Here is a 72,089-nt window from a genome sequence, read left to right as displayed (position 1 = left end):
GCTTAAAAGATAATCCACATTTTTAATACATAAGAAATGAATAACATTTATAATGGGAAGTTTTGCCTTAACAAAATATTTCAGGTATCCATATTCTTCACCTGGAAATGGAAAAGAGATGAGCTGTCTTAATGAATAGTCTCCACATCATACTTGCTCCCTTATCATTTGATTTTGACCTATGGGAAACAGCAATATCAAGAGATCAAATGTTTGGAAGGAGATGGGGGTTGGGTATTAATACTCCCACTCCCTCCCTACGTTGCTATGGTTTTGACAGTCCCTGTCAGGCAGCCCTTCTTTCAGAGCTCAACTTCCTCCCAGGCTTGGTAGCATGATTCCCTCCTTTTGATCCTTCAGGTCTATGAGTGGTAACAACTTCTCATTGTTGCAGAAACCTGATTGCCTTGCCATCATTTTATTTTAATTTTTATTTTGAGACAGAGTCTTGCTCTGTTGCCTAGGCTGGAGTGCAATGGCACGATCTTGGCTCACTGCAACCTCTGCTTCCTGGATTCAAGTAATTCTCCCTGCCTCAGCCTCCTGAGTAGCTGGGATTACAGGCACCTGCCACCACACCGAGCTAATTTTTGTACTTTTAGTAGAGATGGTGTTTCTCCATGTTTGCCAGGCTGGTCTTGAACTCCTGACCTCAGATGATCTGCCCACTTCGGCCTCCCAAAGTGCTGGGATTACAGGCCTGAGCTACCTCTTGAATGCTTTGCTGCTTAGAAATTTCTTCCACCAAATACCCTAAATTATCTCTCTCAAGTTCAAGGTTTCACAATCTCTAGGGCAAGGGCAAAATGCCACCAATTTCTTTGCTAAAATGTAACAGAAGTCATCTTTGCTCCAGTTCCCAACAAGTTCCTCATCTCCATCTGAGACCACCTCAGCCTGGATTTCATTGTCCGTATCATTATCAGCATTTTGGTCAAAGCCATTCAACAAGTCTCTAGGGAGTTCCAAACTTTCCCACATTTCCTGTCTTCTTCTGAGCGTTCCAAACTGTTCCAACCTCTGCCTGTTACCCAGTTCCAAGGTTGCTTCCCCATTTTCGGGTATCTTTTCAGTAGCACCTCACTCTTGGTGCCAATTTACTGCATCAGTCTATTTTCACAGTGCTGATAAAGACATACTCAAGACTGGGAAGAAAAAAAGGCTTAATGGACTTACAGCTCCAGATGGCTGGAGAGGTCTCACAATTATGGCAGAAGGCAAGGAAGAAAATGACAGAAGGCCAGGAAAATGGCAGCAGGCAAAGAGAGAGCTTGTGCAGGGAAACCTCCCATTTTTAAAACCATCAAATCTCATGAGACTCATTCACTATCACGAGAGTAGCCAAGGAAAGACCTGCCCCCCGTAATTCAATCACCTCCCACCAGGTTCCTCCCACAATACATAGGAATTCTGGCAGTTACAATTTAAGATGAGATTTGTGTGGGGACACAGCCAAACCATATCAGGTAAGTTGAGATTAAATGCCCAAGCCTAGCACACCAAGCAACTGTACAACCTGATCTTCAAGTCATAACTGAATCTTATATGTTTTACAAATCATAAAGTTGGACTTGTATAGCATTATTGTATTATTACATGGTGATGGTATATGTCAGTGGTCCCCAACCTTTTTGGCAGCAGGGACCAGTTTTGTGGAAGACAATTTTACCATGGATCGGGTGAAGGGGTGGTCCTTGGTGATGGTTAGAGTGAAACTTTTCTACCTCAGATCATCAGGCATTAGATTCTCATAAGGAGCAAACAGCCTAGATCTTTCATATATGCAGTTCACCCTCCAATGAGAATCTAATGCTGTGGTTTATCTGACAGGAAGCAGAGCTCAGGTGTTAGTGCTCACTTGCCTGTGTTCACCTGCTGCTGTGTGGTCCAGATTCTAATAGGCCACAGACCGGTATGAGACCACATGTAAGCAAGATAAGGAACAGGTAACTTACCTAAGTAGGTGGCTAGCATCTCACTAGGCTCTTGTAACAGAATTCCTTCCCTTGGCACCTCAGACCTAAGAATGGCAATGGTGTCCCACTATTGCTAGTCTCTGGGTGCCTCACAATTCTGTTGGGATCCTTAGCTCCACTCACACATCTGTAGGCAATCTCTTCACTACATTATTAAGTTAAACCCTTTTGAGTGAAGGAATTATCTACTATCTACTATGACCCTGATCCTGATTAACTGCACAAAATATATACCCATATGTACACACACACACACACACACACACACACACAAACACATCACAATATTCCCATTATCCAGGATTATGCCAAAAAAAAAAAAAGGGAAAGAACCTGAATGAGTCAAGAGAAATAGTGTGCTGTTTTAGAAAACAGACAATCTCTGGTGTTACATGTTTTGAGACTTAATTCCCAAAGTCATTATCTGACTTTGGATAAATTTATTTTCCCCTTTTAACCTCAATTTCTTAGTCTGTAATGAAGAAAATAAGATTATCTCATTAAGTCATGGTGATGATTAAATGAAACAGTGTGTAATAATACATAAAGCACCTAGGATATTACATGCATAATGTGTCATTTTCTTAGTTATATAAGATCATTTATCAAGAAGTATAAACACTAAAAGCAGGCAAATGAATTTTTTAAAGCAGAGCAGTTTGAATAACTGAAGAACAAGTCACTAAGGTGCATCTTGCTGGGTAAGGGTGACTTCCCATCAGACGGCAAGAGGCTGTCCAGTGTTAGAATCCACACTGCCCTCACAGAGTTCTGGGGATCACCGTGAATTAGTTCAGTGACATCTTGGTAATTGGCTAGTACAGCATGACTTTTAAGAGAGGCTGTTAAGAATGTGAGTGTTCTTTACATGTTTTATCAGATCATCATTCTTCTGGGAAGTAAAATATCAAAACTCTGGGAATAACCATTAATTGAGAAAAGGCTGAGTCATTGGCTTTAAAAATTAATAATTTTCTACCTCGTGCATTTTGCAGTCGCTGGCTACTGATAAAACCTATACTCACCTTGAAGTGCATAGTGGATTATTTTTCTCCTAAAAGAATCATGGAGCTGGGTGAGGTGGCTCACACCTGTAATCCCAGCACTTTGGGAGGCCAAAGCGGGTGGATTATGAGGTCAGGAGTTTGAGATCAGCCTGGTCAACAAAGTGAAACCCCATCTCTACTGAAAATACAAAAATTAGCCAGGCATGGTGGCACATGCCTGGAGTCCCAGCTACTCGGGAGGGTGAGGCAAGAGAATCACTTGAACCCAGGAGGCAGAGGTTGTGGTGAGCCAAGATCACCCCACTGCACTCCAGCCTGGGCAACAGAGCGAGACTCCATCCCACTCCCCCCAAAAATTATGGACACCCAATGGGATAATTGTATTTTCATTTAATTTGGTTTAGCTCTGTGTTATTACTATAAAAGGATTTGAGGCAGCTTACAAAAATACACAAACGGGAAAAAACTAAATAGATGAGCAAACCTGAGTGAAGGGAAATAAGGGTAGGAAAATAAAATAAAGCCAAGGGAACTGTGAGTATGTGAAAAAGCCAAGTCACAAATTACTATGCACTTATTAAAGCTGGACCACAAGTATGTGTTTAAGCTTTCTGAAAAAGAAGAGAAACACCATTGGCTATAGGATTCACAGAGTACATGAGTTAAAAATAGATCAGTTGCCCAGAAGACACAGCATTTCCTGGTAATGAAAACCAACAGCAATTTCTCTATAGGTCAACATAACGGGGACTACAGATGGTTATGTCCTTTACAACATTCCCTACAATAAACAAAATAGTATCATCTCACAGAACTATTTCATGTAACTTCACTAAACATATTTGGTAAAAGTTAGTCATTGAATAGCAAATGATATCGTCAAGATTCATAGGTTATGTGTGGTCTTGTTTGGTAGGAATGGTAAAATTAAAACACCAAGCAATAATTAACATGATGCATAACCACTGTTAAGAACTAGCAGAGTACTCAAGTTGAGATTCCTATAATCTAATCTAATAATTTGGAGGGTAGAGATTTGATGCTGCTCACTAAAGACATATCCATATGCCTTGATCATCAATTAAATGGTGGAAGACAGGTTTAACAGTGCCTATGAAAGTTGAGAAGTCCAACCAAGACACATGGCCAATCAACTGACCATCTTCCCTTTATAAGATGTAGACTGAGGGTTTATTAGGAAGAGCCAGGATCTAACATAAGAATTCCTATAATGAGATAAATGCTACAAATATTCTGTTACTTTTTTCCGTTTGTGTCCAATTTATATTCTTGAACCTTTTTAAGTGGAGGTTGAACTGACACGAAAGGTTAACAAAGTATGTCGTACTTCTCTTCTCTCTTTACTCTGACATTGGTTGACTGCCTATTCCATACAGGTCAAACACTGTTAGATACCAGAAATGCAGTGATGGGAAAGATACAGTAATGTCCTAAATGCCTAGGAGGTAGGCATCTTTGTAAACACCAGTTCCAATGTAGTCTACGATACTATAGCAGTCAACCAAAAAAGCACTTAGCTTTTCTTGAAAAAGAAATTTAGGGAAAACTTCATAGAAGAAGAGATGACTAAAATTAATTTTAAAAGATGGGTTAGGCTGGGCACAGTGGCTCACACTTGTAATCCCAACACTGGGAGGATGAGGTGGGTGGATCACTTGAGGTCAGGAGTTCGAGACCAGCCTGGCTAACATGGTGAAATCCCATCTTTACTAAAAATACAAAAATTAGCCAATATGGTGGTATGCATCTGTAGTCCCAACTACTTGGGAGGCTATGGCAGGAGAATTGCTTGAGCCCAGGAGGTAGAAGTTGTAGTTAGCTGAGATGGCACCACTGCACTCCAGCCTGGAAAACAGAGCTAGACGCAGTCTCAAAAATAAATAAATAAAATAAAATAACATAAAAGATGGATGGGAGTTGCCGAGTGGAGAAGAGCAGGGAATGTGCTTTAAATACGGAAAATAGCCCATGGAAAAGCATAAAGTGAGAAACAGTGCTTCAAGCACAGAACATAGCCTGTGGAGAGACGCAGAATTGAGAAATGTATGACAAATATGGGTAACAGCAGGTAATTCAGCAATGAAGATGTACAGGGACAAGTAAGGGAAGGAGGGACTGGAAGTCAGGGACTTTTAGGCTAATTGAACCATCCAAAGATGTTAAATAAGGAAATAACACCATCAGACTTGGCTTTTGGACAGATCTCTCTGATAACAGATTGGAGGACAGCGTACAAGTTAGTTTCACCCCTGTATGGTTTGAGATCACTGCTGATGGTGGTGGTCTGATATAGTTAGAATGAAATATTTATAATGTAAAACTGATATGACTGTGTGATCAATTAGATTTGATGGGGAGTGATAAAGAAAAAGTATAATTGAGAATAACCTCCAGATTTCCAGCTTGGGCAACTGTGTGAATAATGACACCTTGGCTGCAGCCTGTGAAAGACCTTAAAGCAGGGGACCCAGCTAAGCCAAGGCCAGGTTCCTGACGCATAGGAACTGTGAGTTAATAAAATAGTTTTTTTTGTAAACCACTAAGTTTTGGGATAATTTGTTACACATCAACAGATGACCAATACACTCAACAGATTTTATACTTCTGCATCTAAAGTACACGGCCCCTTCAAATAACTAAAACTTTCCCTATCCTGAGTATTTACCATGATAATAACAAAATACATTGTATAGACTGGGCAAGAATTGGGTAGGAACTGAAAGAGAATTTTAAAGGAAAAGTGGAGAAATCAATCAGGATATAAGTCAGTAATTTCACCTGTATGGGAACAGAAATCGGATATAAAACAACCCAGATGAATGAAAAAGTGAAGGAGAAAAGAAAAGGATTTTGAACAAAAGGAGTGGAGGCATGAAGGAAACAAACCCTCTCTAAACTTGCTTTAAATAAGCCCTAAATAAACTCAGTGCTTAAGGAATGAATGAGTAGCCCTTGCCACAGAACAGTCAAGATTCATCAGTGTAAACACTGAATTTTAGACTGTGAAATTGCAAATTGTGATACAGAAGCAAGTCAGTTGCCCAAGATAGCTCAGTACCTATCTAGTGAAATAGGGCATTGAATTAGTTTCCTTAGAGTCCGTGGCACAGTACAGCACTACCTTACGCCTAGGCCTCAATAATTAAGAGCCGCATCGTCAGGTCTGTGCAGTTCCAGCCTCATCTCCCAGAAACCGAACCTGCTTCTCCTATCTGCATGGTTAGGACACATTCATTTTGAACAACTTGATCGTATTCCACTGGTCACAGATGATCAGTTTGAATTAGACCAGTCAAAATTAGCCTTTGTCCTCCCAAACCACAGATCTTTTAATGCAACAGTGACAATATCATCAATCCTCTGAACTATAGAAGAGTAAAAAGAGCATGCAGTATATCTATACATTCTGTCTAGTTATAACCCTTTTTTATTTCTTATTGGTTGTCTAGTCTGAGTAATATGGATAACATTTCTTTAATCAAATAAAAATAATATAGAGGTCCTGAAAAACTAAGTGCCTAGTTAAATGGAGCCAAACCTAAGATTTGAATCAAGAACTCCTGGATTTAGTCTACCACACTGTCTGTTTTTGCCTTTTAAGTAAAAGGCAGATGATTTGGACTGGGATCCTGATTTCATTATGTTTTCAAAATTTGAAAGGATTCTATTATGTCTCCTCTGAGTGTTAAATATCTTTATAATTCAAGTTCCCATTTTCAGTGTTGGGTATAAGGAAAATTACACGTCAGAAATAGAATTTGTACTCCCGGAAAGAAAATTGCTACTCTTGGGTATCTTTTTAAAGGTTCTGAGATCCATGATGGTGCTTCTGCCAAAATAGAGAAGCCAGTTCAGATCTGACTCTAATGAAAGTAAGTTTTCAAAACTTACAGCTATTCATTGAGTTATTAATTTGAGAATATAAGAACTAAATTTAAATCCTTCTGACCTATATTATGATCTGCCACAAAAATCCTGGTGGATGTTCCAAGCCAGTTCCAAACCATCTGCATCATCAAATCACTCAATTGCATTCATGTCATCCCCTATAGTTTCAACTTTTCCCTTTTCTTGTCTTGATTTATAGAACTTGGAGTTCTTTGATGCTCTTTCACCTTTTATCTAATCATTCTCCATGTTGTAGAAATTATTTCCCCCAAAGTTCTCTGATGTATGTCCTCTTTTTATTATCCCTTCAACATCACCGTGGCACAGTACAGCATTACCTTATGCCTAGGCCTCAATATGTATAAGGCACGTTGTCAGGTCTGTGCAGCTCCAGCCCATCTTCCAGGAACCGACTTCCTTCTCCCAGATGCATGGTTAGGACACATTCATTTTGAACAACTTGATGGTATTCCACTGGTCACAAATGATCAGTCCAATTAGGCTAATCAAAATCTTTCCCTAAGACTAACAAAATAATCAGTTTCTGTGGTGATGGAAAATGTAGGATCCTGGTTGCTGGTCATCGTCTTCTCCCCGTCTGTACCAAAAAAAAGAAAGAGTACCCGTCTTCAACAGAGAGAAGGAAACTAATACACAGATAAGAGCAAAGACAGAAATCAGAGGCAGAGGTCTGATCGTGGTCACCTTCCTGGCTGATATCATGGCTCGGGCCTACCGCATTCCAATCCTTTTTATTGAACTCCTTTTTAAATTTCAGTAATTTAAATAGTCTAACTAAAACCCTCTGGGAATCTCCTAATTGTCCTCCCTGCTTCCTGTCTTTCCCTGTTTATATCTGTCCTGTATGCCACTGTAGGAGAGGCAAAATTTACCCCTACTCACTTGGAGGTTTTTGGCTGGGCCTGAGACTGAAATTGGCATAAGACAGACCACTAGGAGAAAAACATACACATTGATTTAATATAAGTTTTGCATGGCACAAGAGCCTTCATAAAAAATGAAGACCCCAAGATGCAGTTAGAGTTGAAGATTTATATATGAATCAGACAAAAAACAGAAAATTCTGAAAATGCGACAAGGCCAAAGGGTTTGGGCTAGGAGAGTTTAAGTGGAGAAGTCATTAGGAAGATAAAGGTTAATTTAATAAGGTTTGTTTGTACAGATTCCCCTCAGCTTCAGCTTCCCCCTGCTGATAAGAATGAAACTTTCCCTCTGGAACAGGATGGACATCTTTCACATGGGACTTTCATCTCCTGCTGTTAAGAGACAGAAGGAAAGTCATACAGACCTTCTTGCACCTGCTGTTTTCTATGTGCCTTCAACTCCAAGTAATCAATATTCCAGAGCAGCATATTGTGAGGTCTTGTTCTTAACTTCACCACTGCCAGACAGATAACTTGGAATCAGTGAGTGAAAGTTCTTAATTTTCAGATTAAGGAATTAAGACATTTTAAATAATCAACGGGAACCTATGTCCAGTTATACGGAGGGGGTGATGTGGGGGAAAAGTTAGTTTTACAAAGCAAAGCTAACTCAGTTTAATAAATAGTTTTAGAAGCTTTTAGTAGTTAACAAAAGACAGCATCCCTCTGATGCAAGAACTGCCCACATTTCATCTTGTCCAAGGTTGACTATCTGCCTGTGCTCTGAATGGGAACTCTTCTAGCCCCTCAAGGACCACACCAGCGAGCAACATCGCCACCTGCTGGTTTAGTTAGAGAAATTACAGAATTGGATTACCTTTATTCAAATATTCTTGTATTTCAGGGTTTGAAGGTATATTAAAGAATCCTGTTTTTTAAAAAGAAATGTAAACAAATTTCAATTGTGTTTAATGATAATTTTTATAGTTTGTATCATAACAGTATTGTTAAATTACAACTCTTAGACTTGAACTCTGGAAAGGCTGCAATTTAGGAATTGCTGTTGTCTTTGAGTAATTTACATTTTTACTTTCAATTGGTGCCATGAAATTACTAGCATTAAATCAAGAAACTATAGCCTATGTGTTTTGCAATAGATGGCGGTTAAGGCACATATGATTCTGTGATTCTTCATTCAAACTGGGTGGAAGAATAAATGTAGTTAAATTAAAAGGCATCTTGCCAGAGGGAAAAGTTGTTCAGTGCTACTCTTGGTAGTGGATGCTTTTTTTTCCCTTGAGACGGAGTTTCGAGCTTGTTGACCAGGCTGGAGTGCAATGGTGCGATCTCGGCTTACCGAAATCTCCGGCTCCTGAGTTCAAGCGATTCTCCTGTCTCAGCCTCTGGGAATAGCTGGGATTACAGGGATGCGTCACCACGCCCGGTTAATTTTTTGTACTTTTAATAGAGAAGGAGTTTCTCCATGTTATTCAGGCCATGAACTCCAGACCTCAGATGATCCACCCACCTTAGCCTCCCAAAGTGCTGGGATTACAGGCGTGAGCCACACCACCAGGCCTCTTTTCTTCAGTTAATTTAGAATGGGCAATCTGGGATTTTAATCAGCAAAATGATATTTGCCTAAAGTTGTTCATTGCTTCATAACTAATAGCAAAAGAAAAAGAGAAGAAAGATGGACAAGTAATTTAGGTAATGTATGATACCTTGAAAACTGTAAAAAACTAAGAATATATAAGTTAAATGAGAAAAATAAAATTTCTATAATTGCAATTTTGGAAAACTATTCATGCTTATGGAATGGGGCCCCGGGAAGTCAAGCTGTGTATCTCCTGATGGAACTCTTCATGTTAAAGCATTTGCATGTTCTCTATGGTACCTTTACTCTGTATCATAATCCTAACCACATTAATCTAGTTTTGGCCAAGGTCTGAAGCATCCTGTCCCACTTCCTTCTATAGAAGCTTCTCTGGGCCACTGACCCCATGTAGATTAGATTTCAAATTGCCATAAACCTGCAGACTTGCTGTTGAACCTCTCCCTGTCTTCACTACTCTCTTTAATAGTGCATTTGAAAAGTCAGGAAGGTACAGTCCACTCCCAGATAGAAAATCTTAACATTACAGCATCAAACACATAGAAAATCTCCAGAGGACAGTAAAAACAATTATTTACTTTGGCCCTCAAGACAATTATTAATCCATGTGGAATCCAGTTCCCATGGATGTGTCAATGTCTCTGGTCTCCCTTCTCTGTCTTCTTCTTTCTTTTCTCTCCTTTCATGACCTCTATTATTCTACTCTTTTCTTATCCCTCAGGGTCGTTTGGTTCCATCAACTTTTTTCCTTGGTGAAGCTAGAGTGGAGAAAAGTGGGGAGAGTAATTCACATCCCTCAGGTCCTGCATGGGATAAAGGGCAGTGGTCCTTTGAGGTCCATCCTCAGAGTGAACTATCTAAAAGACAAACAAAACTTTCTCTTACTGATATTGTCTTCATTTTAAAACATAGCAAAGTTTGTCCTTTCTCCATCTATGTAAATCCCCTATTTATTACTCTCTTTTGATATTGCCTGGGGTTGGAAGGGAAGCATGATTTAAGTGGGGAAACATTAAGGAGATGAGGGAGGGTTAAAGTTCTATACCAGGTTGGAGTGGATGTGGGCCCACTGACCATGACCCAGTCAGACTCCCCACCCTCCCTCTGCCAGTCAGGCCAGCTTCCAGCGTGCTTCCTTCCTCCCCACGGGGAACTTCCAGCCAATCTGCTAGACCTACAATTTACAAAGGGTAGCTTGTGTTGCATAAAAGGATGGTAGCGGTCTCTTTCATATCAGTTACACAATGAGGCCTCTGAGCAAACTCTACATTTGCATTCTGTTGCTTAAAATAATAGTTATGATCTGTGCCGAAAAGGGAAGGCCAGCCTTTCTGTTTCATGTGTCTGACCATGAGACCTCCGGTCTGTAGCTATTCCTCCTGCTGTAATTTCTTCCATCTGTTCTATTGTGGTACAAGGACAGAGGGAAACCATTCACAAGCTTACGTGAGATTTCTTTTGATGACGAGGTAGATGCTAATGGAAAGCCCGTGAGAGTGAAACTCAGAGACATTACATTATGATTGACCTTGGGATGGGCACTTTATCAAAAGCTAAACTATTCTTACATTTTTTCAAACAGCTGGTTATGCCTTCACTAGTCACCATCTGTGAACTGATCAAAGCTACACGTACCAGATACTGAAACGCTGGGCCTATTAATCTGTTATCAGAAGAAGCAGGAGAGCTGTGTGACCGAGCTAAAACTTCAACCCATCATAAGAAATGGGATCAGAGTTTGTTTAATATTCTATCTCCAATATGTGATTTATGCCTGGAACACAAGAATGGCCAAAAGTTTCCAGAAGTAACTATTATGTGACAGCAGGTGTTGTCAATGCTGGCTGCACTTTAGAATGTAAAAGTACCACTACAGAGATCTAATCTCAGAGCGATTAAATGAGAATATCTAGGATGGAGCCCAGACATAACATTCTTTAAAAGCTCCTCAGGTGATGTGCACCCAGGGCTGAGAACTAGTACCAGTAGGCAGACTACAATGGGATAGGAGCACGCTTATATCCTGATCTCATTTTCATGACATTCATTCATAACGGCCAGATGTATAAACTGTACTTCCATAATTAACGTCTCAGTTTAAATTCTGACCAATAATTATAGTTTCTGATGTAGCAGTTTACCAAATGGTATCTAGTAGGTTGTTTTTTAGTTTAAATTTTATTTTAGATTCAGGGGGACACATGCATGTTTGTTACATGGGTAAATTGCACACTGGTGGGAACTGGGCTTCTGGTGTACCCATTATCTAAACAGTAAACACTGTACCAAATAGATAACTTTTCGACTTTACTCTCTCCCACCCACCCCACTTTTGAAGTCCTCGGTGTCTATAACATCCATCTATATGTCCATGTGTACCCATTGTTTAGCTTCCACTTATAATTGAGAACATGTGGTATTTGCTTTTCCATTTCTGAGCTAGTTTGCTTAGAATAATGGCTTCCAGTTCCATACATGTTGCTGCAAAGGACACAATTTTATTTTTTATGGCTACATAATATTCCATGGCATATAGATACCACATTTTCTTCATCCAGTCAACTGTTAATGGACACTTAGGTTGGTTCCATGACTTTGCTATTGTGAAATGGGATTACTAGGTCAAATGGTAGTTCTACTTTTAGTTCCTTGGGACATAGTTCTACTGTTTTCAATAGAGATTGAACTAATTTACATTCCACCTGCAATGTATAAGCATTTCCTTTTCTCTGCATCCATGCCAACATTTGTGGTTTAAAAAATTGTTTTAGTAATAGCCATTCTGACTGATGTAAGATGATAACTCATTGTAGTTTTAATTTTCATTTCTCTGATAATTAGTGATGTTGAGCATTTTTTTCCTGTGTTTGTTGGTCACTTGTATTATTCATGCCCTTTGCTCAGTTTTTATTTATTTATTTATTTATTTATGTATTTGAGATTGGGTCTCACTCTGTAGCCCAAGCCCATGCTGGAGAGCAATGGCGTGATCTCAGCTCACTGCAACCTATGCCTCCCGGGTTCAAGTGATTCTCCTGCCTCAGCCTCCCATGTAGCTGGGATTACAGGCACCTACCACCACACCCAGCTAATATTTGTATTTTTTTAGTAGAGACAGGGTTTCACTATGTTGGCCAGGCTGGTCTCGAACTCCTGACCTTGTGATCCACCACCTCAGCTTCCTTTTGTAAATTGCCCAGTCTTGGATATGACTTTATCATCAGCATAATAATGGTAGAGTGGGGCACTGCTGAAAAGATACCTGAAAATGTGGAAGCAACTTTGGAACTGGGTAACAGGCAGAGGTTGGAACAGTTTGGAGGGCTTAGAAGAAGACAGGAAAATATGAGAAACTTTGGAACTCCCTAGAGACTTGTTGAATGGCTTTGACCAAAACGTTGATAATGATATAGACAATGAAATCCAGGCTGAGTTGTCTCAGATAAAGATGAGAAACTTGTTGGGACCTGCAGTAAAGGTGACTCTTGTTATGTTTTAGCAAAGAGACTGGTGGCATTTTGCCCCCACGCTAGAGATCTGTGAAACCTTGAACTTGAGAGAGATAATTTAGGGTATCTGGTGGAAGAAATTTCTAAGCAGCAAAGCATTCAAGAGGTGACTTGAGTGCCATTAAAGACATCCAGTTTTAGAAGGGAAACAGCATAAAAGTTTAGAAAATTTGCAGTCTGACAGCGTAATAGAAAAGAAAATCCCTTTTTCTGAGGAGAAATTTAAGCCAGCTGCAAAAATTTGCATAAATAACAAGGAGCCCAGTGTTAATAACCGGGACAATGGGGAAAATGTCTCCAGGGCATGTCAGAGGTCTTTATGCAGCCCCTCCCATCACAGGCCCAGAGATTTAGCAGGAAAAAATGGTTTCGTGGGCCAGGCCCAGGGTCCCTCTGCTGTGTACAGTCTAGAGACTTGGTGCCCTATATCCCAGCTGCTCCAGCTGTGACTAAAACGGGCCAAGGTACAGCTCGGGGTGTTACCTCACAGATCAAGAATTAAGGTTTGAGAACCCTTGCATAGATTTCAGAGTATGTATGTAAATGCCTGGATGCTCAGGCAGAAGGTTTCTGCAAGGACAGGGCCCTCATAGAGAACCACTGCTAAGGTAGTGTGGAAGAGAAATGTGGGTTCAGAGCCCCCACACAGAGTCCTTACTGGGGCAAAGATTAGTGGAGCTGCAAAATGGGGCCACTGTCCTCCAGACTCCAGAATGGTAGATCCACTGACAGCTTGCACCATGTGCCTGGAAAAGCTGCAGACACTCAACACTAGCCCATGAAAGCAGCTGGGAGGGAGGCTGTACCCTGCAGCACTACAGAGAAAAATTGCCTAAGGCTGTGGGAGCCCACCTCTTGCATCAGCATGATCAGGATGTGAGACAGGGAGTCAAAGGAGATCAGTTTAGAGCTCTAAGATTTAACTGCCCTGCTGGATTTCAGATTTTTAGCCAACTTATCCCATTTGAAATGGCTGTATTTACCAATGTCTATGCCCCCATTGTATCAAGGAGGTAACTAACTTGCTTTTTATTTAACAAGCTCATTGGTGGCAGAGACTTGCCTTGTCTTGGATGACACTTTGCACTGTAGACTATTGAGTTAATGCTGAAATGAGTTAAGACTTTGGAGAACTGTTGGGAAGGCATGATTGGTTTTGAAATGTGAGGATATGAGATTTGGGAGGGGCCAGGGTTAGAATGATATGGTTTGGCTGTGTCCCTACCCTAATCTCATCCTGAATTCCTAAATGTTTTGGAGGGTGCCTGGTGGGGGGGTAACTGAATCATGGGGCAGTTCTTTCCCATGCTGTTCTTGTAATAGTGAATAAGTCTCATGAAATCTGATGGTTTCATAAGGGGGAGTTTCCCTGCACAAGTTCTCTCTCTTTGCCTGCCACCATCCATATAAGATGTGACTTACTCCTTTTTGCCTTCTGCCATGATTGTGATGCTTCCAAGCCATGTGGAAATGTAAGTCTGTTAAACCTCTTTCTTTTGTAAATTGCCCAGTCTTAAGTATGTCTTTATCAGCAGCATGAAAATGGACTAATACAGTGATACCTCTAGCTCTGTTCTTTTTGCTCAGGATTGCTTTGGCTATTCAGCTTTTTTTGATTCCATATGAACTTTAGGATTGTTTTGCTAATTCTGTGGGAAAAAATGACTTTAGTAATTTGATAAAGATTGTATTGAGTCTATAGATTATTTTGATTAGTAGGGCCATTTTAACAATATTGATTTTTCCAGTCCATGAGCATGGGTCATTCTTTCCATTTGTTTGGGTCATCTATGATTTCTTTCATTAGTGTTTTGTAGTTTTTTTATAGAGATCTTTCACTGCCTTAGTTAAATGTATTCCTATGTATTTGAATTTTTTGTAGATATTGTAAATGGGATCTAGTTTTTTATTTGGTTCTCAGCTTGAATATTGTTGGTATAAAAATGCTACTGGTTTTTGTATGTTGATTTTGTATCCTGAAACTTTGCTGAAGTTGCTTATGAAGTCTAAGAGTATTTTGGAGGAGTTTTTAGGGTTTTCTAGGTATATGATTATGTCATCAGTGAGCAGAAATAGTTTCACTACCTCTTTTTCAATTTGTATGCTTTTTATTTCTCTCTCTTGCCTGATTTGATGCTCTGGCTAGTACTTCTAGTACTATGTTGAAAAGCAGTGGTGAGCAGGACATCTTGTCTTATCTAGTTCTTAGAGGGAATGCTTTCAAATTTTCTGCATTCAGTATGATGTTAGTTGTGATTTTGTCATATGTGGCTTTATGGCTCCTATTCTTTTGAGGTATGTTTTTTTAATGCTAGTTTGTTGAGAGTTTTTATAACAAAGGGATGTTGGGTTTTATCAAAGGCCTTTTTTTTAGCATCTATTGAGTTTGTCTTATGGTTTTTGTTTTTGTTACTTTTATGTGGTAAATCACTTTTAGTGATTTGCAGGTGTTGAACCATTCTTGCATTCCTGGAATAATACCCACTCAATCATGATGAATTATGTTTTTGATGTGCTTTCGTTTGCTAGTATTTTGCTGAGAATTTTTTTTATCTATGTTCATCAAGGATATTGGCCTGTAGTTTTCCTTTTCTGTTGTGTTCTTGCCTGATTTGGTGTTGGGGCAATGCTGGCTTCATAGAATGAGTTAGAAAGAAATTCCTCCTCCTTGACTTTTTGGAACAATTTCAGTAATACTCATACCAGGTCTTCTTTACGTATCTGGTAAAATTTGGCTGTGAGTCCATCTGGTCCTAGGCTTTTTGGGAGATTTTTTATTACTGGTTCAATTTCATTATTCATTATTGGTTTATTCAGGATTTCTAATTCTTCCTTGTTCAATCTTGGGGTTTTGTATGTTTCCAGCAATATATCAATTTCCTCTAGGTTTTCCAGTTTGTGCACATAGAGGTATATGCCATAGTAGGCTCTGATGACCATTTGCATTTCTGTTTTATCAGTTGTAATGTCACCTTTATCATTTCTGATTGTACTTACTTGAATCTCCTCATTTTTTCTTGGTTAATTTAGCTAGTGGTCAGTCATTTTTTATCCTTTCAAAGAACCAACTTTTTGTTTTGTTGATCCTTTATATAACTTTTTTGTCTCAATCTCATTTAGTTATGCTCTGATTTTGTTATTTATTTTCTTCTGCTAGCTTGAGATTTGTATTGCTCTTGTTTATCTAGTTCCTTGAGGTGCAATGTTAGGTTGTTAATTTGAGATCTTTCTACCTTTTTTACGTAGTCTAGAAGGTTCTTAAAATAGTGTAACTTCCATTTATTCCCATGGAATAGTTTATATGCTTGGGCATTCATTACCCAGATTTCAAAGACTTAACTATTTCATTCATTTTAACTGATTCTTTTGTGTATTTATTTCTATACTTCATGGGTAATTCATAGTCTAAAAATGAATTTCATCTAAATAATACTAAAGCCTACTGAGTATACATAAAGATATGATGAGAGCACAGTTAAAGAACCTGTTTTCTTCAGTTATTAAATAAAGATTTGTCTATATTTCAGTTAAGTAAGAAACCTAAAGTATTAAGCAATTAAAATTATATTCACATAGTAGCTGAATATACACATATACACATGTATTAGTAAGGATATAGATTAAGCTGCTGTAATAAGGAGATTCTAAAATACAGTGCATCAAATAATGTTGAAGTTTATTTCTCCCTTATGAAGCAATCAAGAAGAAAATATCTTTTGTTACAAATAGGTTATTTCAGAGTTGTCAATTTCCAGTCAATGGGAAGAGAGAAAAGGAAGAAGGCAGAATGCATCACTTCTGCTCACATTTCACTGGCCAGGACTTAGCCATATTTGTATTCCTTAATGCAAGGAAGGCTAGGAAATTGGAATTTCCATCTGGGCAGCTGTACATCTAACTGAAAACCAAAGGTTTCTATTTCTAATATAAAGGAGAAGAGAAAAGATATTGTAGAAATTGTCAGTCTCAACAATATCTTCATAAAACTCATAATCTAAATATACTTGGAATATAAAAGTGATGTTATTTATAATTTTATTTTCAGGATATTTTTATTATGCCTTTTAACTCTTAAAAAGCTTAAATTTTGTGTTCATTCGATCAAAAAGATATTTTATGATACACTATTTTCTTTTATACATAGCTTTATCTACTAACACTAGCAAGTGCCACATGAAATATGGATCACAGTATACTTCTAACTCTTTAAGATTAGTATTGACTTGGGTTTTTCAAGCAGGCAAAAGGTTAACAGAACAAGGTCTAGACAGATCTTACAACTATAAGTATCATTGCTTTATTCAGTTGAATGGATTCCCGCAGCATACTCATGGCCTCCCTTGAACGTCTCATGAAAATCATGAATTCTCTATTCATATAGATCAATAATTTGAGGGGGTTTAGAGAAACCTCTCCCTGTGAAGCTCAATTTTAGAATGCCTTAACTATATATAAGAGGATATCCTCTCATATTTCACACCAGTCTGGCAAATTATATATATAAATCATTAATCGGTGTCTCTGGGACCCATCAGTGAAATTCCTGGAGCACTGGCCTAAGGTGAGACATCTAGCACAGGACCTGGGCTTAATGACTATGCAGTAAATAACGTCAGTTCTGTTACATTTCAAGGCTCCTCTATTCTCTGTGAGAATCCCTTGGTGTTTTACACTCTCCCCTTGGGATGTAATGCCTTCCATCTTCCTTAACACAGATCACACCCCCACCATGGAAGCTGCTTGGCCATTCCCACATCATTAAATGCTGCTCCTCCTTCTGGTATGGACATGGTTCTTCACCTCATCAATGGAACATTTTTCAATCTTTTTGCTCACTCAGCATCTGAGTCTTCTTCTTACATATGGTGCATACATCACCCCCTTGTATGTTTGCATGTGAGACGAAACACACCTTGTGATATAGATACTAAAAATGCAAGATACTGTCTTTATAGATTAACTTGTAACTAGCACATGGGCACTTAGAATAGGCTTTTCTTTGAATGGAGAATTAAGAACTTGTGATACAACAAAGCAGGGCCTATGGAGAAAGGTCTCTGGCAGCAGTGACAGCTGGAGATGAGGTTTCCAGGGGATCAGTAGTTCCAGTGTTACTGGCAGCATTTAGAGTTATTGCCAGTGGGATCAGCAGTACAAGCCACAGTGTCTAGTGCTTTGTGGCAATATCTGCAGCTTCCGGGCTGAATGAGTTCTGCTGTGCACTAAACCATGTTTGCTAAAGACTTCGGTGTAATCTTTCATTTATGGAAATCATTATTTCTAGAGTTTCTCCAAAATCACCATTGCAGTTTTTTGTTTTGTTTCGCAAAAGCTTAAATAGTAATCTTTATCACTCTGATCTATAACTTCATGAGGAAACTTTGGGAGACGTAAGAATGAACTTCTTTACTATATGTGGCTCTCTCAAAATAACCGAACTAGGAAAACAAGCAATTAGGAAATGACTGAGGGTCTCTTGGGTTCTTTAAGTGTTGAGACCAAGCAGAGAATATAGCATTTCCCTTGTCTGTTTCATTTTGAGCAGATAAGGTCATATTCACAAATGTTATTCCACTGCTTAAAACTTTCAGTGCCTTATCATTGAACTGAAATGAAATCTAAGCCCTGCCATTTCTTGGATTTCAAAATAGAGTAATTAACTTAGATTTTCTATGCATCATTTGCTCTTCTTTATTTTTTACATCTATTTTTAAGGGGAAGAGAGTTTATAATATCCATCTCAAAGGCATTTGTGCTATGTATAATATATCATGTATGAAAACTTGGTGCTGGGAAAACTCTGAAGAAGAATGAAGACTACTCTGCTTAGTCTGTCATTCAGAGGTCTTCCCATTGGATCCCAGCTCACCTTTCCAATCTCTCCTCTTATCATTTTCCCTTCCTCTTTTCTCTTTTTCCAATGCATCAGTGACTCCAGATATTTTAAAATCACATCTTAACTTGCCATAAACAATTCTGTACATTTACTTTGGTGTTCCCTCTGCTAGGAATGTGCTTCTCCCCTGTTTTCTCATTCACTTCCTTAGATCAACCTTATTTATGCTTAATGCCTAGATCATAACATGTGTGCTTCATTGAAATCATGAATGTTAATGAACAAATAGTCTAAGTTGGAAACCATCAATTTGTATTTATTTGGGAGCCACAAGGAGGTGCCCACCTCACCAGAGAACTAGGGTACGTAAAGTAAGAATGCCACTTAGAAACTAAATTTGAAGATCTATATAGATATGTAAAATTATATAGACAAGGCAGAATAGCTCCAAGGCCTGACAGTCTCCATAGAAAGCAACTTGCCTGTACTACCTTACTTAAAGAAAGAATGGCACTATTGTGGGCATGTACACTAGTACAGCCACTATGGAGTACAATATGGAGGTTCCTCAACAACCTACAAATAGAACCACCATGTGATCCATCAATCTCACGACTGGGAATTCATCCAAATGAAAGGAAATCATTAGATTGAAGAGACACCTGTATCCCCATGTTTATTGCGGCACTATTCACAATAGCCAAGATATGGCATCAACCTAGGTGTTCAACAATTGATGAATGCATAACACAAATTCGGTATGTATACACAACGAAATACTATTCAGCTATTAAAAAAAATGAAATACTGTCGTTAACAGCAACAGGGATGGAACCGGAGGACATTATGTTAAGTGAAATAAGCCAGGAACAGAAAGCTAAGCACCACATGTTCTCACTCATATGTGGAAGGTAAAAATAGTTGATCTCATAGAAGTAAAAAGTAGAACAGAAGAATACTAGCTGCTGGGAAGGGTAGGAGGAAGGTAGAGAGTTGTTAAGGGGTACAAAATTACAGCTAGACAGAAGGAATAAATTCTAGTATTCTATAGCACTGTAGGATGACTATATTTAACAATAATATACAGTTTCACTAACACAGGAACAGAAAACCAAATACTGCATGTTCTCACTTAAAAGTGAGAGCTAAATGATGAGAACACATGTACATATAGAGGGGAACAACGTATCCTGGGGCCTATCGGAGGGCGGAGGGTGAAGGGAGGGAGAGGATCAGGAAAAATGACTAATGGGTGCTAGGCGTAATACCTGAGTGATGAAATAATCTATACAACAAATCCCTATGACACAGGTTTACCTATGTAACAAACCAATGCATGTGCCCCTGAACTTAGTTATCTTTAAAAAAAAGAAATAGGTTGGCCTGATGAAAAACAAAATGTGTGTGTGTATATATATATATATATATATATATATATATACACACACACACACACACACACACACTATATGTATATAATATATAAAAATATGTGTGTATGTGTATGTATGTACATATATATGATTTCAAATAGCTGGAAGAAGGATATTGAATGTTCCCAACATAAAAACATAATAAATGCTTGAGGTGACGGATATCCTATTCACCCTGATCTGATCACTATACATTATATGTATCAAAATATCACTAGGTACCCCACAAATATGTACAGTTATTACTTGTAAGTTTAAAATTTTTTAAAAAATAAAGAATGGGCAATTTAATGAAGAGTGGATCAGCCCCCTAACAAGCTTAGAAAAATAAGAATCACTGAGGCAAAAATTAATCATGGCACTTTAGAGTACTTTTCAGGGAGAGAGTCAGGTTTCTAATGTTTCAGTTCCTACTGTGAGGCTTCCAAGGAGCATCGTAGATGCACCATCTTATTTTAGCCCAGTGCTGTTAAGCATTCACACTGCATAGCTCACTCTGTTCTCATTTAAGCTCACCATACAGGCTTTTCATTATTATTCTTTCCCATTATAAATTTAAAATTATTTGCTAATTATAATTTGGTTTCCCAAGTGGACTCATCTACTACAGACTTCAAGAGGATCTCCATGAGGAAACTTCTATACCTTGAAAGCCAAAGATCAAGTCCAGCCACCTTTCCTTTGACTAATGTGCCTCTACGACTTCCAGCTGCGAGATGCACCTGTGCCTATAGCTAGCACATGAAATGAGTCGATGGGAAATTAAAGGAAAACCCCCCTACACCTGCCCTAGAGGGGGGTTCTATCATGAACATAGCTGAAATTCTTATCACTGTTCTTCCTTCTAAAAGTCCTATGAATTATCTTGATAAAGGGGTTATAAAAGGGCTCCTCATACCCCGGTTAGGAATCACACCACAACAGCAACAGGTGAGCAGCAGGCAAACAAGTGAAGCTTCATCTGTATTTACAGCTGCTCCACATTGTTCATATTACAGCCCGGTCTCCTCCTCCTGTCAGATCAGCAGTGGCATTAGATTCTCTTAGACGCGGGAACCCTATTGTGAACTGCGTACATGCCTGATGATGTGTCACTGTCTCCCATCACCCCAGGATGCAAACATCTAGTTACAGGGCAACAAGCTCAGGGCTCCCACTGATTTTATACTACAGGGAGTTGTATAACTATTTCATTATATATTCCAATGTAATAATAATAGAAAATAAGTGCACAATATATGTAATGTGCTTGAATCATCCTGAAACCATCCCCCTCACCCCTGGTCCCTGGAAAAATTGTCTTCCATGAAACCAGCTCCTGATGGCAAAAAGGTTGGGGACCACTGGGTTATAGGAGTGAGGACCACTAGCTAACATAACATAAGTTCCTAAGTCTCTGCTCATTAGGGATTTTGGTTGCCGGGAACAAAGACTCACTCAAGTTGCCTCAAGAAAGGTGGGTACCCTCATACGGGGGCCATTTGAGAAGACAAAACATCCCAGAATCCAGGAAGGCCTGGGGCAACAGGAGAATCAAGTCCAACTTGTGGGCAGGAAGATGGTTCTTTTGCCCATCAGCAACAGGAGCTCCATAATTTTCCATTTTGTGTGCCACAGTAATGGTGTTTAGCCCACTCTCCATTGCTGCCTCTCTGTGTTTTCCCTTCTGTTTTTTTTCTTTTTCTTTTTTTTATTACATTTTAGGTTTTGGGGTACATGCGAAAAACATGCAAGATTGTTGCATAGGTGCATACGTGGCAGTGTGATTTGCTGCCTTCCTCCCCTTCACCTATATGTGGCATTTCTCCCCATACTATCTCTCCCCAACTCTCCATCCCTCGCTGTCACCCCCCACTACCCCCCAACAGACCCCAGTGTATAGTGCTCCTTCTGTTTTTTTTCTAGCCACTTTCTGACATCTCTTTCATTGAATATTCAGATTCCCAGAGAAGGAAAATAAGATTAGACCTCAAGCCCCCATCATCTGTGTTCAGGCAGAGCCTTTGCAACGTGCCTCCTTGGAGGCTGCCAGCCAGGCTCCCCTTGGATCAGGCGCTCACTCTGTCCAATCTCCTAGGGTGAAGTGGGGCATGTAAGTGGTTAGAACTTGGCCACCTGTGCCTCAAGCACCCAGGAGGTCTGAGCATAGGGCAGTACTTCTCAGAAGGAGCAATGGGTTGGCAGGAACCTGTAGGTTAAGGGAGTCAGATAATTAATCCAAATGGAGACCCCAAATGGAGATATGTGGATGGGCTCTATCAGAATATCCTGGAATCCTTTTAGAAATACAGAACTCTGGGCCTCACTCCAGACCTACTAAATTAAAATCTCTAAAATCTCAAGGGGAAGCATTAGAGAACACACACGCGCACACACACACAAGCACACACAAACACACAATTTTTAAATCTCCCCAAGAAAGCACAGCTTTGACCATGTGAGGGAACAGAGAAATGTGAAGGATGGGAAGGGTGAGACTGAAAGATAATCTTGATTCTTTTTTTTTTTTTGAGACAGGGTCTTACTCTTGTCACCCAGGCTGGAGTGCAATGGCATGACCTCAACTCACTGCAAACTCCGCCTCCAGGGTTCAAGTGATTCTTCTGCCTCAGTGTCCAGAGTAGCTGGGACTACCACCACACCTGGCTCATTTTTTATTTTTAGTAGAGCTGATGTTGGCGAGGCTGGTCCCAAACTCCTGATCTCAAGTGATCTGCCTGCCTCTGTCTCCCAAAGTGCTTGGATGACAGGTATGAACCACTAAGCCTGGCCAGGGAGTCTTCTTGATCCTTTTAATGATTCTCTCGGGGAGTTCTGATGTACTCTTGTGGAAGTGTGGGTAAAAACACATTTGTAAAGTAGAAGTGCTGAGATGAAGTCGTTTCTTTCAAAGAAATAAAAATATAAGGAATAAGGTTCTCTGTACCTTCCAGAACTTACACAAATGAGTCTGAGAGACTAGCAGGAAATAACGTTAAGCCTAAACACGATGAACTTTTAGTGTGGCTGCAAACAAAAAGTTGAGAGTTTGCTTCATTTTTTTCTCCCTGTTCTGTAACAGTATAGTTAGTGAAATATCATAAGCAACACATAGTATTTTTATCAAAATGCTACCTGAATTACAAATAAAATTTTCAGGAACTAATTTAAGAAAATCTTTCATTTAATAGGAGGAAGGTAATGAACTATTTGGGAACGCTTTAAAGAAAGAGTTGCTTAACGTAACTATATCCTAATGTATTATAATCTTTATTACAAAACAAGTAAAACAAGTATTTTATGTTGAGGTAACATTTCAAATGGTATGTGGCAAAAATCAGTTGAATCTTATATACAGAATTTTTCTCTGTAAAGGACTCAGAAAACAGTTGTTTTCTAGCATTGCACATGAACTGAAAAAAAAATAAAGCTGAAAAGTATCTATATAAAGAGGAATTTCTTTCTCCCACTCCTTCATATCATCACCAGTGATCAGTAAGGTGATGTTTATGGGAGTTCTACAAAAAAAAATAGTGAATTGAGTAAATTAATTGGGAAAAAATATTTTCTTATCTAAAACAACTCACTGTGCCATAATTTCAAAGTGATTTTGCAAAGAAAATATTTAATCCTATTGAATTAACTATTATTTATCCCAAGAATAGAAATCCCCAGACTCCAATGAGGAAACCCTATGCAACCTTTCTACTCCAGTGTCTTCTGCTATGAAGCCCTTCCTTGCTCTCCAAGCCATTGGTCACCCTTCTCAGTGCTCCCAGATAGATATCATGGTCATAGCTCTGTCTTGGTACTCACCATACAGGGTTGTAACAATTCTTGTTTCTCTTATACATATCCCTCTTTAATTCTGTAGCTTTATGGATCCCTCTATATGCTCCTCAGGAGCAAGAAACAAGTCTTCACCTGCTTTACACTCCCAACACCTAGCACAGTGCCTGGTACATCGTGGACCCCCAATAGCCTTGTTTGTTAGGTTGATGAGTTAGGAACTATCTCAGCTGCAAAGATATCATGCAGATCCTTTCTTGCTTCTAGGCTCTTTGGATGGGTTCTTATGTCACTCCACAGTATTTAAACCTCTGTGAAATGATGACATCCTAGAAACAAGTGTAATGTCCAGCAATTCCTTTCAGGAAAAAAAAATGGCACCTGCTTATTCTTTTGGTCAAAACATCAATAAATTATAGTTATCATGATACACTTTCAAACTCCCAAGACTCCTTTAGGTGACAGCCACTTCTTAAGACAGCTGATGCTAATAGCCATCTTGGCAGTCATTATCATCTTGGTCCCCAATGGGTTTGTTGTGATAGGCATCAACTGTTAATTTCCGGCTTTCTATCTCAATGTTTTTCAACCGGCCGTCTTCCTCACTGCTTGATTTGCTCTCCGTGGAGTTGCTATCTTCTTTCGATCTGCTGCTGTCTTGAGAGTCACTGTCATCTTCCTCAGACTGGCTTTCCTCACTCTGACTCTCTGCTGAGGTGCTGTGAGACTGGAGGCCCTCCTGGCTGGAGCTGTTCTCATCCTCGGGAGACTCCAGGCTTTCCTCTGAGGAGCTGAGGCTCTCGCTGGATTCACTGTCTGCTTGCTTCTCTCTGGATTCACTTTCTGAGTGGGAGGGTGTGTGCAAGCTGTCCTCTTCACTGGAGTCACTGTCTTCCTGGTCTTCTACGTAACTGGTTGTGGGGTCGGGGTTATCTCCCCTCGACTCACTTACTACCTCTTCCCGAGACTCACTGCTGTTCTCTTGGGATGGAAGGTCCGCCTCTTGGCTGGACTCACTGCTGGGGCTATCTAGGTTTTGGCTGTCTTCCTGGGATGGATTCTCCTTGCTGTCTTCTTGAGAGTCACCCTTGCTGTCTCTCCTGGGTTGACTGAGGCCAGCTTCTCTGGAGTTGCCGTTTTCTCTAGAGTCACTCTTGACTTCTGCCATCCTGTTATTGTCATCAAGTTCACGTTTGTCATCTTCCTCTGAGATGCGAGACTTCCTAAAATTTTTTTTACTAGGATGCTCCACCAACTGGCTGTCACCTGAATCTTGAATGTCTGCTTGCCCACTGTTTTCTCTAGATTCTTTTGATTTCATGCCTGCACTGTTCATTCTGGAGTTTCCCCTCTCACTCCTGATACTGTCTGGGTCGTCACTCTGCATTCCCTCATCGTCAAACTCAGAGCCATCTCCATGGCTGCTCTCCCCCTCACTGCCACCGCCCACCCAGTGCTCTTCACTCTCACTCTCCTGAGTGGAGTCGCCTCCCTCAGGCCTGCTGTCCACCTGGTCCTCATTGTCAAGGTCCCTGCTCTCACTGGTGGTATCTTGGGCACTGTCTTGCCCTTGTGAGGCGCCCTCTTCGCTGGATTGTGTGGTGTCAGCAGAGTCCTCATCACTTCCCAGTCTGGAATTTCCTCCTTCTTGTCTGTCTTTGGGCCCTGGGCCGTTGTCATCATCGCCAAAGGTGTCATCTCCACTGTCATCTTCATCGTCATCTTTATCATTTCCTTCTTCTCCTGTGCTCCTGGAGAAGCCACCAGTTGGTCTATAAATGTATTGATGATCATCAGAGCCCAGCCCCTCCTCTGACTCAGCACTGTCACTGGGGTCTTCATTTGCCTAGAATTTGGGGTTAACAGATGTGGTCAGTATTCCAGAAACTGATAGAGAAGGAGTTATCTAGAGCCTGACCGGTCTTTCTGCTTCCTTCTTCCTATATCCCCTCTAACCCATGGTCAATTTTACTGCTTAATAATATCTCTACCAAAGCTTAAACAGGAAGGAAGAGGAGTTGAAACTCAAGTGGTTCCATTTTATATAAGCACACTTCACTCAATGCTGCCAACATTTTCTCAAAAACCTTTCTTGAAATCACATTTATGAAACTCAAATCATACTGTACATATTATTTCTTTAAAAAAAACTCTTGGGCTAGGTGCCGTGGCTTAAGCCTGTAATCCCAGCACTTTGGGAAGCCAAGGAGGGCAGATCACAAGGTCAAGAGATCAAGACCATCCTGGCCAAAATGGTGAAACCCCATCTCTACTAAAAATACAAAAAAAAAAAAAAAAGCTGGATGTGGTGGCACACGCCTGTAGTCCCAGCTACTTGGGGGGCTGAGGCAGGAGAATTGCTTGAACCTGGGAGGTGGAGGTTGCAGTGAGCCAAGATTGCACCACTACATTCCAGGCTGGTGACAGAGCAAGACTCCATCTCAAAAAAAAAACAAGAGAAAGAAACTCTTAGATAATTGTTTGTGAATTAAAGAGTTGGTTTATAATGCTCATGCATCAAAGTGTTTGGTGTAAAACAGAGTTTTTAAAAATACTGAGTGATCTTAAAATGACCCCAATTTTTTTTTTCCTCTGGGGGAAAAATTGTGCTAGGACAGGAGGATGAAATCTTCATCTAAAATAAAAATAAAAGATTACCATAAGGTATATACCTCACCCAAACCATGTCTCTACCTCATTAATAGAACCAGGAAGTTGCCTGTAGATGACTCAGCAGAAGACACTAACTAGTGTAACCACCAAGTAGCTTAGTGCTAAGTGGGATGTCAGAGAGGTGAGCCCTGTAAGTAAAACAATTGGATTCTCTGCACCGGTAAGGAAGGACAGTAAGTCTTCATATATTATGCTCCCAAAATATCTGCTGTCTTTACCGTACCCTAAACAGAGCATACCTGCTAGTTTGTTTCTTTGTTTTTCTACACATTGCTATGGATCAATGTCAGAGTCTATAATTGAAAGTACTTGTGTATACGCTATTGACATCTCTGCCTAGCACTGGAGTTTTGTGCTGGTATGGTGGAACCGAGAATGGGTTTAACCTGCCATACCTCATTAACCCAACTCACAAGCAGAAATTGCAGGAATCACCATACCTCATTAACCTTTTCTCAAGAAGGAATTGCTACCCTCACCTCAGAGCTTAGAGACCCTTGAGGCAACAAATCACAAAGTCCCTGGCAAAGAGCATTTCCCCAGTTCTATGCTTTTAAATTTCTAGAACGTTCCTTTGATAACCTTAAGTAAATAGGGACAAACAACCTAATAATTCATCTTCCAACTCTGGCTAAGTGTGGAATGCAACATAGATCAGAGCCTTGGGGAGAAACCTGCCTCCTGGACTCTCTGGAGCCCCACAGGATTGAGTTTGGTCAAAATAACAGCACAGCTAAGAAAGTAACACTTAGTCTTAGAAAAATGAAAAAGAATGCCAGTTTTAAGGGATATACACTAAGTCTGTCTTTCTCACTCCAGAGCCCAGTCCTGCAGATGGGACTATTTGAAAGAGTAAAGTCACTAGTAAAGCAGCTGTTTTCATTAAAGTTTCCTCAGGACCCTACTGTCCTGTCTTCAAGCAGGATCCTTCACACAGAGAAGTTCCCAGGCACTTCCTCACCTGATCTGAACTGCTCCAATTATAAAAGCAACGTTTTAAGTTGATGAGTAAGTCTGACATGGTCAGTGACCATTTGTGACTGTGTATGTGTGTGTGTGTGTATTTTTTAACTAGGAGAGACATTTAGGGCCACAGTGCTAACAATCTAGCCTCAGTGATGAAAATAAGATGAATAGCATGTCTACATGTGAATTCTCCTCACTCATTTTTCTCTTCTTATTTTATGGGAAGAGTGTCTCTTTAGCCAACATAACTCATAGTTAGAAAACTATTATATTTAGAACTGTTTCCAGGTAATTTAATCTAACATCATTTCCTTCCACTCCTAAGTAGCCTGAAAAGTTAAGAAAGGTCTGTTTAATTACCTGTTCCTCTGAGCTAACTTTACTTCCTTCTGATGACTCACTGCTCTCCTGAAAGGGGGAAATTTGTTTATTTTTCTTTTTAGTAATTCCTCAGGAAAGAAAAAAACATGATACACCTCAATTGCTTCCAGTCTGGATTTACTACTTTCAAAATAGTAAAAGGCAATGAGAAGAGTGTTAAAGTTACTTCATGAGATGTTTATGACAAAAATAAATGAGATAGTTACCAAGGGTGATGTTGGTGCCTGACCCAAATGACCCTGCAAAAAAGGAAAGGAAGGAAAACAAATTATTCCCTCACAGATGGATTTCATTATTGAAATTATTTAGAATAATTTTAGGTGATTATTTTTAGTTTCTTGGTAGAGATCTTACATTTACATGAGTAATAATGAAATTTTATGATGAAATGGTTCAAAAAGGAAGGTAAAATGACTAATGGCTTGAAAAGATCTTGGGATATAAGAGATCTAGACTATTTTTATATTTCTGAATTTTTATTTATAGAAATAAACATGCTTTCTTTAAACCTGGCTGTTCATACAACCTAGAGGAAACGTAACAGAGGAAAAGCAGCATTGAAACTCAGAATCCAGATTTACGTCTCAATTAACTCACTGGTTTTGGTTTTAGCACTGAAAACCAATCATCTTGGTGTTAGCACTGAAAGTCATGTATGTGTTCCAGGAAACCCCTAAGTCCCAGGTAAACTGAGATGGTTGTTTACTCTAGGTGAAAATGGGCAACTCACTTCATGTGTCTGACTGTCAGTTTCTTACTCATAAATTAAGAAAATTAACATCCACTGTGCTTACCCCATAAGGTAGTTACGAGGACGAAACCAGCTAATGCTTATGAAAGTATCTCGAAAACTATTTATTCAACATGATATAAACTAAAGAAATAATCCATTTTGAGAACATCCACCTTATAAAATTTCATAGTAAACAAAACTGAATTGAGAAAGCCGTTAAACCTTTCTCAAGTCATGTAAACGCCCTGGTATTAAAAACAAATGCTAAATCAGAAATTTAACTAGTCATCCTTCTGATTTATTTCACTTTCTTTAGTCTCATAAGCACTGTAAGAATGCCTTAGCAACTTCTGGCACCCCTCCCCAACACCTCTCCCCTGTATCCTTGAGGAGGGCAAAGTCCTGTGTGGAACACCCGAGGCTCAAAGTAGAGCAAGGAGGAGCCGCTATTGACATGTCTTCGATGTGGGTCTCAGCGGTGCTGGACTGGGGATATCTCCTTAGAGAAAGGAGGTAAAATCACTCTGTCTTTGGCCTGTGACACTTCAGGCAGGCACAATGGCAGGCTCTGCTCCAGTGATTGGAATGAATGGGTGGAAGGGAGCAAGACATTGTTATTTTTCTCATGCCAAGGCTAGACTCGAGAACAGGGCTTGTTTGTGTGTCTCTGGTTAAATGAGAGAGAGATCTACAGTGTCTGCTTTTAAATTAACCAGCCTATGGATATCTCTGAAGAAAGTTCATAATGAATACTGCAAAGTCTATTCCAGACTCAGGCAAGGGCAGGATCCCATCTCAGGTATCTGACATTAACTGACCACCACCAAAAACATTGGGCCTCAGCTTTATCATATGTAAAAGCCAGCAGGAAACAAGGTAGTGAACAAACTGCTCTGATTCTGTGTAAGATTTTAACCCTTAGTGCCAATCTTGAGAATTTTCGGACCTCTTAGACCTGGCTCCTTCCTGAGAGGGATATAAGAGGCTGGTTAAGACTGTGGATTCTGGAGCTAGAGTAACATAATATCAAAGTCCAACTCTAACACTAACTAACCATGTAAACTGCACAGATTGAGTTACTCTCTGTACTCAGTCTCATCTGTAAAGTGAGAATAAAATATAATGCCTAATTCACAGAGGTGTGAAAACTAATAAGGTTAATATATGTAAAACATTCAGAACTGTGCCTGGCAATGTTCTTGAGTTACTGAGAGTCAATAATGATTGGGTTAATGACAGTCAACATGCCAGCAACATTAGCTCTTATTCCAGAGACTCTAGTGTCCTCTCATTCTTCCTTCTTTTCTCACCTCCCAGGACTTGACCTCTTGCCTACCAGATAACTCTTGTTAAAACATTTCAAGTCTAATCTCTCCTGAAAAGTCTTGGTTCATTGTCATCCATCCCCTGGTACCATTATACACATCCATTACAAGCAGGAAGCTAAGAGAAAACATGCTTCCTTGCCAGAGTATACTACTAAGTTGGAATTGCAGCATTATTTGCTTCTATGAACTCTATAGCTTAGCTTATCAATATGCTTATTAAGTCATTAGTAGTTTCAACATTTGCAATGAAGTCAATTTGGTTATACTCATAATATACTAAATTGAAATATTTCAAGAAGTCCTATTTCTACTCACCTTCCATTCCTCAGAACTCTCAGATTCATTATTTTGATACCTGGCCACCTAGAAAATGTAGTACACATGGTAAATCCAGAGAGAAATTTCTGAAACAATAGTTGTTAACACTTTTCATTCATAGGAGTAGGGATAGTCTAATTTTAGGCTGCATCAGAATCACTTGGAGGCCTTGTTTAAATACTGATTTATGTTCCCTATCCCTAAAGTGTCTGGTTAAGCAGCTCTGAGATAGGACCCAAAAACTGGGATTTCTCTTTTTTTTGAGACAAAGTCTCATTCTGTTGCCCAGGCTGGAGTGCAGTGGCATGATCTTGGCTCACTGCAACCTCCACCTCACAGGTTCAGGAAATTCTCCTGCCTCAGCCTCCTGAGTAGCTGGGATTACAGGTGTGTGCCACCAAGCCCAGCTAATTTTTGTATTTTTAGTAGAGACAAGGTTTCACCATGTTGGTCAGGCTGATCTCGAACTCCTGACCTCGCAATCCACCCACCTCAGCCTCCCAAACTGCTGGGATTACAGGCATGAACCACTGCACCTGACTGAATTGGGATTTCTAACAAGGTCCTAGTTGATGCTGATGCTGCTGGTCCCAGGATGACACTTTAAGAACCACTGTTTATAGAGAAGAAAAATATGAATGATAACTATATGAATGGCAACTGAACAGAATAAGAAATACCTTGATTGATATTTTTTAAAACACAGCATTATAAGAAAGTACTATTTTTACTGGACTGGAACATACACAGCCATCTTGGTTCATAGCCAATGAAAATTGTGAAGTTTTAATTATGAAAAGATTTTTTCATATATCCCTACCCTAATACTTACTGGGAGAGCACAGGATAATCCCCAAAAGAACATGAGCAGGATGCTGATCTTCATAGTTGGGTGTGATACCTCTACCTGGAATGAAGGACACAGGTGGTGTTTCTCTCCACGTTAAAGAAATAAAGTAGCTTCAACTTTTTAACAGTTTCTTCCTATTAAAAATTCATCAAAATGCCCATGAACTGATGAATGGATAAATAAAATTTACTATATCTATAAAACGGAATATTATTCAACCATAAAGAGGAACGAAGTACTGATATGTGCTGCAAAGTAGAAGAACCTTGAGAACACTATGCTAAGTGAAAGAATCCAGATAAAAAGTCCACATTGGAATGATGAAATGTCCAGAAGAGGCAAATCTACAGAGACAAAAAGTAGATTAGTGGTTGGGTTGCCCAGAGCTTGTGCAGATGGGAGGTTGAGGGGTGATAGTTCATGGGTATAGTATTTCTCTGGGAGGTGATGAAGCTATTCTGAAATTTATTGTAGTGAAGGTTGCACAACTCTGAATATACTAAAAACCACTGAGCTATACACTTCAAATTGGTGAAGCATGTGGCATATAGATTAAAACTCAGTAAAATGGTTTTTAAAAACCTCACTCCTAAGAAATAAATTGAAAATGTTTCGATGAGGAGATCTATAAACACTAACACGTAAAGTATGATAAATTGAGGAGAAAGTAAAGAAAGAAGAATAGAGAATTTTTGTCCATTCACTTTTACAATAATTATACAGCTTGGTATGGCAGAGCACCCTAGCAAATGTATTCTCCCTGAAAAACTACACTTATTGACACCATTGATAGGTGGTAGGCATTTGTTTTCTCACACACACACACACACACACACTGGCTTCTAAGTCACATTTGTGATCACATAATAGTGTCTACACAAAATAGATTTTGCTTTTTTTGTGATCTGCAAGAGATGTACTAGAGTGGGCTTCATATTACAACTTCAGAAAGCTCTTAATATCTAATGTGACACATTTAGTCATACATTATACATGATTATGCTAAATTCTTTTGGCTGTCATTCACAGTACTGAAGGATTTGGGGAAGATTAGAGGTTTGGGATACACTTGTAAATCATGCTGAGAGAAATATGCCAAATCAAATAATTTTTCTGGAGACTAACTTCATTTCACACTTCAAGAACTGTTGCTTTGGAAAACACTTTGTTCTATATTTAAAAATAGATGTACTAGATGCTAAAGTAAAAAGTTATTGAAATGGTTTAAGAAAAGCAATTTACCCTGCACTAGTAAGCCTTGGTAGCTACCCTAGCATCCTTGCCTGATGGACTTCCATACATTTCATAAATAATCCTGCAAGTTTGTTTTACTTTTGCTGATTTGTTCATTTTTTAAAATGTTAAATGTATACTGTGAAAAGAAAATAAAATCTTGGGACCCCAAACTCACTAAGCTGGAGGGAAAGTCAACCTAGGAACTGGGTCACGCAAACCAGCCTCCCGTTTTGTTCTTAAAAAGATAGCTACAAGGATAAAAGTTTGCATACCTCCCTCACAATTTTCTCACAGGGAAATTCCTTGTGGGCCCTGAGATCTTTACCATAAAACATTCTGGGTGAATTTCACCCTCACAATGTAAATTAACAGCTTACCTTCCCAAGTTCAGGACAAAGGACAGAATAAAAGTCATCCCTCTCCTCACCTGAGACAGATGCATGTCTGACAGCCTCCTCTAGTCCATGTTTACTTTATCTTATGTGAAAATACCCAAATGCCCATCGATGATAGACTGAACAGGAAAAATGTGGCACATATACACCATGGAATATTATGCAGCCATCAAAAACGATGAGTTCGCGTCCTTTGTAGGGACATGGATGAACCTGGAAACCATCATTCTCAGCAAACTGACACAAGAACACAAAACCAAACACCACATGTTCTCACTCATAGGAGGGTGTTGAACAAGGAGAACACATGGACACAGGGAGGGGAGCACTATACACGGGGGTCTGTTGGGGGGAGGGGGGACAGCGGGGGGTGGGGAGTTGGGGAGAGATAGCATGGGGAGAAATGCCACATATAGGTGAAGGGGAGGAAGGCAGCAAATCACACTGCCACATATGCACCTATGCAACAATCTTGCATGTTTTTCACATGTACCCCAAAACCTAAAATGCAATTAAAAAAATAAATAAATAAAATAAAATAAAATAAAAAGAAAATGCAGATTCACTGAGTATGAGACAAATGCATAATTGACTATTCCTCTACCTTCTCCTTTGACATATAAAATGTGAGTTCAGTGAACACTAAATAGAGACTCAAAGGAATGCAATCACTTCCCTGTTTTATCTACCCTTCCTTTTTCTCCCCTTCCTCTTTCTACTATTGCCTGCTCTTTCCCCTTTAAATACGGAAGACCCTCTTTGTAAAGTAACATGGATCATAGATGCTTCTGGTGGTTTTGTGTTCCTTTTTCCCAGGTGCACCTCAATTTTGGCAAGATAAGTCTCCAAAAATAATTGAGACTCACCTCCATCATTTTCTTTGATTTACAATATGCCACATGAAGGCCTCAGAAGCAAAAGCTTCTCTCTGTCCTTCTCCTGCCCTCCTATCTCTGGCCTCTCACTCTCCCCTGAGCCTAACCATAGAAACTAGAATCCCTCTTTCCAACAGCGGGTTATAGAAACCAGAACCTCTTTTCCCCAAAGCCAGCAATAAAACCTAAAAATATTACTCTAAGTCCCCCTGTCTTTCTGTGTAACAACTGGCCATAAAGAAATTCTCTGACCCACCTTGTTTGGTTGGAGGTCATAAGACCCCCATTCCAGAGAAGGTCCTGTCCCATATCAAGAAGGAAGAAATCTACACGGAGAGGCCAAGAAGAATCTGGACAGACCTTGCTGGACCACCCTACTTGATCTATTAGTATAAGATCAAAAACTTTGTCCAATCATATTTCTGCATGGCTGCCCATGTTTAGTTGAACATAAACATAAAAGGACAGTTTCTCCTGTATCTTAGGCCTTTGTTCTGAAGGCTCCCGTGTCGCATAAAAATAAATTTGTATTTCTTTTCTCCCATTAATCTATTCTTGTCAGTTGATTTTCAGCTAACCTTCAGAGAGTGAGGGGGAACTTTTTCCCTTGGCCCCTAAACTAATGATAAGAGTTATAAGTCAAAGATTCTCAATCCTAACTGTATATTAGTATCACCTGAGAAGGGTTTTAAAAATGCCATTGCACAAATCTCATCCCAGAGCAATAAATCCATCACTTGGGTGGGCACAGGAATAGGTTTGTTTTTAAAGTTCCACAAGAGATTTTAACACTTGATCTAAGAAATAAGAATATCATAATCAGCCTGGAATGATGGCACATGCCTATAGTCCCAGCTACTCAGGAGGCTGACCAGGGAGAATTCTTTGAGCCAGGGAGATCCAGGCTGCAGTCACGCCACTGCACTCCAGTTTGGGTGACAGAGCAAGACCCTGTCTCAAAAAAAAAAAAAAAAAAAAAATATATATATATATATATATATATATATATATATATATCACTCAATAATGCCTAAATATGCTGAATATTGTCTGAAACATTGGGCTCAATAAGTCATCTGATCTTAGTTTTTGAATGTTGTCAAGGAAATAATAGAAATAGTAAGTTAAGGAGTCTGAACAGGCATCTCATTTCTACTTTCACACAACTCAAATAGTCAAACAGGACCTCTCATGTATTTTATAGGCATTATCTCTCCTCAGCATAGTTATTCTTAATTTATGCTACTTTCTTTATTCTAATTCAGCATAGTACATATCAGTTCTTATGTTTGATGTTGTCTTAATTTCTTTTAAAAATCCTTCAATTAATATCAACAGAGAAAAACATATGAAAATGATCAACTGCACCAAAATCAAGCCTATTTTATAGTTGCTACTTCTCTTTAGATCCCACAATTAAAACTTTTTTTTTAAATTTGTTAGGTTCATTTCTTCAGGAAAGCAAAATTTTCTGAAATACGATATTCTTAAAATAACCCTGTCAATGGTTTCAGCTTCACAAATCAAATGAAAATGAGGTAGCTCACCATTTTAATTTTCAAAGTGAGGCCGGGTGCAGTGGCTCACGCCTATAATCCCAGCACTTTGGGAGGCTGAGGCAGGTGAATCATGAGGTCAAGAGATCAAGACCATCCTGGTCAACATGGTGAAGCCGTCTCTACTAAAAATACAAAAAAAAAAAAAAAATTAGCTGGGCATGGTGGCTCATGCCTGTAGTCCCAGCTACTCGAAAGGCTGAGGCGGGAGAATTGCTTGAACCCAGGAGGCGGAGGTTGAGGTGAGCTGAGATCATGCCATTGCACTCCAGCCTGGGTAACAAGAGTGAAACTCCGTCTCAAAAAATAAAAATAAAATAATAAAATAAAATAATAAATTAAAAAAATTTTTCAAAGTGAAATTTGAATAGGGTTATAATTTCACGCTTCTCTGAAAACTAGCAAATATTAGAGCCATGACAGAAGGTCAGTGACTATTGAATTCTCTTGTATTTTCTTTAGCTTCTCTCATCTAAACAATTAGAAAAATTGGGGATGCCATTGTGCATTTATTCTAAACCAATGAATGTTGTGTTTTTTCCCAAGGAAATGCATGCCCCTAGTGCTCAAGTTTTTTTTAGGGATGGACTATTCTAAAACATAAGAAAGATGCACTAACTTGCTCAGGATTCTAGAAATACTATTTAGCACCCTGACCTAAAGCAATAATTTCCCAGGTGCAAGTCTGGTAAACTAAAATAAAAGACAGCCTAGAGTGCTGAGAGAGCTTATGTTACCACCCAAAGAATATAGTCCAACCTTAAGCATTGAAGAAAGTCAGATCTTAAACCCCATATTAGGTTTGCATGTAGTATTTTTGATAAAAATAATTATAATTTTGTGAAGTGCATTTCCAAACAAGAGTTCCGAACTTTTATAAACATTTTGGCTACTATTCAAAAAAGAGTACAAGCAGATAGGCAGTAGCCGTATTCTGAATAAGTGTGAGCCACAACTACAAAGCCTAAAAATTAAAAATCCAGAACTTTGAGTTCTTCTTCAATGATTAATGTCCTTCTGCATTTCACTTGCTGTCATGCTACAGTGAGATGATGTAATGAAAGGAAATCAACAACTTGAGTTCCATTCACTTGGAAGACAGTGTATTAGAGAATTTCTGCCTTTTGAATTGTTTTCATAGAGCTGGAAAGAAACAAATGTTTGGAATGTGGAGAAGGAAACTAAAGTCAAGATTTCAAGTGTAGGCTGGGTGCAGTGGCTCACACCTGTAATCCCAGCACTTTGGGAGGCTGAAGTGGGTGGATCATGAGGTCAAGAGATTGAGACCATCCTGGCCAACATGGTGAAACCCTATCTCTACTAAAAATACAAAAATTAGCTGGGCATGGTGGCATGCACCTATAGTCCCAGCTACTCGGGAGGCTGAGGCAGGAGAATCGCTTGAACCCGGGAGGTGGAGGTTGCAGTGAGCTGAGATTGTACCACTGCACTCCAGCCTGGTGCCTGGCAACAGAGTGAGACTCTGTCTCAAAAAAAATTCAAATGTGGCCAAACTTCTTTGAGCTCTTAAGTAAGGAAATTTGTTCTAGAATTTTCTCAAGCTTAAGATCATTTGTAAAATACAGATCTTCTTTTATGTAAACCAAAATAAAGGAAATAGGCCAAAGAAGAAAATAAAGGTTTGAAAAACATAGGCCTTTTTTTTTTTGGAAAACAATCATCATATTAATTTGCTTTATTTGTCTTAGTATTGTTATCTTCAGGAACACAACTGAACAATAAATTCATTCATTAGTAGTCAATAAATATTTATGAGCATCCAGTGTGCTAGGCACTTTTCTAGGTGCTGAGTATACAGCAATTTGTAATAATAATAAAATAAGCTCGTTTTATAAAAATAAAATTACCCAGAATCCAACTAACTAGAATCTACTAGAATTTGTTTTCTTATTACTCTTTGAAAATAGAGTAATACTCAGCCAGGATATGAACTCTATCAGGAATTCAGAAAAACAAACAAACAAAAAATTCCAATTCTTTCTAGTATAAGTGCCTTAAGGTCAATTACAATGAATCCAATATCATATGCATTTAACTACAGGAAAATAACTCTGAGGTGCCTCCAAAATTAAATATAGATTTGGAAGGCCTCTAAGCATCTGAGGCACATTGTTTCACATCAGCATTTTCAGGTAGATAAGTGGACTAATACCCTTTAGAAACTTGTTCACATTTTTAAACAATAAGGTTAAAATAGGATAGTCCAGCCTCAGTTAAACAGGATAGTCCAGCCTCAGTTAAACAGAAAGTATGGTTAACCACAAGTTACTACTCTCGAGGAAGACAAGTTGCTAAAACACATAGACTCTTCTAAATGTCATATAGATGAAGGAGTGCACTAAATACAATAAATACAAATACATATAGGCAGGAACATATATACAGATTCTCTACACTAAAAAATGTTTTAAAAGACAATTATATTCAAAATTTGAGTTTTGACTGTGCTCCAGGTATCATGCTAACACGAATACCCAGTTAAACAATACAAAAACCATAATTATCACACCCTCAGTTATTTCAGTTTAATTATCTTTTAGTTACTTATGCAGTTCATAATAAATATTACCAGATGCTCTCTAGATGAATAACATTACACATTTTTAATTAAAAAAGATCTTCTTTTGAAAATCCTGCCATCCAGTTTAGATTTTTTTTCACAGTCTTGTAGGCCACAAACATTCCCATATTCATGAAACCCAAATGTAAAAGTTTTGTATGTTTTGCTAATTAAAACTAAATTTCAAAATGACCTTCCATCTGCCTCCTGTTCTATAAACTTTTCCTTTTAGAAGTATCATGAAGAGATTTAATTAAAGCATTACCAAGAAAAACACCTGGCTCTATTGATTTAACATGTCATTTTAATATCATTATTTACTGTGACATAAACAACAGACACAAAAATAGGAACTGTTTTTACCCAAAGCACAGCTCTCCCATTTCTCTCTACATGGTATAATGCCTCAAACATGTATATATACTTAATATTTTCCAAACAACCAGCAAATTATTTTTAAAAATTAAATTACAAAAATGGCTTACCCTCCTTAGTGCACAAAGACTTTTTTCAAAAAGTCTCAAAAATCAGGTTGACGTTCTCACAGAGGAAATCTATGCCCAATGAAGGCACTCCTGTGTTGATATTCTGAACACTTCTCTGATGTTGCAGGAATTTAAACTCTGCTGCAGCTCTTCATGGCCAATCAACCTCAGCCTGGGGGCGAGTGACATCACAAGGTGTCACCGGGACCCTGGTACACCCACACTTCCTCCAGCTGGCAGAGGCAGATTTTCCCTAAAAAGCTCTTGTGGTTCCCAAATGACTAGACTAGTTTCCATTAAATTGAAGATCTTCCCAAAGCTTTATTTTGATTTCTAAATATATGTCATTCACATTCAGGCAGGCTTATGAACATCATAAACAATGACAATGTCTTCTACCCACTGACAGATCCCGGCAGACCCAAGGAGGGGAAGGGCGGGGGCAGGGGTGGGTAGAAAGTTTCCTGTTAATGTACATTTCCAGGTTGTACATGAAGAAAGCTACTAAAATACTAGAGTTCCTTAAATTGTTGGTTTTGTGAATATGATCTTTTATTTCTTCCTTTTTCTCTTTTAACAACCTCTACTACTCATTTCCTTTTCCTCCCATCTCCCTACCCCCCATATACACACAAAGGTCCCAAACTCCTGCTAATCTAATAAAGTGTACACTAAAGTACCCCTTACCTTAAGTAACTATTGTTTTATTCAAAAAATTTTAAATCAAACACTTAATTATTCCCTGTTTACCACATTTTAATGACTCTTTGAAATCAGAATTGGATTAAGGGGAATACTATTTGGGTAGCATCCAAAGAAACTAGTCTTGAAGGGATGCTGTGCCATCACTGAAAACGTAATGAAATGGGTAAAACAGTATTTATCAAAATATTTTTGAGGAAGTGTACTAAAAGTTATAGGGAGCTGGAAGTGGGTTTGGCACTTTCTAAGGAGCATGTTCAAGTGACAGCAGGATGACCACTGAACAAGTATTTAGAGAATATTGGGTGCTGGACCTTAATTTCCTTAAGAGTAGGGATGTTTGCTTGTTTGCTGGTCTATAATCAGGGCCTGGATACCTACAACAGTTCCTTGGTCATAATAAACACTCAGTATTCTTTGAATGACTGAGTTGATCAGCTTGAAAATTAGCCAAACTGTTAGCTTGATTGCAGTATCTGCAGAACTCACTGTGAATTTTTTAAAAAATGTTTTAATTGTTCAAAAATTTAGCTGATGCCCCTAACAACATGGATCTAGAGAATTAGAGTGCCCAGTTTATTCAGGCAACTAACTTCAGATATATGGATTGTCAACGTATTTAGTATGAACTGTAACATGAGGGGTGCAGACAATGAGGAAAGAGATATTTTCATTTAGGGTTGATTAGAAAGCCAAAGTCCACATGGGGAAGCTATAAATTACCTGTGTTTTATTCTGGTTCTGAATTACACTCTCTGATGGTTTCACGGGTCTTGACTGAGCTCTACCCTAGAAGAACCTTATAATCTTATGATAGAGTGGATTCTGGGCAGATTTGGTCAGATCACATTACATACAAGACATTATTTTAGACTCTCTTCAAATCCCTACATTAAAAACTGAGGAGAAACTGGATAACAAAATTTAAAACTGTGGATAACATTTACAATAAAACTAGGCATTTTTTAAATCTATTGCTATATTAAAAACGACATTAATACTTTTCATTTTAAAACAACTACCATTTTGTTATCTCTCACAGTTAGTGCTGTAGTAATCTGAAAACTCAATTGGGGCAGAGCATTTCAGATGGCACTTTCATACGGTTGTTGCCTGAGCGCTCAGCTGGAGTTGTAACTCTGAGCACTTCAATTCTTTACATAGCCTCTCCTTGGCTTGGCCTCTTCACACCATGAAGGCTGGGGGCCAAGAGTTCCTAGAATATCACTTTTTCCATATTCTATTGGTCAATCAGTCACAAGGAGATCTCAGATTTATAAGGAGAAATACCCTGTGCCTTTTGGTGTCAGATCAGGATGCACATGTATAAGGGGCGGAGGAAATGTTGAGGCCACTTTTTATTAGTTTCCACCCTGTATGACAAGTTATATCCACTAACTCCAAGGTGGCAAATGACAAACCACCAACTACCACAAGTCCTAGAGAGTCTATGTAGGAGTGAGCAGAGGGAAGCAAAAGGAAATCGGATGAACGTGAGAACAGCAGAACCCAAAGCAGTCAAGAATTATTGCTGTGGGGTGCCAATGGTTCATAGCACAACTGAGGATCTAGAGCAGTCGAGCCCCTAAGGATTCTGAGCCACTACAACTGCTTTCTAACACAGGCTCGCATAGAGGAGAAACTGCTGGGAGTGGAATAAAAATTGCACAGAATATAGACAGTAGAGGAGACACAGATAAGTATGGGAGAGAGGAATGGATCCAAGAAATCTTAGAAAGCTGCTATTTTTTTTTTAGCATAACATGAAAGCAACAAAAGAGGAAGCCATGTGAAGTTAGAAAGTTACCCTAAACCGGCCGGGTGCAGTGGCTCGTGCCTGTAATCCCAGCACTTTGGGGGGCTGAGACAGGTGGATCATGAGGTTGGGAGTTCAAGATCAGCCAGGCCAACATGGTGAAACCTCGTCTCTACTGAAAATACAAAAATCAGCTGGGCATGGTGGCAGGCACCCGTAATCCTAGCTACTTGGGAGGCTGAGGCAGGAGAATTGCTTGAACCTGGGAAGTGAAGGTTTCAGTGAGCAGAGACCACGCCATTGCACTCCCACCTGGGTAACAGAAAGATACTCCATCTGCAAAAAAAAAAAAAAAGAAGAAGAAGAAAGTTACCCTGAACTACCATGCTTCCTTCTAAAAGTACAGGAAAACCAATTTCATATAAAACAAACAGCAAAAAACTGTGAAGGTTAAATCCCACAGCAGCAGAATAGCAACCTGATAGACAATGAAAGTATGCTGAAAAGACATAATTAAATAGTAAATTAAAACCATAAGCTTTTATTTTTAAAATAACAAAGAAGTATCAAGAAAATGACACAATAGGTGAACAACAACATACATGAAAACTAAAGTAATTCAGATAATAAATATCAGGACTCAGGAAAATATTGGGATAAAAGAAAAAAATTATTTTAGAAATAAAGACTAATCTAGAGGAAACACAAAAGGGAATAAATATAAGAGGTAACTATTCAATGGAAGTAGAAGGCAAAACAGAGGAAAACATTTTAAATTGAAAGAAATAAAGAGAGAAAAAGTGCTTGGGAGAAAGTGATGTATACTGAAGATTGGCAAAGAACATCCAAAGTACAGATTATAGGAGTCCCGAAGATAACAAAAGTAAGGGAACAGCAGAAGTACTAAAAAGCAAATGAATAACAAACACAGCATTCAAGGACGTTTCCCTGAATTTAAAAGAAAAAGATTTAAAACTCTTAAAGAGCATATCATATACCTAAGAATATTGGCCCACAATGACCAACACCAAAACATATTCTAGTAAAATTACGGAACTTTGAAGATAAAGAAAAAAGTCCTTTGGGCTTCTAGGCAAAAGCAACAAGTGATTCATAAGGGAAAGAATATTAGATTATCATTAAGACTTTGACAGTAATGCTTTATGCCAGGAAAAATAATACAATGTATTTTAAGGCATTCAAGATAAGAAAATGTGAAGCAAGGATTTCATAAGTCAGCAAAACTGACCTTTAGGTATGAAAGGCTAAAGCAAACTGTTAGCAACATGCAAGAATTCAGGGACTATTATTTCCTCAAATCATTGCTGGGGAATCTACTAGAGAATGAGCTTCAGACAAGCAAAATAACGAGAGACATCATCGTAAGAACAGGTGATAAGCATAAAATATATAATTACTTGTAGAAATGGAATTAAATGAGGCTAAACGGCAGACAGCACAGTATATAATAATGAAATACTTAGCACTGATACAGTGTAGCTTTTAAAAAGGTGAGAAAATGGAGAGCATATATGCAAAAATAATTTCAAGTCTTCTCAATAATTATACCAGGAATGGCAACATTATTGTTATTCTGAGAATGTTGTATGTGGAATGTAGAATAAAGCACATTAGTAATTTTGAATTATTCTCTAACCAATGTGTCCACAAGAATCAGGATTCTCAGTGTGAAAGAAAGGAAATACAAATTTGATACAGAAAAGTAAGAGCCTTTTGGGAGGCTGAGCCAGCAGATAGCTTGAGCCAGGAGTTCCAGACTAATTTGGGCAATTCAGTAAAACCTCGTCTCTACAAAGGTACAAAAAATTAGCTGGGCATGGTGGCTCCCACCTGCAGTCTCAGCTACTCAGGAGGCTGAGGTGGGAGGATCGCTTGAGCCCAGTGCATGATCACGCCACTGGACTCCAGCCTGGGTGACAGAGTGAGACCCTGTCTCAAAAAAAAAAAAAAGAAGAGAAAGAAACTCCATAATCCTGTAATCCTCAATTTAAATGGAAAAGATTAGAATTTACTCAGGAATTATTATACAGACACACACACACACACACACACACACCCCCACATGTATATCTTAGCTCTGTCACTGTAAAGACCTAAAAACACAGTCTTAGCTAGGACCCCTGGCAGCTGGATTGTGGTCTAGCATCCGGAGCCTGTTGGGAAACTGGTTGATTCCAGGTCTAATGACCCAAAATACGCAAGATGAGTTTGGAACATCTTGTCATCCCAGATTGCAGAAAAGCTATCAAAGATTACTAAGATTCTGTCAAAGGACCCAGGAGCCAACTTGAATAGGCCTCTACTGGCCAAAGATAGAGCTAGTCTTTAAAATAGGTAATGATTGCAGCAGACTGAAACCTATCAAACAATTTTAAATCTGTGAGCTCATAAAGATATTACAAAAATGAAATAGAATACTACTTGGTCACCTTGGGATGATAACAGGAAGCCACTTAATGACCTTGAAAATTTTAAGTAAGTGGAAATAATGAGGCTATTGTACAGACCTCTATGAACTAAACCAAATTAGAGATGAGGGGAAGCTTATCTTTGTAAAAGAATTGTGTGATGATTAATCTTAGGTGTCAACTTGACTGGATTAAAGAATGCCTAGAGAACTGGTAAAGCATTATTTCTGGGCATGTCTGTGAGGGTATTTCTAGAGAAGCTTGGCATGTGAGTCTGTGGACTTGATGAGAAGGATCTGCCTGCAGTATGGACAGGCAATATTCAGTCTGCTAGGGACCCAGATAGAACAAAAAAGGCAGCAGAAAGATGATTTCCTCTCTCTCTCCTGGAGATGAGACACTCTTCTTCTCCTGCCCTTGGACATCACAACTCCAGCATCTATGGCCTTTAGGCTCCAGGATTTACACCAGCCCTACCCCTCCCCACGCCCAGGTTCTGAGACCTTGGGCCTCAGACTGAGAGTTACATCATCAGCTTCCCATGTTCTGAGGGTTTCAGACTTGGACTGAGCCACAATACCCTCATCTCAGGGTCTCCAGCTTGCAGGCCACATGTTGTGGGACTTCTCAGCCTCCATAATCACATGAGCCAATTTCTCTAATAAGTTCTTTATCAATAAATAGGATATATACATCCTATTTATAAATATATATTTACATATCCTATTATATATGTATTTATATGTCATATTTATATAGGATATATACACAGATATATATACATGCACATATATCCTATATAAATAGAATGCATAAATATACATATAACGAGATATATAAGTACATATAAATAGGACATCTGTATATATGTATATATATAAATATATCCTATATAGGACATATCTGTGTATATATATCCTATAAACATATATATACACATACACATAGATATCCAATTTATATATCCTATTTATATATATAATATATGGGGTATATATATGGATATATACATATATACAGATATATATGTATATGTGTATATATCTTATGTATGTGCAATATATGTTTATACATAGCCTAAATGTGTGTATATATATATTCTATGTATATGTCTCTGTACTTGTCTCTCTGGAGAACCCCAACTCCATATATGTAGCTGTATGTAATATACACAGCTATATTATACACATCTATATGGATGGTTATTATACACAGCTATATTATACACAGCTATATATGTGGAGTAAGGGTTCTCCAGAGAGACATATACAGAGCTCTATCTGTATATGTCTATCTTATAAGAATATGTTTTGTTGTTGGTTATGTAACATTATTATGAACTCACAGATGTAAAATTATTTGATAGGTTTCAGTGTGTTGCAATTATTATCTTAAAGATTACATAGTTCTATCTTTGGCCAGGAGGGACCTATTGGAGTTGGCTCCTGATATATATCTCTTTATATGTCTCTCTGGCGAACCCTGACTAATACATATTCTAATTAATAAATTAAAAGAAAATGATGTAAGTCACCATTTTACACCTCCCAGTCAAATTATCCAGGCATTGCAAATCAATGTCTACTTAGCTCATGAAAAGACAGACAACCAGACTATGTGGTTCTTGGTGAAAGAACCCAATATCACCTCTAGTGTGTTAAAGAGATCAAATTCATTGTGTCCAAACTGCTGGATCCAGCCATCAAGTTTCAGGAAATACAAATAGCAGGATCATTTTGAGCTGCATTACATGTGTAATCGGTAACGTTTAGACTCTGGGAAACTACAATTCAAATACCCCAGGTTCTTCAACAGATAACTTATTAGCAATCTTTTTTCAATGGGCAAGACTAAATTATAGTGTCAAGGTCACACACTTGGGTAATAGTACTGTTAAAAAGAAATGATTTCTACAAAATTCAGTATGGTTGTTACTTCTTAGAAGAGAGTGTTTCATTGAGATAGAGCAAGAGAGGAACTCCAGAGTGACTGATATTCTATCTCTCAACCTGAGTGGTGATTTCAAGCATATTTTTCATATCATAACTCACTAAGCTAGAGATTCATCTTGTGGAGCTTTCTGTATCTGAGGTTATTTTACAATAAAAGTTTTAAAATGTATTTAAATCCATGAGTTTATGCCTTTTTTTGAGACAGGATCTCGCTCTGTTGCCTAGGCTGGAGTGCAGTGGCACAATCTCAGCTCACTGAGGCCTCAACCTCCTGGGCTCAGGTGATTCTCCCACCTCAGCTTCCTGAGTACCTGGGACTACAGGTGTGCTCCACCACAGCAGGCTAATTTTTTATTTTTTGTAGAGATGGAGGCTGGTCTTGAACTCCTGGGCTCAAGTGGTCCTCCTGCCTCAGCCTCTGAAAGGCTTGCAGGCCACATGTTGTGGGACTTCTCTATTGAGATGATCATGTGTTTTTTTTCATTGGTTCTGTTCATGTGATGGATTATGTTTCTTGATTTGCACATGTTGAACCAGTCTTGAATCCCAGGGATGAAGCCAACTTGATTGTGGTGGATAAGCTTTTTGATTTGCCGCTGGATTCAGTTCACCAGTATTTTCTTGAGCATTTTTGCATCAATGTTCATCAGGGATGTTGATCTGAAATTTTCTTTTTTTGTTGTGTCTCTGCCAGGTTTTGGTATCAAGGTGATGCTGTTCTCATAACATGAGTTAGGGAGGAGTCCCTCTTCTTCTATTGTTTGGCATAGTTTCAGAAGGAATGGTACCAGCTTCTCTTTGTACCTCTGGTAGCATTCAGCTGTGAATCCATCTTGTCCTGGGCTTTTTTTGGTTGGTAAGCTATTAATTACTGCCTCAATTTCAGAACCTGTTAATGGTCTATTCAGGGATTTGACTTCTTCCTGGTTTAGTCTTGGGAGGGTGTACATGTCCAGGAATTCATCCATTTCTTCTAGATTTTCTAATTTATTTGTGGTGATTATAGTATTTTCTGATGGCAGCTTGTAGTTCTGTGGGATCAGGTGGTGATATCCCTTTTATCATTTTTTATTGTGTCTATTTGATTATTCTCTCTTTTCTTCTTTATTAGTCTGGCTAGCAATCCATCTATTTTGTTAATTTTTCCAAAAGTTAGCTCCTAAATTCATTGATTTTTTGAAGTTTTTTTAATGTCTCTATCTCCTTCAGTTCTGCTCTGATCTTAGTTATTTATTGTCTTCTGCCAGCTTATGATTTAACAAAATCTTGCTCTTGCTTCTCTAGTTCTTTTCATTGTGATGTTAGGGTGTCTATCTTAGATCTTTCCTGCTTTCTCTTGTGAGCATTTAGTGCTATAAATTTCCCTGTGTCCCAGAGATTCTTCTTTAGCTATGTCCCAGAGATTGTGGTATGTTGTGTTGTGTCTTTGTTCTCATTGGTTTCAAATAACTTACTTATTTCTGCTTTAATTTCATTATTTACCCAGTAGTCATTCAGAGGCAGGTTTTTCAGTTTCCATGTAGTTGTGCAATTTTGAGTGAGTTTCTTAATCTTGAGCTCTAATTTGATTACACTGTGGTCTGAGAGACTGTTATGATTGTCATTCTTTTATATTTGCTGAGGAGTGTTTTACTTCCAATTATGTGGTCAATTTTAGAATAAGTGTAATGTGGTGCTGAGAAGAATGTATATTCTGTTGATTTGGGGTGGAGAGTTCTGGAGATGTCGATTAGGCCTGTTTGGTCCATAGCTGAGTTCAAGTCCTGAATATCCTTGTTAATTTTCTGTCTCATTGCTCTGTCTAATATTGACAGTGGGACGTTAAAGTCTCACACTGTTACTGTGTGGATGTCTAAGTTTCTTTGTAGATCTCTAAGAACTTGCTTTATGAATCTGGGTGCTCCTGTATTGGGTGCATTTATATTTAGGATAGTTAACTTTTCTTGTTGCATTGATCCCTTTACCATTATGTAATGTACTTCTTTGTCATTTTTTTTTTAATCTTTGTCAGTTTAAAGTCTGTTTTATCAGAGACTAGATTTGAAGCCCCTGCTTTTTTTTTTTTTTTTTGCTTTCTGTTTGTTTGGTAAATATTCCTACATCCCTTTATTTTGAGCCTATGTGGTCTTTGCATGTGAGATGCATTTCCTGAGTACAGCACACCGATGGGTCTTGACTCTCTATCCAATTTGCCAGTCTGTGTCCTTTAATAGGGGCATTTAGCCTATTCACATTTAAGGTTAATATTGTTATGTGTGAATTTGATTCTGTCATCATGATGCTAGCTGTTTATTTTGCACATTTGTTGATGCAGTTTCTCCATAGTATCATTGGTCTTTATATATTGATACATTTTTGCAATGACTAATACTGATTTTTCCTTTCCATATTGAATGCTTCCTTCAGGAGCTTTTGTAAGGCAGGCATGGTGGTGACAAAATCCCTTAGCATTTTCTTGTCTGTAAAGAATTTTATTTCTCCTTCGCTTATGAAGTTTAGTTTGGCTGGATATGAAATTCTGGGTTGAAAATTCGTTTCTTTAAGAATGTTGAATATTGACCCCCACTCTTTTCTGACTTGTTGGGTTTCTGCAGAGAGATTCACTGTGAGTCTCATGGGCTTCCCTTTGTAGGTAACCTTACCTTTCTCTCTGGCTATCCTTAACATTTTTTCCTGCATTTCAATCTTGGTGAATCTGACAATTATGTGTCTTGGGGTTGCTCTTCTTGAGGAGTGTCTTTGTGGTGTTCTCTGTATTTCCTCAATTTGAATGTTGGCCTCTCTTGCTAGGTTGGGGAAGTTCTTCTGGATAATATCCTGAAGAGTGTTTTCCAACTTGGTTCCATTCTCCTCATCACTTTCAGGGACACCAATCAAACATAAGTTTAGTCTTTTCACATAGTCCCATATTTATTGGAGGCTTTGTTTGTTTCTTTTTATTCTTTTTTCTCTAATCTTGTCTTCATGCTTTATTTCATTAAGTTGATCTTCAATCTCTGATATCCTTCTTCTGCTTGATCGATTTGGCTATTAATACTTGTGTATGCTTCACAAAGTTCTCATGCTGTGTTTTTCAGCTCCATCAGGTCATTTATATTCTTCTCTAAACTGGTTATTCTAGTTAGCAATTCCTCTAACCTTTGTTCAAGGTTCTTAGCTTCCTTGCATTGGGTTAAAACATGCTCCTATAGCTTGGAGGACTTTGTTATCCATCTTCTGAAGCCTACTTCTGTTAATTCATCAAACTCATTTTCTGTCCCATTTTCTTCCCTTGCTAACAAGGAGTTGTAATGCTTTGGAGGAGAAGAGACATTCTGGTTTTGAAATTTTCAGCATTTTTGTGCTGGCTTTTCCTCATCTTTGTGGATTTATCTACCTTTGATCTTTAATGCTTTTGACCTTTGGATAGGGTTATTGAGTGGGCATCCTTTTTGTTGATATTGATGTTACTGCTTTCTGTTTGTTAGTTTTCCTTCCAACAATCATGCCCCTCTTCTGCAGGTCTGCTGGAGTTTGCTGGAGGTCCACTCCAGACCCTATTTGCCTGGATATCATCAGCAGAGGATGCAGAACAGCAAAGATTGCTGCTTGTTCCTTCTTCCAGAAGCTTCTACCCAGAGAGGCACCCACCAGATGCCAGCCTTAGCTCTCATGTATGAGGTGCCTGTCAACCCCTGTTGGGAAGTATCTTCTGGTCAGGGGGTCAGGGACCCACTTGAGGAAGCGGTCTGTCCCTTAGCAGAGTTTGAGCACTATGCTGGGAGATCAACTGCTCTCTTCAGAGCCAGTAGGTAGGAATGTTTGAATCTGCTGAAGCTGCACCCACAGCTGCCCCTTCCCCCAAGTGCTCTGTCCCAGGGAGATGGGAGTTTTATCTATAAGTCCCTGATTAGGGCTGCTGCCTTTCTTTCAGAGATGCCCTATGTAGAAAGGAGGAATCTAGAGTGGCAGTCTGGTTACACCACAGTTTTGCCATGCTGTGGTGGGTTCTGTGAAGTCTGAACTTCACAGTGACTTTTTTTACACTGTGAGGGGAAAAATGCCTCATCAAGCCTCAGTAATAGTGGATGCCCCTCCCTTCCACCAAGCTCGAGAGTCCCAGGTAGACTTCATACTGCCATGCTGGCAGCAAGAATTCCAAGCCAGTGGATCTTAGCTTCCTGGGCTCCATGGAGGTGGGACCCATTGAACAAGACCATTTGACTCTCTGGCTTCAGCTCCCTTTCCAGGGGAGTGAATGGTTTTGTCTCGCTGGGGTTCTGGACACCACTGGGGTATGAAAAAACTCCTGCACCTAGCTCAGTGTCTGCCCAAAAGGCCCCCCAGTTTGGTGCTTGAAACCCAGAGGCCTGGTAGTGTAGGCACCTGAGGGAATCTCCTGGTCTTGGGTTGCAAAAACCATGAGAAAAGCATAATATCTGAGCCGGAGTATACCGTTCCTCAAGGCACAGTCCCTCACAGCTTCTCTTGGCTAGAGGAGGGAGTTCCCTGGCCCCTTGTGCTTCCTGGGTGAGCCGTGCCCCACCTTGCTTCAGCTCACCCTCTGTGGGCTGCACCTACTGTCTAACCAGTCCCAGTGAGGTGAGTCAGGTAATCTGGCACGGTGGCAAAATAGAAACAGCTCCGGTCTGCAGCTCCCAGCAAGACCAATGCAGAAGGCTGGTGATTTCTGCATTTTCAACTGAAGAGTCCTTTACTTTAAGAGTCTGATATGCTATGTTATCTGCAATTTACTTCAAAATAAATGCGAGTGTATAATTATATAGGAAAATAGATAAAACTGATTTGGTCATGGATTGATCACTGCTGACACTGAGTATGAATAATAGTTATTATGCCATTTTCTCTAATTTTGTGTATTTTAAATTTTTTTCCATAAAAAGAAGTTAAGCTTAAAAAATTATGTCAGATACTTAACCAGGTCTTCAGTATCAATAGAGTTATCAAATATTATACAGTCTGACTGTGCTAATACATGATCCAGCAATTCCACTGCTAGCTATATATTGAAAAGAAAGAAAATCAGGTTATTGAAGAGTTATTTGCACTGTCATGTTATTGCAACACTATTCACAATAGCCAAGATTTAGAAGCAACCTAAATTTGTCCATCAACAGATGGATAAATAAAGAAAATGGGTACATATACATAACGAAGTACTATTCAGCCATAAAAAGGAATGAGATCCCGTCATTTGCAACAACGTGGATGGAACTGGAGGACATTATGTTAAGTGAAATAAGCCAGGCACAGAAAGACAAACTTTGCATGTTCTCACTTATTTGTGGGACTTAAAAATGAAAACAATTGAACTTACAGAGATAGAGTAGAAGGACAGTTACCAGAGGCTGGGAGGGGTAATGGAAGGTGGGCATGGGGGGAAGTGGGGATTGTTAATGAGTACAAAAGATAGAAAGAATGAATAAAACCTAGTATTCGATAGCACAGCAGGTGACTATAGTCAATAATAATTTAATTGTACATTTTAAGATAACTAAGAGTATAATTGGATTGTTTGTAATACAAAGGATAAATGTTAGAGGGGATGGATACTTAATTTACCCTAATGTAACTATTACACATTGTATGCCTATATCAAAATATCCTCTATACCTCATAAATATGCATACCTACTATGTACCCCCCAAAATTAAAAACTATAAAAAGGCCTGGCTCACACCTGTAATCCCAGCATTTGTGGGGGCTGAGACAGGAGGATCACCTGAGCCTAGAAGTTCGAGACCAGCCTTGGCAACATAGCAAGACCTTGTCTCTACTAAAAATTTTAAAAATTAGCCAGGTGTGGTGGTGGTGTGCACCTGTAGTCCTAGCTACTTGGGGGCTGAGGCAGGAAGATTGCATGAGCCCATGATGTCAGGGCTGCAGTAAGCTGTGATCATGCCATTGCACTCCAACCTGGGTGACAGAGCAAGACTCTGTCTCAAAAAAAATTTTTTTAGTTAAAAATATACACAATCTGGAGAATTGATTTGTATATTTCATAATATCAGTATGAAACCTGGATGAATTTCCTATAAATAAAGGGTAATTTTATGTAACTATAAAATTGTAAGCCTATACAACTTAAGTATATAGAATTCAGATGGATTAATTTATTTTTATTGTATATAAATTATATTCAGTAAAATGCAAATTCAACACACAATAATAAGCATCAGATAAGATGAATTTAATAAAAAGATACATAAATATAATTAAGGGTTAATTATAATGATAATTTCTTCCTTATTCATGTTTGAATTTAAATGGGTGAAATAGGTCTCATCAAACAATGCAGTATCCTTCAGTAGGCAATACTCTTACAAATCAGTGACTCCTTTTTATTTTAAAACGCATGGAACTTAGATAAATCAAGGCTTTTTCCAGAGAAAAAAACAGAACAATTAACTTTTCCAAAATTTATACTTGCGTATTCATTCAAATGTCTACTCCGCAGTTGAACTCACATGACATTGTGAATGGAGACTGGGAGTGATACAAGAACATTCCAAATCTATCCAAAGGAATCTCTTTTCTCTCTATCTCTGCCCCCACTCCCTGCCCTCCTCCATAAGCTGAAGGTGGATGATCACTAATACTTGTTTCATAGTCTCCTTCTCACATATTTAGGATGTTGGAAAACTATTGTATAGGTCACTTGTGTCATGTTCTCAGCCTTTGGAATCGCAGTTAGCATTCTGTTTACTTCCTGTTTTCACCATTGGGCTCTAAACCTCCTTGGAGGTAGTCTAGTCCAACAGGAAATTGTCAAAAGAATGCTGTGTCAGGTATTGTTGGGGAAGAGGGTATGGAGTATAAGAAGAATGAGTCATAGCTTGGGCCCTGAAGTTGTTGGCATTCTAAAGCAGCATGTCCAGAAGAGCTTTCTGCGATGACGAGGTGTACCATATCTACATGTTTCAATGTAGTAGTCAGTAGCCATTGGCAAAACTCACACAATAGTATTTCAGAATGCATATTTAGTGCATATTTATATATTAAGTAAAAGAGATGCAAGGAAGGCAAGGAAGTGATTGCCACAGTCAGGCTGAGAGTTGTCTCTGGGGGAGGGTTATGGAGTTGCTTTGGAGAGGCAGCAGTATTATTTTTTACAACATGCATGGTGGTTACACAAGCATTTGTTTAAATGTTTGTTAAAGTTGTATTATATTTAATAGTACAAAGTCTTTAAGATGAATATTCCATTTTCAAAAAATTAATGCTGAATATGATAGTTAAGATCAGCTCTTCTGTGAGCTCATAATGTAATTTTAGCATTTTTATGGGCATCACTTTGGTTGATTTTTCTAATCTTAAGTAAGCAAGTATTTGTAATATTTTTATATCAGAATGCTTTTGGTTTTTAAAAATGTTTATGTATTCTTCATGAAGGTAGTTTAATTAATTCTTTGTCTTAGGATTCAGAAGCAGACAAAACTGTTTTTTTAAATGTTCTTATTTGTGAGAACAGTTGAAAGTTGCAGCCATTTGGAGATTATTTTTGAATTTACAACACCACAACTTGGTTATTTGAAAAAGGTTGATTTCACTCTGCCACAAAAATTGGTTCTTTTCCAATCTGGAGACCTCAAGATGTTCTGATCTTGGAGAAAATTGCTAGTAGAATAAAAATGGCTAACACTGAGAACACTATGTCCCACATTTTTTTTTTTTTTTTTTGCCAACTTTAAATAATGCTTAGAATAGATTACAGCATCAGTTCTCCAACATTTTCTCCTTGAGACTTCCTTCCTACCACCCTTCATGGTCAATAAAAGGATTCCAGAAGAGTCAATTCTTAATTAGCAAAAGGAAAAAGATTGGCCCAGAAAAGAGTAGCTTAATTTGAAGATAAGTCTTCTATCAGTGACAGATCAGTCCCAATGTCAAGAGGTTTGTGAAAACCTTCCATTGACATCATTTAATAGACAGTAAAGCAATATTATCAAAGCATGCCAGATTCCATGAAACATCAGCCAAATAGTTGTTGGTTCTGCATATAGACAAATTTGGTAGGGCATATTTTTTCTGAAATGCTTTCTTACTTTTACTCATGGCATTTTTTTTTTAAGTAACAGTCTCACTCTGTTACCCAAGCTGGAATACAGTGGCATGATCATAGCTCACTGCAGCGTCCAACTCCTGAGCTCAAGCAATCCTTCAAGCTCAGCCTCTTGAGTAGCTGGGGACTCACCATGTTGCTCAGGCTGGTCTCAAACTCCTGCCCTCAAGTACTCCTTCCCACTTGGCCTCCCAAAGTGCTGGGATTACAGGCATGAGTCACTGCACTTACTTAGCCTTTATTCACATATCTTTTTTTCTTTTAACTAATTAGGATTTTTCACTTTGCTGATGAAGTATGTAATTTTGGCAAATCAGATTATGCATACATTTCTTTAAATCTATGTATGTATAAAGATATTCATCAAATGTACCATCATGTCAAAAGATAATAAGAAAGGCCATACTGAAATGGATTTCTTTTTTTTTTTTTGAGGCGGAGTTTCGCTCGTTACCCAGGCTGGAGTGCAATGGCGCGATCTCGGCTCACCGCAACCTCCGCCTCCTGGGTTCAGGCAATTCTCTTGCCTCAGCCTCCTGAGTAGCTGGGATTACAGGCACGCGCCACCGTGCCCAGCTAATTTTTTGTATTAGTAGAGACGGGGTTTCACCATGTTGACCAGGATGGTCTTGATCTCTTGACCTCGTGATCCACCCGCCTCGGCCTCCCAAAGTGCTGGGATTACAGGCTTGAGCCACCGCGCCCGGCCTGAAATGGATTTCTGACTTCCCCAGTAGTTAATTATATCAATGGTGTTTTGCCACTCTAGGTTATCGAAATTTGATGAGGAGAAGCATAATAATACTGATACTTTGAAAACAGTAATTAGGATTTTTTGGGGGGACAGAGTCTTGCTGTTGCCTAGGCTAGAGTGCAATGGCTCAATCTCAGCTCACTGCTACCTCCACCTCTGTGTTCAAGCAATTCTCCTTCCTCAGCCTCCTGGGTAGCTGTGATTACAGGCACACAACTCCATGCCTGGCTAATGTTTTTTTTTTTTTTTTTAGTAGAGATGGGATTTCACCATATATTCAGCAGGCTAGTCTCAAACTCCTAACCTCAGGTGATTTACCTGCCTTGGCCTCCCAATGTGCTGGGATTAAAGGCATGAGCCACCATGCCTGGCACAACAACAGTAATTATTATTTTTTAATGGGCCTTTTTTTCTTTTCTTTTTCTTTTTCTTTTTTTTAATTGTACTTTGGACTCTTGGGTACATGTGCACATCCTGTGCACATCCTGCATCCTGCAGGATTCTTGCCTAAGTACATACATGCCACATCCCCTCCCCGCATCATCGCCTACATCTGGCATTTCTCCCAGTGTTATACCTCCCCATCAGCTGCATCCCCCTGCGTCCCTCCCCTCCCATCCCCTCCACCTCCCCACCTAGCCCAGTGAGTGTTGTTCTCTTCCCTGTGCCCAAGTGTTCTCATTGTTCATCACCCATCTATATGAGTGAAAACATGCAGTGTTTGGTTTTCTGTTCTTGTGTCAGTTTGCTGAGAATGATGGTTTCTAGATTCATCCATGTCTCTGCAAAGGACATGAACTCATGATTTTTTACGGATGCATAGTATTCCATGTTGTACATGTGCCACATTTTCTTTGTCCAGTCTATCACTGATGGGCATTTGCATTGATTCCAGGTCTTTGCTATCGTAAACAGCACTGCAACAAATATACGTGTGCATGTGTCTTTATAATAGAACGATTTATAAGCCTTTGGGTATATACCCAGTAATGGGATTGCTGGGTCAAATGGAATTTCTATTTCTAGGTCCTTGAGGAATTGCTACACTGTCCTCCATAATGATTGAACTAATGACATTCCCACCAACAGTGTAAAAGTGTTCCTATTTCTCCACATCCTCTCCAGCATCTGTTGTCTCCAGATTTTTTAATGATCGCCATTCTAACTGGCGTGAGATGGTATCTCAATGTGCTTTTGACTTGCATTTCTATAATGACCAGTGATGATGAGCATTTTTTCATATGTTTGTTGGCCTCATAAATGTCTTCTTTTGAAAAATGTCTGTTCATGGCCGGGCGCGGTGGCTCAAGCCTGTAATCCCAGCACTTTGGGAGGCCGAGGTGGGTGGATCACGAGGTCAAGAGATCGAGACCATCCTGGTCGACATGGTGAAACCCCGTCTCTACTAATACAAAAAATTAGCTGGGCATGGTGGCGTGTGCCTGTAATCCCAGCTACTCAGGAGGCTGAGGCAGGAGAATTGCCTGAACCCAGGAGGCGGAGGTTGCGGTGAGCCGAGATCGCGCCATTGCACTCCAGCCTGGGTAACGAGCGAAACTCCGTCTCAAAAAAAAAAAAAGAAAAAGAAAAATGTCTGTTCATATCCTTTTCCCACTTTTGAATGGGGTTGTTTGTTTTTTTTCTTGTAAATCTGCTTTAGTTCTTTGAAGATTCTGGATATTGGTCCTTTGTCAGATGGGTAGATTGCAAAAATTTTTTCCCATTCTGTTTGTTGCTAATTCACTCTAATGATTGTTTCTTTTGCTGTGCAGAAGCTCTTAAGTTTAATTAGATCCCATTTGTCTATTTTGGCTTTTGTTGTCATTGCTTTTGGTGTTTTAGTCATGAAGTCCTTGCCTGTGCCTATGTCCTGAATGGTTTTGCCTAGGTTTACTTCTAGGGTTTTTAGGGTGTTAGTTCTTATGTTTAAATCTTTAATCCATCTGGAGGTAATTTTTGTATAAGGTGTAAGGAAGGGGTCCAGTTTCTGCTTTCTGCACATGGCTAGCCAGTTTTTCCAACACCATTTATTAAACAGGGACTCCTTTCCCCATTGCTTGTTTTTGTCCAGTTTGTCAAAGATCAGATGGTTGTAGATGTGTGGCATTGCTTCTGAGGCCTCTGTTCTGTACAACAGTCATTATTATGTAGACAGATAAACATTCCACTTAGATATACATTAAGCTTCATATCATATTGTTGTATCTGCAGTCCTTGGTTTGATTGATGATATGTTCAAGAATCCACATGAACCCAAGTTAGAGTTGTCCCCTTTAAACACAGATGTGAAAATTGCTAACCTTCTCAACACTTTCTTATATTCCCATTAATTATAAACCAAAAAAATTTCTCCTTTCTTAGCAATAGAATATCTATATATCTACTATGTTACTTTTTTGTTCTCATTTTAACATTTTTTCTAATCTTATTTTCAACAATCTAATCTATTACTATTTCTTCACTAATGCTTTGTTTGTTTGTTTGTTTGTTTGAGACGGAGTCTCACTGTCACCCAGGCTAGAATGCAGTAGCGCAATCTCAGCTCACCACAACTTCACCTCCCAGGTTCAAGCAATCCTCCCACCTCAGCCTCCCGAGTAGCTGGGACTACAGGCACATGCCATCACTCCTGGCTAATTTTTATATTTTTTTGTAGAGATGAGGTTTCACCATGTTGACCAGGCTGGTCTTGAACTCCAGGACTAAGTGATCTGTCTGCCTCAGCCTCCCAAACTGCTGGGATTACAGGCATGAACCACCGTGCCTGGCCTCCTAATGGTTTTAACTTAAAAATTTTGCAATTTCTTCTACTCCTTAACCTCCTTCTCTCTTCTTTCTCTAGATGCTTGTTAATTATCATCAGGGTCAGACAGAATCCTTGTAGGCACTTTGCAAAAAGATAACATTTCCTTCCTTGAATAATTTAATGGAATGAATAGGTTTGTCCAAGATCATATTTATTATTATTTCAGGTAAAACTATTTGAAATTGCTGTTTTTTAACATTACATTTTTTAAAAACCAAAATCCATTGAAATGTAGTAACGAACATTGCCCTACATTATTTTTATCTTAGCTCCCAATCTCATCTTCTTTTTCATAATATCTCTATGAATCTTATGCTCCAGGCATACTGGTCTAGTCATTGTACCCCTCAATACATTCTGCTTCTAATCAACGGTTCACCTCATTCAGAATGCCCTCCTTGCCACCTATCAATAACCTACACATCATTTATTTATTTTTTTAATTTAATTTTTTTTTTTGAGACAGAGTCTTGCTCTTGTCGCCCAAGTGCCCGGATAATTTTTGTATTTTTAGTAGAGACAGGGTTTCACCATATTGGTCAGGTTGGTCTCGAACTCCTGACCTCAGGTGATCCACCCACCCCACGCTCCCAAAGTGCTGGGATTACAGGCATGGGCCAGGGCACCTGGCCATAATCCACACATCCTTAAAGGCCCCCTTCAAATACAATAGTCATAGATAGTCTTCTTCCTAACAACTCACAAGCACTTCTTCCAGTACTGTTTATATATTCAGTATCTAACATGAATTTATTGATCAAATTAGTTTCCAGGCACTGTACTAGGAATACAAAGAAAAATAAGACACACTCTCTTCTGTTCAGGAATTTAAAACCTGATGAAAGACGCAGACACATAAACTGATTATCATAATGTAATGCCATAATTAGAGCAATACACAGGTACACAGGGTATTTTGGGTATTGAGGAAAGACACCTTATCAAACTCTTCTATGTGTTTATTACTTTTTGGCAAACCATCTGTCACTTTGTTCAAGCTGCAATAACAAACTATCATAGACTGGGTGGCTTAAAACAACAGACATTTACTTAACACAGCTCTGGAGGCTGGATGCCCAAGATCAAGATGCCAGCATGGTTGGATTCTAGTAAGGATTCTCTCTCTCACATGGCTGAAAGAGAGCAAGTTAGCTCCCTGCGATCTTCTTATAAGGGCACTAATCCCATTCATGAGGGCTCATGACCTACTCACCTTCCACAGGCTCCACCTCCTAACACCATTAACACATTAGGGGTTCGAATTTCAACAAATCAGTGGGGAGGAGTGGAACAAATATTCAGCACACGACACTATCCCAAAACCTAGTGACTTGAAACATCAATTTGTTATTATCTTTTGAACTTCTGTGGTTCAACTATAGACTCAGCTGGGTGGTTCTCAACTGGGGTCTCTCATGTGTTTGCTCTCAGATATTGGCTAGGACAGAAATCATCCAAAACCTTCTTCAGTCACATGGGTGACTACAGAGATAGCAAGAAGAGCTGAGGGCTGGTGATCCAGGGTATCTCACTAACAGGATAGCAGCAGAAAGTTAGCTGGATTTCTTACTTCACATATGAGAGCTGTAAGGGACAAATACAAAGGCCTAAGACACAGATGGATCAGCCTTGGACAGATACAGAAACCATCTGAAGGGGAAAGAATGGATATGGATGAAGATAACTTTTAGGGTAAAGGACTACTAAAGTATCAATCCCAAAATTGTTCTGTAATATAGATTCCCTAGGTGGCCAGTAAGTAACACAGGGCAAAAAAGATCCCATGACCAGATTTATTTGAGAAATTCTCAGTTTAAAAAAGTCAATGAGCTTCTTAACTATAGGAATTTTCAGAGCCTTTTATTTGCTAATACTTACTGGTAATCTCCAGAGCCCCCCTTTTTTATTGAACATCCTTCAGAATGGGGTTTTATGGATCACATTCTAGGAAATGCTATACAAATGTATCTCCCAACAAGTAGCAAGAAGTTGACTATAGTTGTCATTACTTCTTTATCAGTCAGGATTTTCCAGAAAAACAGACCCAATAAGATGTATATATAGAGAAAGAGGGAGAGAGAAAAAGATTTATTTTTAAGGAATCAGCCCACTCAATTGTGCAGACTGGCAAGTCCAAAATCTGCAAAATAGATTGGCAGGCTGGAGACCTAGAGAAGAGTTGTAGTTCTAAAGAGTCTGAAGGGAATCTGCTCTGAATTCCCTCTTCTTCTTGGGACATCAGTTTTTTCTCTATTAAGGCCTTTAACTGACTGGATGATGCTCGCCCATATTATGGAAAGTGATACGATTTGGGTCTGTGTCCCCACCCAAATCTCATTATTAGCTCCCATAATTCCCACGTGTTGTGGGAAGTACCTAGTGGGAGATGATTGAATCATAGGGGTGGGTCTTTCCTGTGCTGTTCTTGTGATAGTGAATGGGTCTCACGAGATCTGATGATTTTAAAAACAGAAGTTTCTCTGCAAAAGCCTTCTCTTTATGTCCGCTGCCATCCACATAAGATGTTACTTGCTCCTCCTTGCCTTCCACCATGATCCTGAGGCCTCCCCAGCCACGTGAAACTGTGAGTCTAATTAAACATTTTTCTTTTGTAAATTGCCCAGTCTTGGGTATCTCTTTGTCAGCAGCATGAAAACGGACTAATAGAGAGGGTATTCTGCTTTACTCAAAGTCTACAGATTTAAATGTTAACTTTGTCTTAAAATACATTAAAATACCTCTAAATAAATGTGTAGAATAATGTTTGACCAAATATCTGGGTATCGTGGCCTAGCTAAGTTGACATGTGAAATTAACCACCACAATTTCTAAATAATTTTTGGGGCACTGGTTGCTACTTCTACATATGAAAAAGAGAATTCTCATTGGTCATAAAAACTTACCCCAAATCTTCGATGCCTATAAAATATAGAAAACACCTATTTCATTTACTTAGCAGAAGCTAAGTTAGCTTGCAGTGAAGGAATCCTCCCAGTATAGATTGCCAATTGACCATACACTCCAGAAGGGAAAAGAAGATGTCGTTATGGATGAGTTTGTGTCCTCGTTAAGTAAATTAATCAATATGCAGCATTCAGATGTTAACATTGACTTTCCTGATTTAATCCAAGGTAATTAAACCTAACCTCCCTTTCAAAAAACCCACTTCACTGCAGATGCTAATACATAACACTCTGCCTGGTTGACATTGCTTAACTCAGGGATTCTCAAGGCGTAATTTTCCAGGCAATAGTATCAGCATCACCTGGGGATTTGTTAGAGATGCAAATCTTGGCCTTTACCCTTACCTAATCAGAAACTCAGCAGGGCAAGACAGGGGATGGATTTGTGTTTAAAACAAGGCCTTCATGGGTTTCTGATACGTACTCACATTTGAGAACCACTGGATTGTGTCGCAATTCTTTCCATCTTTTCCACATGTGGCTCTTCTCTCAATCACTCTATTGAGTTTCAGAGAACAAAACAGGTGATTACTAATGTTCAACGTGTCCTGGATACACGACCTTACGATTAAATGTAACCCATCCTAATTATCTCTGGTTATGCTATGTGGTTCAGTCCCCCTCTACTGTAAAAGGGGAACCAGGAAGAAGGGTCATATAAAATATCTGAGGATGATGGGAAGCAGTGAAAGGATGGTAGGGAGTAGCAACGAAGAACCTCTTACCTGAGATAGCAGCTGACAGAGCCAATCCAATGCTAGTAGTTGTCCCAAAGATTGACCAAGATAAAAACCAAGTTGATAGTCCAAAACAGGATCACCTAAAACAAGAGACAGGAGAATGTGGGAGCCAAAAAGAGGAGAAATGACAGGAGTTGATGAAGGAGAGGCTTTTAAGAGCACAACATAAACCTATCTAATGGAATTCTTGAGATAAGTACAAATACCCACGTTAGCTTTTTAAATTATCATGCTAAATTGCTTTGGCATTTGAGGGGCATTTTTTAAAGCCCTCCTGAAAATCTACAGGATTATCAGTAGACTTTAACAAGTACCCTTGGTGGGTAACTCCCCATGGAGGCTTTTCCTTCCACAGGGTCAGTAGGTCTAAGAACACAGAAGGTATTTTTTGGCTTCCCTGTATTTTCACTGGTGGAAGTCAGCCCATTCACACCTAGTGAATAGAAAAAAATTGGTTTAGTTTAATATTAACAGTAAATCAAAAAAGACAGATGGCTGCATCTTCTCAGAGCTGTCTGTACTCCTGCCTAAGAATCGGCCTCATGAGCTTGATAGAAAGACACCTTGCTGGTTATTCTTTCTTGAAAGACCAGAAATATTAGGAGATTTAGATTTCAGGAAAACAATCCCCTAATTTTTAAGGTTTTTATTCCTCTTGTTTTCCATCAGTAGCCCAATAATCTCATTTTAACAGATGTCAGATAGTCATGTTAGTCTCAAAGGGGAACATCTCTGAGATTTCTGGCACATGAAATATGAATTTCTCTGATAACTGCTTCAGCTCCTCATTTAGGTAGCCCTTTTATATAGTAGGATTTCTATTCTTTCCACTGATGTATCTCAAGATCATTTAGATGCCTAATTTTCAGTTGTCAGTGAAAAAAAAACCCTTAGACCAATTCAGTTTAACAGAGTTTAACTGGGCAAAGAAGGATTCATGAATTGAGTAGTCCCCCAAACCAGAATAGATATGAAGAGATTCCAGCACTGCCACATGGTCAGAAAGGATTTACGGACAGAAATAGGAAAGCAGTGTACAGAAAGCAGAAGTAAGACACAGAAACAGCCAGTTTGGTTACAGTTCGGTGTTTGCCTTGTTTGAACACAGTTTGAACATTTGGCTGTGAGTGGTTGAAGTATGCCTGCTGTGATTGGCTGAGACTCAGCTGCTTGTTACAAGGGTAGGCTACTTACACATCCAGTTAGGTTACAGTTCACTACGTATGGGTAAACCTTTAGGCCAAACTTAAAATATGCAAAGAGGCAACTTTAGGCTAAATTTAATTCAATGGTAGTCATCTGATAGATATTTCTCAAACTACCTATGATTAAAAACCAGTTATATTTTTAAAATTTGAGATCTACCATGGATCGATACTCTTGTAAATTCAATAAAAATGAATTACTAGAAAAATTATCACATTTGGATTTCACGACAGTGTCAAGTTTCTATAAAAAAGAAATGCTTATGCTCTATTTCTGTGCTTTTGAACTTTTGAACTCTATCAGATTATAGGCAAACACAGCTTCACTGGTCACACTGTGATTGGCAGTGATGTAGATACTGTACACATCTGCAGATTGATAAGATTATTTCAAGAGCTCTAAAAGGCTGGAACTACCAATGGTGTTGCCAAAGCTCCATTCAATAGACATCTAAATTTGGGCATTTCTCCATCAGACATTCCTCTGACGATAGTTATGTGAAGCAAGGAAGACAATAGGTGACAAATTGATCTATACACAAACGCTAACATTACTGAGCTGGAATTTTCCTCTCTGGTAAGTCCAGATAAGTTTACTTACCTATCAACTGCCATTCTCTTTCAAGCGTTTCTCTTTCTAAAGTGGAGAACCCTGAATAATATCGTGGATGTGCTTTCTGATTAGTTTGTGGATGTTTTAGCTTATTTTGTTTGTCCTCGATCTAGTCAGAGTGGAAAAGAGGACTGTGGTGAGAACTCTAGGCTGAACGCTCTTCTTTTACAATCCTGAAATGAAATTCAGTGCCATCAACTGGCAGATAATGATGGGTGAAGATTTGAGCTGTACTGAAAGAAAAAATTCAGAACAGTTTTTGAAGATTAGACTCTTTTCACTATTCAAAATAGCAAAGACATGGGGTCAACCTAGATGTTGATCACTGGTGGATTGGATGAAACAAATGTAGTACATATACGCCATGGAATACTATGCAGCCATAAAAGAATGAAATCATGTCTCCTGCAGCAACACGGATGCATCTGGAGGCCATTATCCTAACTGAACTAACTCTGAAAAACAGGAAGCCAAATACCACATGTTCTCACTTGCAAATGGGAGCTAAGTATGGATACTCAGGGACATAAAGATGGCAACAACAGAAACTGGAGGGTACTAGAGGGAGGAGGGGCAGGGACTGCAAATCTATTGGATCCAATGCTTGGTACCTGAGTGATGGGATCGATTGTACCCCAAACCTCAGCATCACACATATCCCCAGGGAACAAATCCGTACATATACCCCCTGAATCAAAAATAAAAGGTGAAATTATAAAAAATAAAAACCAAAATGAATTCTCTTGGAAATCTTTTAAAAAAAAATTTGTGTTCTTTTAACTGTCCTTCAGACGAGCTAAAAGGGTGAGGAGAAGCATGTCAAAATTGGAAATTGAACAGAAACCCAGAGCCAGGGGAACCCCTGGGAAAGAAGACATCTACAAAGTTAGTGCACAGCGACCTGTATTCTAGAGAGGACTGTTGAATTCAGTTTAGAGATGAGAACTGCTAACTCCCAGAACTTAACAACTTATGGTAGGCTTCTAGTAAGAATGGGATAAGCAGAAAAGAGACAGAACATGGCCTTCCATCTACATGGAGCAGGTGAGAAATGAGAGTGAAGGAGTTGTGCCACACTGCAGGGTTTAAGCAATGAAAGTTGTATGCAAAACACAGGAATTCACAAAACGGCAATGTGTTTTCAGGGTACAGATAATAATTAGCAAAAGAGAAACAGAGACAATGGGAGTGATGCAAAGTCCAATAGGTGATATTGGGTGATATTTAAAGAACAGACAGGCATCTGGGAATTCTGCCTGATTCTGAAGAACTAGCACAGGAGATCCCAACCACTTGGTCTCAGACCAATACCGGTCTGTGGCTTGTTAGGAACCAGGCCACACAGCAGGAGGTGAGTGGCAGGTGAGCAAGTATTACTGCCTGAGCCCTGCCTCCTGTCAGATCAGCCACAGCATTAGATTCTCATAGGAGTGCAAACCCTGTTGTGGACTGTGCCTTTGAGGGATCTAGGTTGCACTCTCCTTATGAAAATCTAATTATAAATGTAATGTGCTTGAATCATCCTAAAACCATCCTCTCCCTCCCCTGACCTTGTCTTCCAAGAAACTGGTCCCTGGTGCCAAAAAGGTTGGGGACTACCAGACTAGTGGGATAGGCAGAGTCTTAGTTTTAACAGAAACATACATCCTCAGAAAACAAAAATTAGCTCAGACTGAGAGAGTAAAAAATCTGCCCGCTGTTTATCAGACTACATTAATAGACGTATATAAAGTCAGCTGCAAACTGAGCAGGAAATAATATTTCTCTTAAGGATGTTGAAGCCATAAAATAACAACTCCCTTTGTTGAATGACTCCTGCCTTATTAGTCATTAAGAAACTTTATTTTTTTCAAAATCAAAGATTATCAAAGACTTCGTTGTAGATTATACTGGTAAGAATGAAACACTCCATTCTTGCCTGGAGAGTCTAAGCTCCTTTGACACACCGAAGCATTCTCAATTTACAACCCAGGTGCAGAGAGATTCAGATAAGGGGTGTCTGGATACAACAGTCCATATTCATTCTTAACTTTGTACATTGCAAAGAAACAGGAGCCTGGGTCTATTTCATAGTCCAAATCCTTATCCCTGCCTTGCTTTGAACATTTCAAACACTGCTTCATTTAAATACCATTTAAATTCCACTCTTTCCCTCAATCTTATAAAAATTCTATCTTTTCCTTTACTGAGTCATCCCCTGCTCTGGTCCACAGTCGCCTTCATTGCATTGGGTCCATAAACTCAACTGTATCAGGTAACAGTTGACACATCTTGCTCCTGGTGTTCTCAGGCTGATTGGGCTGGGGAAATTCTCATGCATTTACCAGAATAGTATGAAGAAGCTAGACAGAAGCTAAGTTCAAAGATAAGGTCACTCAAAGAGAATTGTTGCTTTGCAACAAGGTCCGAGTCTACTTATAAGATACTAGGATAAGACAAGAAATAAGTGCGCCATCATACCATACCTCAGTGTTGGTCTGTTGCTCTTACCTTCAGTTCTGACTGGTCTCAGAATAAGAAGATGGAGTTAGGATAGCAAAGAAAGATTCAGTGATTTCAGCTGAGGAAAGTGCCAGGAAGGTAGGAACCAGCTGGTTGAGACTGAAATCCAGGAGTGTGCAAAAAGACCAGTGATGTAAGCCCAAGCACAGCAGTCCCTGGCCAGAGGGTTTGTCTGGGTTCTCACAAAGGAGATGCCCGGGAATTAAAATCTGCAAAGGGCAAAGAGTTTCCTCCCCACAGAGCTTTCTTAACCTCTCTGAAGAGAAAAAGACTAGGGAGGAAAATAAGAAAAGAGAGTAAAGGAGAGAGGGGTAGAGCAGGTGGCAAAGTCCAAAATAATGAGTTTGGGAATAAGTGAAGTGCCTTCTGATCAAGCTCTATAAAGTCAGTGTTTCATGCTAGAGTGGGAACTGGGAAAACTCATGGAAAACAGGTTTAGTCTTATGTATTGGTGATCTTTAGACTTTGCACTCTTTTTCTGAGCTGCAAGACTACCCCATAGGAATTGACTTTTTTCTTTAATTTTTCAGCATCTGAACCCAAGATCCCTGTTCAGAGGGTAGAGGATGGGAACATTGTGTTGTTGGTTTGTTTCAGTCTCTAGAGGATTTGCTTCCAAGCAGCAGTGAATGGATCACTGTGAGAACACAATGATATTTTCATCTATGACTGAACTATTCTATTCTGTTCCTGCTCCTTTTAGGGAGAGGAAAATTGTTCCTGGTTATTTCGGTCTAAAGTGTTTCAAAATTTCCATTACAAAGCATAAAGCAAGTTTGACTTCTGGGAAATTATACTTCAGTTAATAATTTTAAATGCATTTGTATGGTGAGGTATAACTTTATAAAGGTTATCTTTCTATGTAAAAAATAGATTTTATAAACAACAACAAAAAACCTGTCACCATATTTCCTGATTTGTGGTATGAGTCGTTGCAGAAGGAGTTCTCCAGTCAGATGGGAAAGACAAGACCACCTCTGAGAGTCAGTTTTCAGATCTTGTCTTCAGTTATAAGTGGAGACATCCATGCAGCCAGAGAAAAATCTTGAATTTCTAACAAATCCACCAACACCATCATGATAGCCTCTTGTTCAAGAGTGACAATGTTTCCTTGGCTTTTTTCCTGTGGCACAGATAAATCTAGAAACATATTCCACTGCCATTCTTCGCTGACCCCTCTGCACATACATCCTTCTTTCTTTCTTGTTTTTTTTTTAAATCTTTGCTTCAAAGTGGGAAAGAAACTTAGAGGTTTCCAAGGAAAAAAGTGAATGTGAAAAAGTAAATATAAAATGATTACTAGCAGTAATTATTTTCTAAAGCAATGGCTTTCAAACTTTTAAAACTACAACCAACAGTAAGAAAGGTATTTTATATTAGGTCCTACTACTTGTACACTTAGACATATTTGTGTGTGTGCATAGATAGATAGATATGATCCAGCTTCACAAAACAGTACACTATAATTTTTCTTTTTTATTCTTTTGTTTTATAAAATATTTATCATTAGTCACTAAATTGGTATGATCTACTAAATGAGTGGCAGCCTGCAGTTTAAAAAGTACTGTTATTGTGGGCAATATTAGCAGGCAGTGTCTTAATCTTTATTCCAGAAAATAACTCACAATAAACTTTGCTTCCTAATACCAGACTTCTTGTGTTCAAAGGATCTACTTTTGCAATGTTCTTTCGTAGTGTGTCTGCTCCATTCTCGCCCTGAACGTCCAGAAGTCAATGCAGATGTTATTGTATAAGAAAATCAAGATAGGCCGGGCGCGGTGGCTCAAGCCTGTAATCCCAGCACTTTGGGAGGCCGAGGCGGGTGGATCACGAGGTCAAGAGATTGAGACCATCCTGGTCAACATGGTGAAACTCCGTCTCTACTAATACAAAAAATTAGCTGGGCATGGTGGCGCGTGCCTGTAATCCCAGCTACTCAGGAGGCTGAGGCAGGAGAATTGCCTGAACCCAGGAGGCGGAGGTTGCGGTGAGCTGAGATCGTGCCATTGCACTCCAGCCTGGGTAACAAGAGCGAAACTCCGTCTCAAAAAAAAAAAAAAAAAATCAAGATCATTTCTTTGCTATTTCTGATATCAACCCTAGATTCTAAACATCCCTGCCCTCAAATATTTCTTAAGGTAAAATCTTTATAAGCACTGACTAGAAATTGATCCAGCTTAGTCTCTTACCACAGGCAATATCTGCAGAGACTCTCTTATTGGACCGGAAATGGCTTAGAAAGTGATGGAAAAATAAGGGCAGATCAAACCTCATGGCACTTCATAAAACGAAATCAAGCACACCTGTGAAGAAAAATGAAGTTGATCTGTGTGCTATGAACCAATATTTAAGGTATTTGTTAAATTGAGAAAAGCTAGATGAACATATTGTATATAGTAGACTTCCATGTTTTTAAAAGGGGAATGTATGTGCATAGAATATTTGTGTAAGGCTCCACAAAATATTGGTGATAGGAAGTCTAGAAGGGTCAAGATTTAATATAAAACTTCTGTAGACCTTTATATAGTGTTTAATTTTTTTTTATTTTGTGCATATACATATATTCCTTTTTCAATTAAAAATAATTTTAAAAGAAATATTATACATCAGATTTTGTGATAGAAGGGGCATTTGCAGATTCTTTAGGATGAAGAGAATTTTCCATGTGAGCAATTGTATAAATGGATGTTTATTATAACACTGAGATTTATCTCCTTCATTTTTGTATCTTGTATAGTTTACAGAGTTCCATGTCCATTGCCTGACTTAGTGTTTATAGCCACCTTTTGAAATAGTTGTGACACATACTAGAAGCAGTGCTTTACAAATTAAAACAAAACAAAACAAGAAACCCCTAAAAAATAAAGAAATTTAAAACCTAGAACATATTTTAAGGAAAGAAGTTCAGAGTTATGATGTGGCTCTGATGTGGTAGAAACCTGGACATTTTATACTCTTGAGTTACCAAGAAGTTTATGAATAATATTTTAAAGCTCTTCAACAATATTTCTTACAATGTTGATCCCTTAACTAAAGAACACTTGCATAGAGGAGGAAGAAGGCAGAAAAATAAACTTCCTGAAACTCTTTTTATAAAATATGCCTGTTATTAGAAGGTAAATTGTCAACTACTGATTTAAAATTAACATTAAAGATGTTGGGTTCATAATCTCACTCTATAGATTTTCAGCTTTGCATTAGAACAAAGCTAAAATAATTACCTCATGGAAAAAGATGGAGATTTCAAAGCATCACTACTAAACCTTGAAAAATACCCTTAAGCTTTATGGGTTAGGGTTATAGTATCTCCCGTTTCCCTAGGACAATCCCAATTTATAGCTCCTGCATCCATATAATTACTCATAGCACCCCTTTCATTCTCCAAAGTGCCCTAGTTTAGATGATAAACTATATCTCCACCCTATTAAATGTTCATCTCTATTCTCATACACTTTAAGATTGTTATTTTCTAGGAATTGGGCTTCATCTTGGGCCTAAGAATTACCTTCATTCATGCCAAAGCTGAGTGATATATACTCAGATTGTAACTTCGTAAAAGAGTTTTCCAAACCATTACCCACCAGTCACTTTAGCTTTATTAAAGAGATTAATAGTGGGGAGGGTGGCTCAGTGTCTGGTTTAGAAGTTTTTGTATGTTCAGGTTTTCAAGAGAAATGTGAACTAAGAATGACTTGGTGAGACTGATGTAAACATAAATAATTGATGCCATGTAACACAGTTCTAAACACAGATTTCAAAAAGTCATGCTCTAATTAGAATTCTCTGGGTCGGCAAGTCAAGGTGGTATTGATCTGTGTTAATCTGAGTAACTTATTGCCTAGCCTATAAATAAATTCCAAAATATCTAGTTCAAAAAAAAAAAAAAAAGTGATGCTCCTCCTGAGTCATTCATGTGTCATTTACTGGTTAACATTTGGAGTGGCTCCTGGGAGTAAGACACCGTTCTAAGCACTGCATCAGATTTGCCAATAGTTTTCGGGACTTTGTGCTAAATTTCCTGTGGTTTGCTGAGATGTATTTTTTTTTTTACATCAGATTTTAACATCAGATGTTATACATCAGATTACGGATCAGATTTTATACACCAACTCATCTCTGAGCTCTTTTCTGACTAGCACGCTTTAAAATTTATGTGATTTATAACTACTCTATTTGATCATTAGAAAGATTATTCCCATGGCCCAGATAGATTGAATAGCAGCTGCAATATTTTTCACGTAACAAACGTATCTCTTCCATAGAACAAGCAACTGAATCTGAAGCCAAGCTGGCTATCACAAAACAGCATCTTTTACTCAGCAGTAAGCAGATCACCTCTCCAGAATACATAACTATGGAGATCTAAGGCAATGCCACAGGTTGCTTTTAAGATGTGTTCGCCTGCTACATTCTCTGAAGCACACAGCGCTTAAATTGGAGTTATTATGTAGTGATTGCTTGAGGTTTCTGTGTGAAGTATTAAAGAATATTTCAATTGTTCTTTTATGTTTAGATTTATACTTTTAACAAAATATTTTCAGAAAATGAATATTAACAGGCACGTACCAAAGGTCATGCATTCAGAGTCTCTCTCTGCAGGACTTAGGCTTTGGTTCTGATTCCAACTGTTTGACTTGATTCCCCTGGTAGTTTTTGTGGATGTTTACATACATCTCCTGTTTATTTCTCCGATTTCTTTACTTTCTTGGAAATCTTTTTTCCTACCCATTACCAAACTTTTACAAAAGGAATCTTGTGGGTTTTTCTTTTGTTCTAATCATCACTAGTTGAGTGGTTACTGTCACTGCCTTCACTGTCACTACTGTCATTGTCACTTCCATTGTTGTTGCCATTACCAGATTTGCTTTGGCTGTCATTCTCATCACTGCTGTCAGATGTGCTGTCGCTGCTGTTGCTGCTGTCACTGCTGTTGCTGCTGTCACTGCTGTCACTGCCGTCGCTGCTGTCACTGCTGTCGCTATCGCTGTCACTGCTGTCGCTGTTGTCACTGCTATTGCTGCTGTCACTGCTGTTGCTATCGTTGCTGTCATTATCACTACTGTCACTGCTGTCGCTATCACTACTGTCACTATCGCTGCTGTCACTGCTGTCGCTGCTATCACTACTGTCACTGCTATCGCTGCTGTCACTGCTGTCGCTGCTGTCACTGCTGTCGCTGCTGTCGCTGCTGTCACTGCTGTCGCTGCTATCACTACTGTCACTGCTATCGCTACTGTCACTGCTGTCGCTGCTATCACTACTGTCACTGCTATCGCTACTGTCACTGCTGTCGCTGCTATCACTACTGTCACTGCTATCGCTGCTGTCACTGCTGTCGCTATCACTACTGTCACTATCACTGCTGTCACTGCTGTTGCTGCTGTCACTACTATCGCTGCTGTCACTGCTGTTGCTGCTGTCACTACTATCACTGCTGTCACTGCTGTTGCTGCTGTCACTGCTGTCACTACTATCACTGCTGTCACTGCTATTGCTGCTGTCACTACTATCACTGCTGTTGCTGCTATCACTACTGTCACTATCGCTGCTGTCACTGCTGTTGCTGCTGTCACTGCTATCACTGCTGTCGCTGCTGTTACTGCTATCACTGCTATCACTGCTGTCACTGCTATTGCTGCTGTCACTACTATCGCTGCTGTCACTACTGTCACTGCTGTCACTATCACTGCTGTCACTACTATCACTGCTGTCACTATCACTGCTGTCACTGCTATCACTGCTGTCACTGCTATTGCTGCTGTCACTATCACTGCTGTCACTACTATCACTGCTGTCACTATCACTGCTGTCACTACTATCACTGCTGTCACTGCTATCACTGCTGTCACTACCATCACTGCTGTCACTTTCACTGCTGTTGCTGCTGTCACTGCTACTGCTGCTGTCTGACTTACTGTCACTACCACTGCTGTCACTGCTATCTGATTTGATGTTGTCTGACTTGCTGTCACTGTTGTCACTACTGTCACTGTCACTGCTGTCACTACTGTCGCTGCTATCACTGCTGTCACTACTGTCACTGCCATCACTACTATCACTGTCACTGCTATCACTGCTGTCACTGTCACTGCTATTACTACTATCACTGTCACTGCTATCACTGCTGTCACTGTCACTGCTGTCACTACTATCACTACTGTCACTGCTACTGCTGCTCTCACTACTATCACTGTCACTGCTATCACTGCTATCACTACTATCACTACTATTGCTGCTCTCACTACTATCACTATCACTGCTGTCACTGCTGTCACTGTCACTGCTGTCACTGTCACTGCTGTCACTACTGTCACTGCTACTGCTGCTCTCACTATCACTGTCACTGCTGTCACTGCTATCACTACTATCACTGCTATTGCTGCTCTCACTACTATCACTGTCACTGCTGTCACTGCTGTCACTGCTGTTGCTACTGTCACTGCTGTCATTACTATCACTGCTATTTGATTTGCCTTTGCCACTGTCTGATTTGCCATTGTCATTGTTCCCATTGTTACCATTACCATTACTGTTGCTATCATTAGCGTCTGATGTGCTATCACTGTCATCATCTTCTTCTCCTTTTGAGTCACTGCCATTGCCATTATCTTTTGATTCATCAGAGTTATAAGAAGCATCTCCTTGGCTATTGCTGTCATTGTCACTTTCTGAATTAGCATCATCATTGCCATTAGATTCATCACTGCTGTCGGGATCATCTCCTTGCATGGACTCATCATCAAAATCATAACTGTCATAAGCATCACTCTTGCTGTCACTACCTGTGTTGCTGTGTTCAACTTTATTTCCTGGTCCAGATTTTTGGCCAGGTGCTTCTATGTTGTCAACTTCCCCTTGTGTCTTCACATTTCCGTTGTCCAAGATCACTCCGTGTTGTACTTTATTCTCTTTATCTTTGTTGGTCTTCGCAGCTTCTTTGGTAATATTTCTGTTGCCACTGCTGGGACCTTTGATTTCTATTCCCTGTGGAAGGATGAAGGAAAGAATGATGAATTAGTGAATATTTGCTGCAAAATTGTATTGATCTGAGGAAGAATAACTGGGAAAAGTCACCATAGGGATAGGAGTTCCACTTCCAGTACTTCACAGTTATTTGTGAAAATGTGCTTTATTCCATAATTGAAAGCACCCTGGTATTTAGATTCCTTAAAAACCCATTCACATTCCTACCCAGTAGGAACTTTGCAAACAATTACATGGGGGAGCCATAATTTCTCATAAGAATTTTCTAGAATTGTAACCAAGTTCTCAGAAATGTATTATTTTTAAA

At 39.1% G+C, this 72,089-nt stretch overlaps 2 protein-coding genes across 5 annotated transcripts in view; both read right to left on the bottom strand.

Moving 5' to 3' along the window:
• Positions 1 to 22,946: 22,946 nt before the first annotated feature.
• On the bottom strand, positions 22,947 to 60,537 carry DMP1 (dentin matrix acidic phosphoprotein 1). 4 transcript variants are annotated; one of them, XM_012437663.2, is made up of 6 exons: positions 60,464 to 60,537; positions 60,163 to 60,236; positions 31,169 to 31,243; positions 30,334 to 30,381; positions 28,164 to 28,196; positions 22,947 to 25,783 (listed from the first exon to the last, which is right to left on the bottom strand). In XM_012437663.2, the coding sequence occupies exons 3-6, from the start codon at positions 31,220 to 31,222 to the stop codon at positions 24,425 to 24,427; spliced, it is 1,494 nt and encodes a 497-aa protein (XP_012293086.2). In that variant the 5' UTR covers positions 31,223 to 31,243; positions 60,163 to 60,236; positions 60,464 to 60,537; the 3' UTR covers positions 22,947 to 24,424. The 4 variants fall into 4 exon arrangements, with proteins under 4 accessions (XP_012293086.2, XP_064220717.1, XP_012293088.2 ...); XM_064364647.1 differs by having other exon boundaries at positions 60,167 to 60,236; XM_012437665.2 differs by lacking the exons at positions 60,163 to 60,236; positions 60,464 to 60,537 and adding exons at positions 27,937 to 27,984; positions 38,315 to 38,403.
• Positions 60,538 to 67,333: 6,796 nt separating this feature from the next.
• DSPP (dentin sialophosphoprotein) overlaps positions 67,334 to 72,089 on the bottom strand; it is a 9,969-nt gene continuing 5,213 nt past the window's right edge. The window contains exon 5 of the mRNA XM_021673236.2: positions 67,334 to 71,782. Coding sequence (XP_021528911.2) covers positions 69,572 to 71,782 — 2,211 coding nt within the window. The 3' untranslated portion in view covers positions 67,334 to 69,571. The remainder of the gene's footprint in view (positions 71,783 to 72,089) is intronic.

This window comes from Aotus nancymaae, unplaced genomic scaffold (assembly GCF_030222135.1).
Source record: "Aotus nancymaae isolate 86718 unplaced genomic scaffold, 86718_ANA_hifiasm-v0.15.2.pri h1tg000006l, whole genome shotgun sequence".
Classification (NCBI taxonomy): Eukaryota; Metazoa; Chordata; class Mammalia; order Primates; family Aotidae; genus Aotus; species Aotus nancymaae.
The sequence above is the reverse complement of the archived record's forward strand: the minus strand, read 5'-3'. Positions and strand labels throughout refer to the sequence as shown.

Bases quoted from the DNA above. Each gene is read 5' to 3' on its own strand.
- DMP1 (XM_012437665.2), bottom strand. From the start codon at position 31,222: ATGAAGATCAGCATCCTGCTCATGTTCTTTTGGGGATTATCCTGTGCT. The intron at 30,382-31,168 runs GTAAGTATTAGG...TACATTTTCTAG, and splicing joins GATTATCCTGTGCTCTCCCA to GTGGCCAGGTATCAAAATAA. The intron at 25,784-27,936 runs GTAATTAAACAG...CCCAAATTCTAG, and splicing joins AAGTTAGCTCAGAGGAACAG to GCAAATGAAGACCCCAGTGA.